Source organism: Gopherus flavomarginatus, chromosome 12 (assembly GCF_025201925.1).
Source record: "Gopherus flavomarginatus isolate rGopFla2 chromosome 12, rGopFla2.mat.asm, whole genome shotgun sequence".
In the NCBI taxonomy this organism is placed as follows: domain Eukaryota; kingdom Metazoa; phylum Chordata; order Testudines; family Testudinidae; genus Gopherus; species Gopherus flavomarginatus.
The window spans coordinates 23,467,338-23,539,225 of NC_066628.1; the positions used below are offsets into that span (position 1 = coordinate 23,467,338).

At 44.7% G+C, this 71,888-nt stretch overlaps 2 protein-coding genes across 2 annotated transcripts; both read right to left on the reverse strand.

Annotated features, from left to right (window-relative positions):
* Window positions 1–15,164: 15,164 nt before the first annotated feature.
* LOC127032484 (olfactory receptor 11A1-like) lies at window positions 15,165–16,133 on the reverse strand. Its single transcript, XM_050919801.1, has one exon. The coding sequence runs from the start codon at window positions 16,131–16,133 to the stop codon at window positions 15,165–15,167; it is 969 nt and encodes a 322-aa protein (XP_050775758.1).
* A 23,559-nt stretch (window positions 16,134–39,692) lies between these two features.
* Window positions 39,693–41,612, reverse strand: LOC127032165 (olfactory receptor 11A1-like). The gene is made up of 2 exons (XM_050919171.1): window positions 40,633–41,612; window positions 39,693–39,734 (listed from the first exon to the last, which is right to left on the reverse strand). Exons 1-2 carry the CDS (start codon window positions 41,602–41,604, stop codon window positions 39,693–39,695), a joined length of 1,014 nt encoding a protein of 337 aa, XP_050775128.1. The 5' UTR covers window positions 41,605–41,612.
* Between the last annotated feature and the right edge of the window lie 30,276 nt (window positions 41,613–71,888).

The following is a 71,888-nucleotide window of genomic DNA, read 5'->3' on the forward strand; positions in this document are numbered from 1 at the left end:
ATTTTTCCTAATGTCCAACCTAAACCACCTCTTGATGCAATTTAGCTCATAACTACTTGCCTTATCTCCCTCAGAGGTTAAAGAGAACTTTTTCTCCTTCCTCTTTGTAACAACCTTTTATGTACTTGCAACCGTTTCATGTCCCCTCTCAATCTTCTCTTCTCCAGACTAAACAAACCCATTTTTTTCAATCTTCCCTCATAGATCATGTTTTCTAGAAATGTAATTTTTGGTTGCTCTTCTCTGGACTTTCTCCAATTTGTCCCCATCTTTCCTGAAATGTGGCACCCAGAACTGACACAAATCTCCAGTTGAGGCCTAATCAGTGGGGAGTAGAGTAGAAGAATTACTTCTGTGTCTTGCTTACAACACTCCTGCTAAGACATCTCAGAATAATGTTTGCTTTTTTAGCAACAGTGTTACACTGTTGACTCATATCTAGCTTGTGATCCACTATGACCCCCAGATCCCTTTCCGCAGTTCCCTTCCTAGGCAATCATTTCCCATTTTGTATGTGTGCAACTGACTATTCCTTCCTAAGTGGAGTACTTTGCATTTGTCTTTATTGAATTTCATCCTATTTACTTCAGACCTTTCTCCATTTTTTCTGATCATTTTGAATTTTAATCCTATCCTCCAAAGCATTTGCAATCCCTCTCAGCTTCGTATGGTCTGAAAACATTATAAGTGTACTCTCTATGCATTAAATAAATCATCAATGAAGATATTGAACAGAACCTGACCGAGAACTGATCCCCCACTCTTATTATGCCCCTCCAGCATGACTGTGAACCTGATAACTACTCTCTGGGAATGGTTTTCCAACCAGTTATGCACCCACCTTATAGTAGCTCCATCTAGGTTGTATTTCCCTAGTTTGTTATGAGAAAGTCATGGGAGACAATATCAAAAGCCTTACTAAAATCAAGATATACCACATCAACCAGTTACACACTATCCACAAGGCTAGTTACCCTGTCAAAGAGAGCTATCAGGTTGGTTCATTAACTGCTTAAGTTGGGTGAATTATATAAGAAATTAATATACATATATATAATCTCTGATACAACAAATTTTCAGTGGTGCTTCCATTTGTGGATGCCGTATAAGACATCTGGTACTCAATGTGCAGTGGCACTAAGATCCCTCAGCTCCCACAGATTTCAATGGGAAAGCCAGGCTCAGTGTGTCACAACTTGGACACCCAGAACAGGAGGAATCTAAAGCAAGTGGCCCATTTTGAGAACACCAGCCTGGATCTCCTGTTCAGTAAATATGAGGAGAGGCTTGCTCTGTCTCATCGAGTGGACCAGACTTTATTTCCTGTTCCCCAGCTCAGGTTACAGAGGTTGATATATCTGACTCCGTTACCAGCCAGGCCACATTGGATGTGTCCTACAACATTCTGGAGCAAGCAGAAGTGAGTCTCCTAGCCCAGATCAGCAGACTTAGCTAACCCACCTCACTAGAATTCATAACCTGAGCTCCAGCCTCACCTGGTGTCATTTTCCTGTGAGAATTCCTTTGGGATCATAGTGATCGCTATGGGGCATTTAGTGATTTAATGAACTCAAGACAAAAATGATAAAAGACCCCAAGGCTGGTTTTAGGCCTATTCCACAAATTCCCCTGAATTGGGCCCCGCGCCTGAGAGGGCCCTGGACCAGTGAGAATCCCTTCCTGGCTAGAGGCGCCTTTTTAATTTTTACTCACGTGGCAGAGCTCTGGGTATTCGGTGGCACTTCAGTGGCGGGTTCTTCGCTCGCTCTGGGTCTTCAGCGGTGGGTCCTTCAGTGCTGCAGAGGACCTGGAGCGAGTGAAGGACCCGTGCCGAAGTGCTGCCGAAGACTCGGAGCACTGTCCAGTGAGTACAAGCCACACATGTTTTTTTTACGTGTTTTTTTTTTTAGTCATCCCTGCCAGGGGCCCATCAAAACTGTTTGAATTGGGCCCTGCACTTCCTAAAGCCGACCTTGGCTGCAGGGAATACATCTATGTGAGACAGATGCATGTTATCTATCATTCTCCATAGAGATAGAAAGAGAGTCATGTACCTTTATTTGCTATTTTTCTCACTGTCTCTGAAACTAGGGATAGTATTAAATGGAAAAAGTCAATGATGGTTATGAAGGCGATTAGAGAGATACAATGTCAGATAATAAACAGTCAGTAGGAAAGTTTTAGAGTTGACTTAAGTAGCTGAAAGCTGAAACTAAGAAATAAAAATGATGACACAAGATGACAAAGTGCCAGGTTTAATATTTAAAGCAAATTTTACTTAACATTTTCTACTGATGCCCAGGCAAATTTCATTCTATGCAGAGCCCTTCCCTTCTATGGTGACACAGAATACACGATGTCAGGTAACACACAGACTGAAACAATGTTAATGTCAGCATTTGCCTTTTGGCCTCGTTCCTGCAGCTGAAGCCAAGCAAACCTGTGGTCACGCTCCCCAGGCCAGAAGGCGGCAAGTCCCGCGGTCCTGCTCCCCCGGCGGGAGCCCCGCAACCATGCAACGTCACTCTGCCAGCCGGAGCCCCACAACCCCGCGGTCCCACTCCCCCAGCTGCAGCCCGACAAGCCCCGCGGCCCCGCTACCCCGGCCAGAGCACTGAAAACTCGCTACCCCAGCCAGAGCCTCACAACCCCACAGTCCCGCTCCCAGGCCGGAGCCCCGCAACCCTGCAGTCCTGCTCCCCCGTCGAGCGCTGCAAATCCCGTGGCCCCGCTACCGTGGATGGAGCCCCGCAACCCCGCAGCCCCTCTATCCCGCTCTTCCAGCTGGAGCCCCATGGCCCCGCTACCCCAGCCAGAGCCCCGCATCCCCGAAGCCCCGCTACCCTGGCCAGAGCTCCACAATCCCGCAGCCCTGCTCTCCTGGACAGAGCCCCGCAACCCTGTGGTCGGGCTACCCCGGCCAGAGTCCTGTATCCCCGCGGTCCTGCTACCCGGAGGGAGCCCCGCAACTCCGCCACCCCAGCCATAGCCGCTCATCCCCGCAGCCCACTCTCCTGGCCACAGCCCCGCAACCCGAGGTCCTGCTCACCCAGTTGGAGCCTCAAGCCCCTCCCTCCCCATCCGGAGATGGCAGCCCCCAGCCCCATTCCCCCGGCTGGAGCCCCGCAACCCCGCGGTCACACTCCCCCGGCCGAGGGCGGCAAGTCCCGCGGCCCCGCTCCCCTGGCTGTATCCCCCAACCCCATGGTCCCGCTTCCCTGGCCAGAGCCCCGCAACCCTGCATCCCTGCTTCTTTGGCCGGAGCCTCCGCAAATCTGTGGCATCAGTCCTGGCCGGAGAGTAGCAAATTCAGCTGCCCCGCAACCCCGAGGCCCACGCTCCCACTGCTGGAGTGGCAATCTGAAGTGCTGCGGGGAGCGTTCATGCCCCACAAATGAGACCCTGCACTGGCTAACGCCGGCCATGAAGACCTCAAACCACCTCATCACCTGTGGATGAACACTTTTCACAAAGCAATCACTGCATGTCTAACCTGTCAATCCTCACCCTCAAAGGAAACCTGCACAACACTTTCAAAGACAATCCTGGGAGCTTAAATTCATAACTTTGCTAGACACTAAAATTCATGGACTGGACAGAGGCCTGGTCTACATTACACGTTATACCAAAGTATAGCAGCTTTAAACAAATTTAAACGCTGCACCCGTCCACACAATGAAGCCCTTTATATCCGAATATAAAGGGCTCTTAAAATTAATTTCTGTACTCCTCCTCGATGAGCGGAGTAGCGCTGAAATCGGTATTGCCATGTCGGATTAGGGTTAGTGCGGCAGCAAATCAACGGTATTGGCCTCCAGGTGATATCCCACAGTGCACCATTGTGATCGCTCTGCAAAGCCATCTGAACTCGGATGCTCTGGCCAGGTAGACAAGAAAAGCCCGCGAACTTTTGAATTTAATTTCCTGTTTGCCCAGCGTGGAGCTCTGATCAGCATGGACTGTACGGGAGATACTGGATCTGATTGCTTTATGGGGAGACAAATCTGTTCTATCAGAGCTCCGTTCCAGAAGATGAAATGCCAAAGCATTTGAAAAAATCTCCAGAGAGAGGCCACAGCAGGGACTCAACACAGTGCTGCGTGACAAGCGTAATGGAAAGCGAAAGAATCAAATGGGCGCTCATGGAGGAGGAGGGGGGACAGAGGACTCCAGCTATCCCGCAGTCTCCGAAAAGCATTTGCATTCTTGGCTGAACTCCCAATGCCTGAAGGGTCAAAAACATTGTCTCGGGAGGTTCAGAGTATATCTCCTCCAATTTCCCCCCTCCCCCCATGAAAGAAAAGGGGAAAAAATCGTTTCTTGCCTTTTTTCAATGTCACGTATGTCTAACTGCATGCTGCTGGTAGACGTGGTCCTGCGGCGCTGAACAACAGCATCCCCTCTCCTTCCTTTCCTGATGGCAGACGGTGCAGAATGGTGGAAAAACCATCCTCATCATCCCGTGAGTGCTCCTGGCTGTCATAGTGAGGTCAGCCGGGGACGCCTAGGCAACAATGGGAATGACTCCTGGTCATTCCCGGTAGACGGTGCAAAAGGATTGAAAAACCATTCTCATCATAGCAACTGGGGACTGAGCTCCATCAGACCCCCTTTCATGTCTAATGAAGATTTTTGTACTGCCTGGACTATCATAGCAGCGGGAGGCTGCCTCCCCCTCATTATATCTCATTAAAAAGTCAGTGTTTCTTATTTCTGCATTCTTTATTACTTCATCATACAAATGGGGGGAACACTGCCATGGTAGCCCAGAAGGGTTGGGGAAGGAGGGAAGCAACGGGTGGAGGTTGTTGCAGGGGCACCCCCTAGAATGGCATCATCATTTCTGCGGATCTCTGGGGCTCTGACCCGGAGGCGGCTGTGCTCTCTAGTTCTCTAGTACACTTGCCCCATATTCTAGTAGGACTGACTCTATTTTTAAACAAAACATAAAGAAGGGAATGACCTGGGGAGTCATTCCCATTTTTGTCCATGCGCCCCCAGCCAACCTCAGTGAGGCCAGCCAGGAGCACCCATGACAGCAGCAGATGGTACAAAAGGACTGATAACGATCATCGTCAATTTCCAATTGCAAATGGTGCAAAATGACTGATAAACATCGTCGCCAATTTCCAAATGCAGATGGTGCTATAGCTGGTAACCATCTCTACTACCTGCAAAGGCAAATGAATGCTGTTGTGTAGCACTGCAGTACCATGTCTGTCAGCAGCATCTAGTACACATACGGTGACAGTGACAAAAGGCTAAATGGGCTTGCATGGTTGCCATGCTATGGCGTCTGCCAGCAATCCAGGGGAAAAGGGCGTGAAATGATTGTCTGCCGTTGCTTTCATGGAGGAAGGATTGAGTGACGACATTTACCCAGAATCATCCGCGACACTGTTTTTGCATTCGGATCTCAACCAGAATTCCAATGGGCAGGGGAGACTGCGGGAACTATGGGATAGCTACGAGATAGCTACGCACAGTGCAACACTCCGGAAATCGATGCTAGCCTCGGTACATGGACGCACACCGCCGAATTAATGTGCTTAGTGTGGCCACTTGCACTCAACTTTATACAATCTGTTTTACAAAACCGGTTTATGTAAAATCGGAATAATCCCGTAGTGTAGACATACCCTGAAACACTGGATTTTGGCTTATTACGACCAATATGTAACCCCCACTAATGCTTCCCCCCTGCAGCTGCTTTTTGCTACCCCCTCCTTCCTTTCATCCCTATGACTGGCAGGGTGTTAACAAGCCACTTCTCCTTGAATGGGCCCTTGAAATATGTTTTATCTACTTATGCTAAACAATCTGTTCCACCTTGGATTTATCTATGGCACTCTCTGGCTTTGTCTACATTAGCACTTTTGTCTGTAAAACTTTGGTTCATCGAGGTGTGAAAAAAAAATCCACACTTGACTGACAAAAGTTTTACTGACAAATGCGCCTGTGTGGACAGCGCTATGTCAGTGGAAGACGCTCTCCTGCCAACAAAGCTCCCAACACTTGTTAGAGTGGTTGTATTTTGCCAGCAGAGAAGCTCTCTCAGCAAAGAGCAGCTACATGGGAGAACTTATGGCAGTGCAGCCGTGTCACTGTTAGGTCTGTAGCGCAGACACAGCCTAAGTACATTTCCCAGACCTCAAGAAAAGCTCTGCGTAAGCTCAAAAGCTTGTCTCCCTCACCAACAGAAGTTGGTCCAATAAAAAATATGACTTCACCCACCTTGACTCTCTAATATCCTGGGACTGACGTAGCTACAAGAAAAACCCACCGCATCTATCTATCTATCTATCTATCTATCTATCTATCTATCTATCTATCTATCTATCTATCTATCGTTTTCACAGAGACCCATTAAAACTGTACTTAGCAGCCAAACTCCTGATTACATTTTTTCCAGACACAGAACTCTATGTTCAGGGGAGTTGGGTGTGTAACTCCCTTAGGTTCCATTGGAAATTCCAGCTATAAATTATATGCTTTGTATTATTCCTTAGTATAACAAAATGGTAAGAGGAGCGGAATAACACACCAACAGCTGACTCCCTCCTCCTTTGCGCCATGTGTAGTCATTTGTACCGATGCAATGTGAGTGCAAAATGACTCCATATCAGAATTACCCACTTGCACTGGCATGAGTGTTTCTGTACCCAGTCAACACTCACATTGCTCACATGGAAATGACAACACAAAAGGTACAAAGCAGTGGAGAAAAAGGACCAAGCTAAAGATATGCACTGGTTAAAAAGCAAGAATCTGTAGAAAACACATTGACTTTAAAAAAAATATTCTAATCTAATATAATCATGTGCTTTAAAATTTATGTAAAGCTGAGCGAATAGCGTGTTGAGCAACTCTGAAGAAGCCAAGCCTGGAGGAGTCTGAGTATTTAAGTTTTTTTATGCCTCCACTGATACAGGTTACCTGGTGCATTGAATTCTTGCAATGTAAGAGACTCATAGACGAGACAAAGACATTTTTTTCTCTCTTTGGGGTGGAGAATATACGGCTTCATAGTCAGGGTCAAAGTTTCCAGAGACAGCTGTTTTGAACAAGGGATGGTGGAAAATTTTCCATCAAAACTTTTTTCACTAGAAAATTGGGTTTCCAATTAAGCTAATGCTTCAATGGAAGTGTCTGCTTTGGAAGACAGGAATCTCCAAAACTTTTGAATATGGGACTTTAAATCACTGGTTTTGAACTTAATTACCCATGAGGAACCTCACTATTTCCCTCTATCTCTGAGGTACTTCTATGGCCTTCATAGGAGTAAGCACCTCACGCAATTTCTTTAGCCTCACAACTCCCCTGTGATGTAGGCAGTGCTGTGATCCCCATATTGCAACAGGGAGCAGGCGCACCCAGAGATAGGGGTCAGCTTTTTCAAAGGGATTTCAGAGCCTAAAGTTGCAGAGAGGCCCCTTGCAGGATTTTCAAAAGTGCTTGAACAGGGAGGGCAGAAATCCAAAGAGTCCAGATTCACAAAGGCACTTAGGTGTCTAACTATTGCTTTAGGCTCCTGAAGATCCCAGAGTCAGGCCCCATCTGGCATTCACGAAACTGCTGCTGAGTTGCCATCAAACCCTGTTGGTGACTAAACTCCCTGGGCTCCTACTTTGGCAGTAAAAGTTTCCAAGGTGCCTCCATTTCTGACTCTGGGCATATTGCTCTGGAGCAAAGCACCAGCCAGCCAGACACCTGAGCCCCAGAGCGATGCAAGCGTTGGGGGGATATAAGCCGATCCTTTCCCTCATTTGTCTGAGGGGCTCAATTTGGTAAATATGCTCAGATCTCACTTATTGGATTGGGCCCTTATAGGCGAGCTTATGCAAAGCAAGAATGGGCTGGAGTGTGGGGAAGAGGAGGACCTTCCCTCATAACTTTTAGCCCAGTGGTTAGACTATGTAGTTGAGGTGTGGGTAACCCTGGTTCAAGTCCCCCCTCTGCCTCATGGGGAGAAGAGATTTGAATAAAGATCTACCAACTCTCAGGTTTCATAGATTCCAAGGTCAGAAGGGACCATGGTGATCATCTAGTCTGACCTCCTGTAGAGAACTTCCTCCAAAATAATTCCTACAGCAGAACTGTATAAATCAAGATTGGATATTTTTTCTTAAATTGTCAGTGAGGGAGAATCCACATGACCTTGGTAAATTGTTCCTATGGGTAATCACCCTGGATGATACAAATTTACACCTTATTTCCAGTCTGAATTTGTCTAGCTTCAGCTTCTAGCCACTGGACCATGTTGTAGCTTACTCAGACAGATTGAAAAGCCCATTATTAAATATTGGTTCTTTATTTAGGTACTCAGACTGTAATGAAGTCACCGCTTTACCCTCCCTTTGTTATAATAAATTGATTGAGCTTCTTGAGCCTATCATTATAAGGCAAACAAACATTCTCAGATTGATACATTTTGGGGTGTTGGGTTTTTTTTTAACCAAATTGAAAACATTTCATTTTGGGTAGGTTAGACATTAAACTCTCACCCCTGAGTTGCTTCAGTGATTCATGGGAGTGGTAGTGTGGGTGCTTCATACTCCTATTTTCCTCTGAGCTGGACTCCCTGGCTGGATTACATCTCATCTGATACTGCAATGGAGGCATAAACAGGAGAATATTGACTAGGCACAGAGAGGTTATTTTACCTCTATATTTGGAACTGATGCGTCTGCTGCTGGAATCCTGTGTCCAGTTCTGGTGACCACAATTCATGAAGGATGTTGATAAATTGGAGAGGGTTCAGAGAAGAGACACAAGAATGACCAAGGATTAGAAAACCTGCCTTACAGTGATAGACTCAAAGAGCTCAATATATTTAGTTTAACAAAGAAGGTTAACGTGTGACTTGCTTACAGTCTATGAGTACCTACTCTGGGATCAAATATTTGGTAATGGGACTCTTCAATCTAGCAGAGAAAGGTATAACAGATCCAATTGGCTGAAAACTGAAAACTGAACAAATTCAGACTGGATATAGTCATACATTTTTTAACAGAGAGAGGTAATTAACCATTGGAACAAGTTATCAAGGGTCGTGGCGGATTCTCCATCATGGACATTTTTAAATCAAGATTGGTGTTTTCATTAAAAACAGGGCTGGCTCCAGGCCCCAGCACGCCAAGCGTATGCTTGGGGCGGCATGCCACGGGGGGCGCTCTGCTGGTTGCCAGGAGGGCGGCAGGTGGCTTTGGTGGACCTCCCGCAGGCATGCCTGTGGAGGGTCCGCTGGTCCCGACGGCTCCGGTGGACCTCCCGCAGGCATGCCTGCGGGAGGTCTACTGGAGCACGGACGGGCGAGGCTGGCAAAGCGCCCCCCGTGGCTTGCAGCTGTGCTTGGGGCAGTGAAATGGCTAGAGCCAGCCCAGATTAAAAAGATCTGCTCTAATTCAAATAGGAATTTTTTTGGAGAAGTTTTATGGCCTGTGTTATACCAGAGGTCAGACTAGATGATTACAGTGGTCCCTTCTGGCCTTGGAATCTATGACTTTTTGAATTGTTCAACCAGAAGGGAGTCCTCAGTGCATCATGGGAGATGTAGTTCAGCCCTTGAGCCTAGCACACAGAAGAGGACAAAAGCATGAGGCATCTGAACTACAACTGCCACAAAGTATCATGGCTGCTCAGCTGGATGCACATTGACATCCACCTGCCCTGAAATTGAATATTTTGACTGGATTTGACAAACTGATGTTTTCATTTCAAATCATCCTGATCCAGAACAAAATATTTCATTCCAATTTTCCATCAGGAAAAATACTGAAAAAGGTTGGCTGAAACTCCTGTGGAAAATTTTGATTCTGACAAAACTGCATTTTCTGTTAAAAAATGTTTTGATGGAAAATTCCCAAGCAGTTGTCTCTATTTGCTACTCTCCAGTCATATAGTACAAGATAGACTATATATGTTGTTAGCAGCTCAGCCACTTATCAGCTATCTTCACCCTTTCTAACATGTCTTTGATTGACTTCTCTTCCTGCCAGCTTTCTCTCCATTTCCAATTTAAATACTACCCCATAGAATTGTTTTTGTTGGTTTTTTTGTTCTTGTTTTTGTTTTTAAACTACTAACCTAGCAGTCTGATCCACCTCTGTTTATGGTAGAAGATTAGCTGGAACGGCCTGTGATCAGAGCTGTCGCATTAGAATAGGTGCAGCGGCACTTTAAGAGATCAAGGACACCTCTTTGCAGCACCCAGTCCTGTCCGTCATGTCAGTGAAAGTGCGCGGACCAGGCTCACACATGGGGGGCATAAACACCCCCAGAGGAGCAGGGTCCTCCAGATCCTGACTGGGGCTGGGCTGGGGCTGCTGCCACCATCTTCCCCCCTTTGTCTGAGGTGTGTCCCTCTCTGTCTCCTGGCCATTGCCCTGAGCAATGAAGCTGTGAATAAAAGGCATCTCTCCTTTCCCCCCACTACTATCCAGGCTAGACAGGAGCAGTGGAGGGCGGGGGGGCTGCTTCAAACAAGATAGTCCTGAACCACTTTCTCCACAGAGGGCTGGTCCCTTCCTCCCCATGCTGTGCTGCCGAGTGCAGCAGTCTGGGAGCTGACCTTGTTTGTGAAGACAGAGGCAAAACAAGCATTGAGTACTTCAGCTTTTTCCACATCCTCTGTCACTAGGTTGCCTCCCTCATTCAGTAAGGGGCCTACACTTTCCCTGACCTTCTTCTTGTTACTAACATACCTGAAGAAACCCTTCTTGTTACTCTTAACATCCCTTGCTAGCTGCAACTCCAAGTGTGATTTGGCCTTCCTGATTTCACTCCTGCATGCCTGAGCAATATTTTTATACTCCTCCCTGCTCATTTGTTCAATCTTCCACTTCTTGTAAGCTTCTTTTTTGTGTTTAAGATCAGCAAGGATTTCACTGTTAAGCCAATCTGGTCTTTCTTTTCTTTCTACACATCGGGATGGTTTGTTCCTGCAACCTCAAACAGGGCTGACAAGAGGGGGGAAGCTGGTACAAATTACCGGGGCCCAGGAGTCTGTAAGGGGCCCAGGGCCTGTCTTCGTTGGCCCTGTTTAGCTGGTCTGCCCTTGCTGGCGGGGGGGAGGCATGAAAAGAAATTTTCACCGGGGCCCTAACCCGCTCTTGGCGGTCCTGACCTCAAACCAAATCCTGAGTGACAGAAAAGTTTGGGACAGATCCGAGCCATAGTTTGAGCCCCAGCTGTGTGGAAAAAGAATCCTTATAAGAACTTGATTTTGCACATGTTATTGCTTGAGGTGGGGGCCTGTAGAAAGAAGAAGTGGGGTCGCTAAACACTGAGGATGGAGTGGAGGTTAAGGATAATCTAATCAGGGTCCAATATCTAAACAAATACTTTGCTTCAGTCTTTAATGAGGAGCTCAGTGATAATGGTAGGATGACAAATGGGAATGAGGATATGGAGGTAGATATTACCACATCCGAGGTAGAAGCTAAACTCGAACAGCTTAATGGGATGAAATTGGAGGGTCCAGATAATCTTCATGCAAGAATATTAAAGGAACTGGCACATGAAATTGCAAGCCCATTAGCAAGAATTTTTAATGAATCGATAAACTCAGGGGTTGTACCGTACGACTGGAGAATTGCTAACATAGTTCCTATTTTTAAGAAAGGAAAAAAAAGTGATCCAAGTAACTATAGGCCTGTTAGTTTGACATCTGTAGTATGTAAGGGTCTTGTAAAAAATTTTGAAGGAGAAAGTAGTTAAGGACATTGAGGTCAATGGTAATTGGGACAAAATACAACATGGTTTTACAAAAGGTAGATGGTGCCAAACCAACCTTATCTCCTCCTTTCAGAAGGTAACAGATTTTTTAGACAAAGGAAATGCAGTGGATCTAATTTACCTCGATTTTAGTAAGGCATTTGATATGGTTCCACATGGGGAATTATTAGTGAAAATGGAAAAGATGGGGATCAATATGAAAATTGAAAGGTGGATAAGGAACTGGTTAAAGAGGAGGCTACAACGGGTCATACTGAAGGGTGAACTGTCAGGCTGGAATGAAGTTACTAGTGGAGTTCCTCAAGGATTGGTTTTGGGACCAATCTTATTTAATCTTTTTATTACTGACCTTGGCACAAAAAGTGGGAATGTGCTAATAAAGTTTGCGGATGACACAAAGCTGGGAGGTATTGCTAACACAGAGAAGGAACAGGATAACCTTCAGGAAGATCTGGATGACCTTGTAAACTGGAGTAATAGTAATAGGATGAAATTTAATAGTGAAAAGTGCCAGGTCATGCATTTAGGGATTAAGAACAAGAATTTTGGTTATAAATTGGGGACACATCAGTTGGAAGTAACAGAGGAGGAGAAGGACCTTGGAGTATTGGTTGATCACTGGATGACTATGAGCCGCCAATGTGACATGGCCGTTAAAAAAGCTAATGCGGTTTTAGGATGCATCAGGTGAGGTATTTCCAGTCAAGAAAAGTAGGTGTTAGTACCATTATATGTGGCAGTGGTGAGACCTCATCTGGAATACTGCGTGCAGTTCTGGTCTCCCATGTTTAAGAAGGATGAATTCAAACTGGAACAGGTACAGAGAAGGGCTACTAGGATGATCCGAGGAATGGAAAACCTGTCTTATGAAAGGAGACTCAAAGAGCTTGGCTTGTTTACGCTAACCAAAAGAAGGCTGAGGGGAGATATGATTGCTCTTTATAAATATATCAGAGGGATAAATAGCAGAGAGGGAGAGGAATTATTTAAGCTTAGTACCAATGTGGACACAAGAACAAATGGATATAAATTGGACACTAGGAAGTTTAGACTTGAAATTAGATGAAAGTTTCTAACCTTTAGAAAAGTGAAGTTCTGGAACAGCCTTACAAGGAGAGTAGTGGGGGCAAAAGACATATCTAGCTTCAAGACTAAGCTTGATAAGATTATGGAGGGGATGGTATGATGGGATAGCCTAATTTTGGCAATTAATTGATCTTTGATTATTAGCAGGTAAATATGCCCAATGGCCTGTGATGGGATGTTAAATGGGATGGGATCTTAGTTACTACAGAGAATTCTTTCCTGGGTGCTGGCTGGTGAGTCTTACCCACATGCTCAGGGTTTAACTGATCCCCATATTTGAGGTCAGGAAGGAATTTTCCTCCAGGGCAGATTGGTAGAGGCCCCGGAGGTTTTTTTGCCTTCCTCTGCAGCATGGGGCATAGGTCACTTGCTGGAGGATTCTCTGCACCTTGAGGTCTTTATGCCACAATTTGAGGACTTCAATAACTCAGACATAGGTTGGGGGATTGTTACAGGAGTGGAAGGGTGAGATTCTGTGGCCAGTGTTGTGCAAGAGGTCAGACTAGATGATTATAATGGTCCCTTCTGACCTTAAGTCTATAAAAGTATCACTGGAACCTTTAGTTCAGATTTGGAACACTAGTGTTACCTAACTGCCCCACAAGGCAGGGAAAATTTGTAAGCACTTAGAATGATCCATCTTTAAAGAGAAAGTGAAGCTTAACCGTAACTATAGCTAGACTTGGCAAAATTCATTTAAAAAAAATATAATTTGATGGATAATATTGATGTTCAGTTTTAAGCACTATTTTGAATTTCTAATTTTCACAGTCATGCAAAATTATGGGAGGTCAGACAATTGTTTGACAGCAAACATTGAGATTTAAAACGTCAACGTTTTATAAACCATTAAAATGCAAACTGTCAACTCACATGTCAAAATATACAAAGTAAATATCCTTTTATCAAATTCCAATAAGTTTTCAAGCAGTATTTTTCTTACTTTGCCTGTCTGCACATTTCGATTATTATTGATGGAAATATTTTTCTTCAGTGTGTGTATGGGGAAAATCGACAATTTTACTGATAAAAATTGAATCCTCAGTACAGAAGAGCTGGCACACTGCATATTCTGCTGTCACAACAACAGTAACAGGGCATCAGTGAATTGAATGAATAGATAATCTGATGGAATTCTGGGGTCAGGGTCGGCTCCAGGCCCCAGCGCGCCAAGCACGTGCTTGGGGCGGCATCCCGTTGGGGACGCTCTGCCGGTTGCTGGGAGGGTGGCAGATGGCTCCAATGGACCTCCCACAGGCATGCCTGCAGAGGGTCTGCTGGTCCTGCGGCTCCGGTGGAGCATCCACAGGCAAGCCTGCGGGAGGTCCACCAGAGCCGCGGGACCACCGGACCCTCCGCAGGGACGCCTGCGGAAGGTCCACTGGAGCCGCAGGACCAATGGGCGGCAGAGCACCCCCTGTGGCGTGCTGCCGTGCTTGGGGTGCCGAAATGGCTAGAGCCGGCCCTGTCTGGGGTAATAAGATGTATCTGCCAGGTGCTGTTCCAGATCAGGCTGGGTTCACCCACAATCATGCTCATCTCGGGCTTGACATTACAGGACATTGAGTGCCCATAATTCCTACTGGCTTCACTGAGAGCTGTAGGGGCTCAGCATTTCACAGGAAATGCCCAGCACCCTGTAGGAGTGGACACCATGTGCTTTCTGTAATTGACAGATCAGACTTCAGATCGCTGGCATTTGGAAATCTGCAAAACAAGAGTAACCTGGGCAATAAGAGATCAAAGCAGCCATTCACACAGGGGTCTCAAGAAACTCCATTGTACAGATGAGGAAACTGAGGTCCAGAGAGGTGAAGTCAACTAGTAACAAAACAGGGAATAGAAGTCAGGTGTGACTGTGCCACTATCACAGTACTGACCTTTCTTCTTCACTGTCCCACTTCAGGGCTTTCATTCTTACAGAGTTATTGGGCCCAGAGACCTGATTCACATCTTACATTAATGTTGCACATTGAAGTATCTAGATGAAAAGTATGTGGTGCACTCCACAACAAAGGGGCCTGGTATAAAATATAACGTGTGCTCATGTAATTACAGACTGCATTGTAATGGAGACACACAAAGGATAGCATCTCTCTACCTTGGTGCCTCCTTGACAAGGTGTTTTAAAGTAACCCACAATAGCAGTGATAAATATTAGACTAATCAAACCACAAAAATCTGCATCCCTAAGCCAAAACAGCAGAAATATGAGTCCCAATATTGCGTGCAAGCTATAGCGGCTACTGAGCTCACCTAAAAAGCTAGCTGGCCAGTGAGAGAGGTGACTCAGACACATTATAGCAAACCAGCTCATTCCCGTTTCAAGGGCACTGAACAAACTATGGCAGGACGGTCTGAATCCTTTTGACAGCAGAGAGTTTAGTGACAACTTTTCCCAGGGCCTCTTTGACCTCTCTGTTCCTCAGGCTGTATATGAGGGGGTTGACCATGGGAGTCACGACTGTGTATAAGAGGGAGAACACTTTGTTCAGGTCTCTCAATGTATCAGTTTTTGGTAGCATGTAGACAATCATTATGGTCCCATAGAAAATTGACACCATGATGAGGTGAGAGGAGCAGGTGGAAAAAGCTTTTTGCCACCCGGTGGTGGAAGGCATTTGCAGGATGGTGATGATGATACAGACGTATGTTGCCAGCGTTAATAAAAATGGCAGGAGAATGCATATAGGAGCTAGCATGGTAGTGACAAGCTCAATCATACGTGTATCACTGCAGGAGAGTTTTATTACTGGGATGAAGTCACAGAAGAAATGGTCAATTTCATTGGGGCCGCAGAAAGTCAATTGTTGCATTAAAAATATTGTTATGTCAGCAGCCAAAGAACTACTTATCCAAGTGCCAACTGCTAGCTGGAGGCAGGACCTGCCATTCATAAGGACAGCATAGTGCAGTGGTTTGCATATCGCTAAATACCGATCATAGGACATCACTGCCAGGAGATAGCACTCTGCAACTGCCAGGAAAACAAAGAAATAATATTGTGTGAGACAGCCGCTAATGGAAATAGTTCTGTCCCCAGGCAGGAAACTGGCCATCATCCTGGGCAGGATGGTGGAGGTGTAGCAGGTCTCCAAGCAGGACAAGTTCCCCAGGAAGAAGTACATGGGAGTGTGAAGTTGCTGATCAGCCACAACTAGCACAATGATGAGGACGTTCCCAGCCACGGTCACAATGTAGATGATGAGAAACAGGAAGAAGAGAAGAATTTGTAGCTCTGGGAGATTCCCAAATCCTAGCAGGATGAATTCTGTGAGAACTGTTTGATTTCCCTGCTCTGGGTTTGCCATGAGGTGAAACTAGAGGAAGAAAACAAAATTTACAATAGACTCTGAAGATGATATATTTTAATCAAGTAGTAGTATCTATTTAGTTCCATAAATATTCCATAAGGTCCCTCATCCTGTAGGGTCAGTGAAGAACCAAGACTCTGGAGGCAAATTTCCTGCTTAGATCTTTGACATTCCATGATCACCCCTCCTTCTGTCAGTTAAAAGGCCAATATAGGCAGAAAAATCACACTGATGTCTAGTTTTATGCCAAAATTGGCAACGTCATTTTGTATCTTTGACAAGTGGTCACCATAGATCACCAGGGTGGACTGTGACTCTTTCATTGGAAACATGTTATTGGCTCAGCTAAAGGCTATCAGGCTCTAGTGGACTCATATTCTATGATTCTATGACTTAGCCACTAGAGGGGGACAATGATCAGCACTGTGTCAAAGCAAGTTATGTTAATCTCCCTGAGACAAGGTCCAGCACTTTCCTATTGTTTTTATTCTTTTTCCATTTTTTGACATTCATCTTAGACCTCTCCAGAGACACACACATCACTGAGCTGTTGCATCACAAACTTATGCTGAATTTACACTTCACTTTCCTTTTCCAGTATCACAAACACCTCGCTGTCTCAGTTTACTTTCCTTCAGAAACACTTGCAATTTGAATCTCATTTCATTTCTGTCTTCCATTGAATCATTCCTCTGCCCCGCTGTGAGTTTGCTTCTGCACCCTATTAATGTTGTCTCCCAATGTGATTAACTTCACTTTCTAGGTGAAGGTGAACAGGTGATTATTAACTAGCACAGGACCTACAACGCAATGTGCTGGCTCCCCTAAATGAATGGATCCCGCTCTCTGATTAATTTGTTTTATCAAACACCACAGCTCCCCCAACTCAAGGCATCGCTCTTTATTCTAGAATCCCTTTGGTTTTGGAAATTGAGTCACTTAGCAAGCCACATGATATTGCCACTAGCTAAGGCAATCAGATAATTTCAAACAGGATGCTAGTGACACGAAGTGTCCCATACCTCATAACACCCAAACGTATCACATCAGTGCAACCCCTTCAGCCACTGTTCAATTCTATCAATGATAACGGAACATGTGTGATAAGATTTATTTTTATAACTGCTCAATCCTCTGTGTTGTTCATTTTTCCCTTGCCTTCTAGACCAAGCAATTTTTCTCTTAATAGTCAAATAAAATGAGTATTATGAAAACAATGACCAACATACAGAATTAATGTAATTATTGTCACCATTTCAGGGTAACGGCACCTGTTTGCCCCCTCCATGATCCATTTTGGGTGTTCCAGTCAGGTCTCCTGTCTCCAGTCATCAGCTGTCTCTGGGCAGGGCCCCTTGTCCCAGGCAGGGGCAGGGGGTTTTAAGACTGCACAGCTCCCTGCCTTGCATTGGGAGATCACCAGCAAGCCCAGTGCCTAATGCCTAGTGCCTGTGCATTGCTTTCTGTCCAAGGGCTACAAACAGGCATTGCTGACAGTTATGATGGAAAACCTCCTTTCATTGCTGTAGTAAGTGTCTACACGACTGTGGCATAGCTGCAGCTGTGCCTCTGCGCTGCGTGTAATGTAGACATGCCACTAGTCTCTGGAAAAGCCAGCCTGAACCAGTACACACAGGGGTTGGGAACTTCTCCGGAGCCGCTTAATCTCAGTGACTCGCCTTCATCACTGCTCCCAGTTTTTGGTTCCTGAAGGATTCAGTTTCAATCACTAGATGTCGGTAAACGTTGCAATCAGCTGAGACACTGAAACCAACAGAAAAAAATGAGTCACCTTCGGCATTAGCACAGCCTTCCCCTGAGCCCGTGGGGCTGGGAGTCACTGGCCTCACAGCCAGGCAGGGAGCCCTCTGCACCCAGTTGTCATGGGAGTGAGCAGAGCTGCACAGGGCCACCTGCACTGCCGTGGGGCTGGTGACATCCATCCCTGAAGGTGCAAGGTGTGGAGCAGGCTGTGGTCCTGACAGGCCAGAGCTGAGATCCCCAGTCTGGGCTGTGAGGCGGAGGATGAGTTCCTGGCTGTGGGAGAAAGCACCCCACTGCTGGATGGCTTCTGCCCTTGGATGGAGCCATTCAACAGCAGGGTGGCCTCTCCCACTTCCCAGGGCTCATGGGTCTCCGCCTCCGCACTGCCCTGGCCACGGAACTCTGCTCCACTGGGCCAGAGGAGCTGCCTTCCCTGCCCCTTGCATCCTGGTGTCTTGGACCACTCGGTGGAGCAGGGAGCCACCAGTTTCTCCGCTGTCACTGCTGGGATACCCCCGCACACCTGCTGTCAGCACTGCCTTAACCCTGATCCCAACCCTGCCCCTCGCTGAATTTCCTGCAGCAGTAAAAATTAAAATAGTTAAAAATTGAAGAAAAAACATAAAAGTCAATGTTAGTAGTCCACATTGCAAAAAAATTGAATTCTGCCAAGCCTACTCATAAACCATATCTACACCCTCAGCGCTGAGCTCAGCAGCAAATATCAGCTCTGCTCTACCCAAATCTCACTAACCCTCTCCATGCCCCAGTGAGGTCTGTGCCAGAATGAAAAGTAAAATCTTGTGTGTAGCAGAGGGAAACTTTGAGTGGAGTGAAGGATGCTCCAGTGTTTCATGAGCTCGCTTTGGAGATGTGGTTCAATCCTCTCCTTTGTCACAAAAATCCTTGTGTGACTTTTAGGCCAGAATTCTAAAGGCCAGTAGATACCTAAAAATGCACACTGGGGCCTGAGTAGGTGCAGTACATAACACCCATAAATTATAAATTCCACTATGGGTGTCTGCTCTCTTTACCTCTCTTAATCTCTGCTTCTATAAATCTGTCCCTCTGGGTGTTAGGTCCCTATCTGTAAAGCAGGGGCAATAGCATTTCATGGGACAGTGGGAGGATAGATACATTCAGTTCAGTGAGGTGCCCAGATACCATGATGATGGGGGCCATACAAGGAGCTACAATAGCAGTGACCTGAGTGGTCTTTCCTTCTTCCAAATTCTGTTGGGTTGGGAGTTTAAGAGAGATCATTGCCAAATTCCTCTTAGGTTCTAATGGAATTAGTTACCTAGCAAACTTACATAGCTTCAAAAACCTTGAACTTCAAGAAGCAGGGAGGAAAAGATTGATTTACCTCTATTAGCAGCTGGAGTCTATCACCTCCTCACTCAGGATTTCAGACACTGTGAACCAGGTTATTCAGTCTATCTTCTCTCCCCACTGCATTCATGTACTTCCATGTTCTCAGTAAATAGAATGTCATAGCTGAGATGGGCTACCATGGCTCTGTTATATCTGGTACTGTGCCCTGTGCTTCATACCCTCTGCCAAATGGCGAACCTCTTTTCTGATTCATTATATATTCTTCTGTGGTAAGGTGAAGTCTCCAGAGACACATCTGCTGTGGGGAACGTAATAAGCAAGGGAAAGTTAGATTTAGGTTTATTTGCAGACAACGTCAGTAGAGTCAAACTTTTAATCTCAAAGCGGAAGTCCTGGAGAGGGAAGAAACTTCTAATCCTAAAATCAATCTCTCTCTTTAGTGGGTAAATGTTATGCTGATGGTCAAGAAATAACATCAATTCTAGAAATAAGGTTTACAGCTGAGATTTTCAAAGCTGCCTAAATGATTTAGACACTGAGTTACCATCCAGTTCCCCTAGGCAGCTTTGAAAAATCTCAGCATAGTTAGCTGATCTTGCACTTTCTCTAAACAAACCCCATGTTGCCCTCAATAGCAAAACACAGTAGTACCCAGACCCCATCCAATATCAGATAATTAGTTCAGGGAACATTTTTTTAAGTGTTTATATGATTTAGGAGCCTAAATCTCATTTTCAAAAGTGTTTTAGTAACTAACTTAACTTCCTTAGGCTTCTTGGAAAAGCCCAGACCATGGAAGCATGGAGGTCAGAGACCTACTTTTTTTCCCCAAACCCTGAAAAGTTTGAGTCATATGCATCTTCAGTGCCACAGCAGTTACACAAATTAGATAATCTCATACAAGAAATATAGATCTCTATTTGGTCTGTTGGAGTGTTTGATAACCAACAGAACAGTACTGACTGCATCCTGTAGAGGACCGTGTTATACATTCACACTAGCCAGTTCATAGTCCTCAATGGGTACAATGACAATCATAATTTCATTTCTGTGTATTACAATATATTCTACAACTTGAGTCTAAAAAGTTTTGCAGCATGAAGTTCGACATACTGTCACTTCTTGTCCTGGAGAGAATGCTTCTTGCAGCCTTTACGGAAGAGCACTAAAATTGCTCCCTGATCACTTAATAAGAGCTCTGTCTAATTTATCACTAGTATGAATAATTGTGTCCCCCAAGCTTTGTTCTTCATAATTCCCAGTGCTGAATATTTGTGGCTCACATAATTGCGTTTTTAAATAAGAGGTTTCTTCTTCTTTTTCTTTTTCTTTTTCTTTTTCTTTTTAAATTAATCTGACAAAAAATATAGCAGATATGGATGTAATCGTATTGCTTAACTCTTTGAAGGATATTGGCTGAATACAGGACTAGAATATATATTATAGAGAAAGACCTGAAGCTTCACAGAGCGTGGCTTACATTTTTAATTCAAGTTTTAATTCCAAGTTTATCAGTTCTTAATCACTTACAAATATTGTTTAACTAAAATCATGGTTTTAGTATTTAGTACTGTCCATTTGTCATTCCCCAGAATCAGCTGCCATCTAGAGATCATAAGAATAGACACACAAAACATTCGCCAGAAAATCTTGGCTGCCCCCTAGTGCCCATTTTACAGTATAGCTGCCTCATCCCTGCCCCTTGTGGCCATTATACAGTATGGAGCCTAAAACCCTTTTTCTTAAGTTACATAGGAGCCTATGTCTTACTGATAGTTTACAAGATTTGTTCCTAAGTGTATCAGTTCCTTCTGACTATGAGATTTAGGGGCTAGATCCACTAGAGCACTTAAGCACCTCAAGTAACAAATGCCAAAGTCCAGCATTACAATGGCACTGAGGACTTCCAAAGCCCTGCTCAGCTGCCACCTAACCTCCCCGTGAGCCTCCATGTCCAGCTTGCAAATCTCCTCCACATGTGAATTTCCACCATTAAGGTTCCCTGCCTGCCTAAGTCCATGGCAGTTAGTACATGCCCTGGCATCTCTGTCTAGGTGCAGAGGCTCCTCTCTCATATGCAAGTTTCAGAGGGATCCCCACCTTTTTCCATCTGTGGGCCTGATGCAATAGACATGCTTGAAGCACACTTAACCCTGTGCAACATGGCAAGCAGGGAATGGCAGCCTTCCTTTCAGCCTTGAGCTCCATGGCTAGGGCTCTCAGCCAGGGTGTGGGAGATGCAGGTTGAACTCTTCCTTCTGCAGAGAAGGGAGTAGAACCTGTGTTTCACACTTGGCAGGTGGATTCTCCAGCCACAGGGCTATGGGATGTTTGGATAATGGGAGCAGGGGATGCTCACAGTCTTGCCTGCTGAAGTCGTCCCACTGTGTATAAATAACTCCACATGCATTGAGCCAAAGGGAGAGGAGGAATGACTCTACAGCCCAGTGGTCAGACCCCTATTCAAATGCTGCTTCACGACAGGCATAAGGGAAAAAGAACCCTACTTTCCCACTTCCAAGGCGATTGCCTCTGCTGTGTGTATGTGTGTGGGGGGGTGTGTGTGTGACAGGTGAGAACCTCATACACACATGCTCTCCTCCCTCAGGCTGAGATTTAGGCACCTTGTTCCTTCATAGGAGCAGGGCTTAGGTCATGTCCTGCTCCTCAGCATTCCCTGTGGGCTCCCTGCTCAGCAAGCTGACTTTTGTGGATCCCTTTTTTAGGTCCAGATGCTCAAAGGGACTTTGCTCCTACCTGCCACTGAAATCAATGGGAGTTGGGAGCCCAGTTCTCCCCATGCAGCCTAAGCACCTAACTTGAGCTGTGGGATCACTGCGTGGCAAGGTGCCTAGAGGCTGGATATTGCCATGCTTAAGTCCCTTTGTGGATCAAGGGGCAGATTTTTAGAAGTGTTTAGTGTGACACTAGGACATCTTGATGACAACTGGCAGAGGATACAGTGATCCCAAGTGTTCACCAAACGGGGTCATGCACGGTCTCTAGTGTCGCACTTGTCATCAGAATCATTGAGAGATGTATGCACAGAAAATGTGAGAAATTATGTATATATGCTGGAAATTATGTTCTCTAGGCCTTGTAGTTTCACTCACAGGTAGCACACCTTGAGACAAACTTCTCCAAACATTAGGTGGGAGCCACTAATCACCCTGGTGCACCACTGTGCATTGTCTATGTATCTCAGGTATATCACTGGTTTCATGATGCATGTACCTGAGACACTTTGATACTTTCATCCTATGACCAGCCAATCTAAACTCTTCCATAGATTTTCATGACAACTTCAACCACCACCACCCATCCATGAAACTCTCTAGAATACTCTCACACCAGCATCATCTTCCTGGACAGCACAATCAGCATCAAAAATGGAACCCTACAGACAAGCATATAAAAGAAACCAGTGGATCACCACACCTACTGTCAGATCCAGCAACCATCCCAGACACAACAAAAAATCTGCTATCTACAGCCAGGCACTTAGATACCACAGAATATGCACCAAAGAGAAAGTCTGGAATATACACCTTAACATGCTTAAGAGTGTCTTCTCCAAACAAAGACATTCCAAAGAAGTAGATCACATCATGGAACAGGCCATCCAAATACCCTGAGAGAACTGCCTTTAATATGGGGAGGGGAGGAGGACCCCTCCTGCTGCATACCCTGTATGGGTTCCAGTGTGATGTGGTAGGTGACAACCAGGGGTTTCATTAAACAATTACAACCCATACTTAACTGGTACCCCATCCTATAAGAAATCATTCCTGAATCCCCGCTTCAGGACTTCAAACAACCCCCCCACAACCTCATCACAAGAAGCAAACACCCCACAGACCAGGACACACTAACTCAAAGCAACACCAGACCCTGCTAGAACAGATGCAACATCTGTAGTCATATCTCCACTTCCGTGATGAGAATACCCCACTGCCACCACACATCTCTCAAGATCTGTGGGTCCTACAAATGCCTATCACATGCGATGTACCTCATCCAGTGCACTAAATGCCCACCCCAAATAACTCTGTGGGTGAAACCAGACAGCCAGTCAATCACTACGTTCTTGAATGAACTCTCAGGACAAAAAAGTGATAAAACACCATATCCCCCATGGGTGAACTCTTTTCACAAAACAGTCATTCCATATCTGACCTATCAGGCCTTGTCCTCAAAAGCAACCTGCTTAAACCTCAAAAGACGAGTCTGGGGGGTTAAATTCATAACTTTACAAGACACTGAAAATCATGGACTGAACAGAGATGTTATATCCTTGGGGGCAGCCGGTTTAGGAAAAAATCACTTCAGGCCAGAGAGCAGACAGCTAACAGAGCTACCATTCATTTACAGACACGGAGCTGACCTAACCATCCAAAGCTGGCTGGGCTGTCCCCTAATAATCTAACTCAGTTGGCATAGGAACAAAAACCATGACAACCAAATACACAACATATTTCTCCCCCCCCAATAAGAACATCCCCTAACTAAAACACACACTAGACTAGAGAAGGAGAGTAGACTGCCTCCATTCCCGGCTAAACCCTGGGGATTATTTTGCCCAACCATGGGTTCGCCCTAGCTAAAGATCCAGCCGATGAGGAGGCCTTCTGTCTCCAGGTGGATTACGGTGAACTTGTGGTGTTGTTGCACCCAAAAGTACCATGGGCTCAGGGTCTGCAGCACGAATGGGTGAGGAGGTGGTATCAGCTCTTGCTGGGCAAAGGGGTATCTCAGCCGCCGGCAGTAATGGAGGCGAACAGTCAGGAACAGGTGATTCGTGATTCGGTGTCTCACCAGAAGAGGTGAAGTCAGACCACTCAACTGCAAATGTGTCCTGAGGACTGGCATGACCTGGCAACAGCTGATCTACATGTTGCTGCCAGGTAAGATTCTCTGCAGTCCAGACTGTGTAGGAAACAGGTCCTATTTGAGTGATGATCGTGGCAGGGACCCGTTTAGCTCCGGAAGTATAATTCTGAGCCAAAACTGGCTGTCCCGGGCTAAAGGTTCGTTCTGTTGCTCTGGGTGCCCATCTGATGACTTGATATTGCTGCTGACGTTGCATAATTTGTTGGGGTTCAGAAGGTTTCAGCAGATCAAAGCAAATGTGTAGCCGTCGTCCCATCATTAGAAAGGCCGGGCATGCCTTGGTTGTAGCATGAGGTGTGTTTCTGTAGGAAAGTAAGAAGGTATCCAGATGCTTTTGAATGGAGTGTTGTCCCCTTGCTGATTTCAAAGCGTGTTTCATTGTCTGCACAAATGTTTGTCTTCAGTTAATTCATTGGTGGATGGATGATATGGTGCTGACGTGATGTGGTGTATCCCATTTGCCTTCATAAAATTTTGAAACTCATGAGAGACGAACTGCGGTCTGTTTTCACTCATAAATTGTTCTGGCAGACCGAAACAACTAAAGAGCTCCCGTAGTTTTTGGATAGTACTCTCTGCAGTAGTGGACTGCATTATAGAGACTTCTGGCCATTTAGAACAGGCATCTACTGCCACCAAGAACATGCTTCCTTCAAGGGGGCCAGCAAAGTCAACGTGAATACATTGCCATGGGTTTTCAGGCCAGTCCCATGGGTGTAGGGGTGCCTACTGGGGTGCATTCCTCACACCCTGACATGACGTACAAGCTTTTGCCTTCTCTTCAATAGCACTGTCCAATCCAGGCCACCAAAAATAGCTTCGTGCAATTCATGCACACTATTCCACAGTGACCAGAATGTAGCTCTTCTTACATCTGTGATCTCAGTGGTGATGGAATAATGACACGTCTCCTCCACAACAAACACCCAGATTGGATCGATAACTCTGTCCTCCTAGACATGTAGATAACAAGGTAGGGTGAGACCAGAGAGGTTTGTCCAGATTTTCCGTGCATCACCAGGTCCATAACTTGGGACAATATTGGGTCAACGTGAGTTGCCTGCTTTATCTGAGTAGCAGTGATGGGTGTATTCTCTACCTGTTCAAAGTAGAAGATTTCCTTCTGGGCACTATCTTGATGTTTGACAGGCAAAGGCAACCTTGAAAGGCCATCTACATTGCCGTGCAGAATGGATTTCCGATATTTGATTTCATGTGTATGTGCTGAAAGTAACAATGCCCAACGTTGCATATGACTAGCAGCTAATGGGGGAATGCCTGTGTAGGGTCCAAAAATTGATGTCAGAAGTCGATGGTCTGTGAGAAGAGTAAACTTTCGCCCAAACAGGTACTGATGAAACTTCCGAATTCCAAAAACAATTCCTAATGCCTCACGTTCGATTTGGGCGTAGTTAGTTTCTGCTTTGCTTAGAGTGAGTGAAGCAAAAGCAATAGGTCTCTCTTCTCCCGAAGGCATAATGTGTGACACGACTGCTCCTACTCCATAAGGAGAGGCATCGCAGGCCAATTGTAGGGGTAAGGATGGATCAAAGTGCGTTAGAACTTCAGAATTTAGCAATGCATCCTTAGCTTTGTTAAATGCAACATCACAGGCTTCAGTCCACTTCCAGGCCTTGTTCTGCCCAAGGAGCTTGTGAAGTGGTTTTAGCACTGTGGCTAACTGTGAGATGAACTTTCCATAATAGTTCAGTAGTCCTAGAAATGAGTGCAGCTGGCTTACATTTCGAGGTGGGGGAGCCTCCACAATAGCCTTAACTTTTGCAGGGGCCTTAAGAAGACCCGTAGCATCAATAATGTGTCCCAAATATTCAACAGAGGGCTAGAAGAATTCACACTTATCCTTGCGAACTCGTAAGCCATACTTTTCCAGTCTTTGTAGGGTAGCCTCTAAATTCTTTAAGTGATCCTCTTCATTCCTTCCAGTGACCAGGATATCATCCAGATAGCACTGAACTCCTGACAAGCCACACAAGATCTGGTCCATAGCCCTCTGGAACAGGGCGGGAGCAGACGTTATTCCGAAGGGTAGGCGACAGCATCGATAAAGCCCCTTATGAGTCACAATAGTCAAGAGCTCTTGAGACTTTTCATCAACGTGCCTCTGTAAATATGCTTGACTCAGATCAATCTTACTGAACTTTTGTCCACTAGCCAGGCCTGCGAAAAAGTCATCGATGCGGGGAAGCGGATATTGCTCTGCACACAACACTGGATTGACAGTGACTTTAAAATCACCGCAAATCTGGAGAGAGCCATCTTTCTTCACTATTGGAACGATAGGAGTGGCCCATGGGCTATGGGTAACTGGTATTAGGACTCCATTGGTGACCAGGCACTCCAGGTCTGCTTCAACTTTTGGCCTGATGGCATATGACACAGTTCGGGCTTTCAGATATTTTGGTAGACTGTCAGGTTTAATGTTCAATGTCACAGTGATTCCCTTCATACTTCCCAGATCCTCTCCAAAACCAGCAGCATGTTTCCTTAGTATAGGGGTTAGACTGGTTTCTTCTTTAGTCATCTGGTGCACTTCTGCCCAGTTCAGCTGAATCTTCCCAAGCCAAGACCTACCCATTAAGGTTGGGTAATCACCTCTCACCACAAACAATGGCAATTTAGCAGCCTGTCCATTGAGCTCCACCTTAACATCAATAGTGACCAACATGGGCACAGCTTCTCCCGTATGCGTCTTCAGAAAAGTTTTTGTTGCCTTAAGCGGAAGATGCTGTAGCTTTTCCTTATACACAGTCTCAGAGACCAGCGAGATGGCTGCACCGGTGTCCAGTTCCATGCGTATAGGTTTGCCATCCAACAATGGGGTTACTCAGTATTTATGTGAGCCCACCGCCAAAGACAAAACATGCAGTGGCACTTCCTCTTGCGATGAGGTGTCACCTTGATCATCCTGGGTCTCCTGTAGGGTATGCAGGGTTCCTCTTTTTGTCGGCCAGACCACAGGCCTCTTTTTCTTTTGTTTACAGGCACACTCAATGTGTCCCTTTTTGCCACAGTGTCGACACACCAGGTCCTCACACCAGCATTCTGATGCCTGGTGACCCGGCTTACCACAATGGTAACATTCTTGAGTCTGCACAGTTTTGTGGGTAGGTTCTTGTGACACTTTTTGCACCCTAGGGGATGCACGGATGTATTGCACCTCCCTTGTAGCCAATTCCATGGAGACAGCAATATCAACAGCCTTCTGTAATGTAAGCTGAGCCTCTGTCAGTAGGCTCTTCCGTATAGCTTCACTGTAGAGGCCACACACTAACCTGTCATGCAGGGCACCAGTTAACATCTCCTTAAATTCACAGTGTTCTGCTAGCTTTTATAAAATTGCTACAAATTGTATAACTGTTTCATCTCCTTTTCGGTCTCTTTTGTGGAACCTGTATCTTTCAGCAATTACCAGTGGTTTTGGGGAAAATGGGACCCCAGGATTTCCACAATGTCACTGTAAGATTTAGTCTCAGGCTTAACAGGGTATAAGTAGTAAGCTGCGTAGCAGGGAGTAGGTTTTAGCCCCTACAACGCTTAAGAATATTGGCACCTTCTTCTCTTCTGTAATGTCATTTGCAATAACAAAAAGCTCCAAACGCTCAGTACACACAGGCCATTGCTCTATATTCTCATCAAAAGGTTCCAGTGGCCCAGTCAGAGTAGCCATGATTTTTAGTTTCACTTTCACAGTCAGTGCAAACAAGCGGTTTTTGTTTGTTTATTTGTTCTTTACCTTGACTTCTACTTCCTTCTGTTGCTGGGGCAGCACTGGAATCCCATCCTCCTCACCACTTGTTATATCCTTGGGGGCAGCCAGTTTAGGAAGAAATCACTTCAGGCTAGAGAGCAGACAAAGCTACCATTTATTTACAGACATTTTACATATTTACAGAGCTGACATAACCGGCCGAAGCTGGCTGGGCTATCCCCTAATAATCTAACTCAGTTGCCATAGGAACAAAAACCAAATACACAACAAGAGACATTGGATTTGTGGTCTATTACAACAATCTGTAACCCACTTAACTCCCTCTCCAACCTCAGCTTTTCTCCTCCCCCCTTTTATTACTTGGCCACTTCACCTTGCCTGACCCCTTGAAAGGTGTTCACTACTTATGGTGAACAATCTGTTCCACCTTGTATTTAGCTGTGACACTTTGGCTATGTGACACTGCAATTAAACCACCTGCAGCTGGCTTGTGTCAGCTGATTCTGCCTGTAAAATTGCAATATAGACATTTGGGCTCCGGTTGGAGCCTGAGCTCTAGGCGACTCTCCCCTCATGGGGTTTAATTGCAGTGTAGACATACCCTCTGAGCACATTTCCCAGACTGGAAGAAGAACTCTGGGTAAGCTTGAAAGCTTGTCTCTCTCACCAAGAGAAGTTATTAGTTAAAGATATCACCTCACCCACCTTGCTGCTCTATATCCTGGAACACACATGGCTACAACAAACACGGCCTATGTGAAAAAGTTTGGCATTTGAATGCTGTTTCCATTAATCATAAAGAACTTTGCATTTTTTCAAACTTTTGGTGATTGCACCCAGTGGTTTAAAAACAAACTAAATAGTGTAATTTCCCCCCCCCCCGCGAGCGCGCACACACACAAATTCCTTGTCCATTTGGCCACTCAGTGACTTTCTAAAAACTTTCTCAAAGTTTGAAAAATTGCAAAAGTGGCAAAGTAACAGACTTGTTCTTTTTCCTTCTCCCTCTCTAACTTCTTCAAAGTTGCCCAAAAGTTCAAAGTGGGAAAAGGAAAAAGGTCAAAAAGGAAATGTTAAAGAAAAATGAAACCCTTAGACATGATCGGTGGCACATTTTCAGAATCATGTGATTTTATATCCCTTCTAAATGAATGACTTCACTACTGTGGATATTAATGGAGATTTTATTGTTCCATTTTCAGAATGTCACTAAGCAGAGTGAATCAATATCCACTAGCAGAGAAATCCAGCAGTTAGTGATGATCACAACAAAAGAACTGATGCGTATGGTACATCACAAATGAAATCAAACAAATGTCTGCATAAAAAGGCTTCAGAGGTGAGGTTTTGGACTGGCAAAGCCACATTCATGGAGCATTGGGTTGTTCTGTGGAAGAGGCGAAACTTTTGAAGGGAATCCAGTCATCACACCTCCATTTGCCAGACTCTTCCTGGGGAGCTGGCATACCCATTACAAGCCACTAGGAATGGCTCCTTGGAGCAGATTCTGGGCAGCAAGGCGAAATCTGTTCTTAATCAGATGCATCAGGATCTATACACAAATTGAAGTCTTACTTAGCAGCACATTGCTGTCAGTTTTGCTCACTCACTTTCCATATCATTGATAGAGCTGGGCAAATCACGGGTCTTTCGGTTCACTGCCAATTTCAAAAAAGAATATATATCAATATTGCTTCTGGTCAAACCAAAAATGACACGGTGAATTGAAAAGTCAAAGAAAAAAATGTTGAGCTCAAAAAAGTCTAAACGTTCCGACATTACTGAAATGGAAAACTTTGACTGGAAACGTTTCCGTGATGTTGAAACAAGAGAAAACCCTTAATTTTGTCCCCAAGCTTTTTGTTTTGAGTTTCAGGCATTTTGACAAGAGCAAAGCAAAAGATTAAAAAAGCAGCTGGAGGAGAAGGCTGAAGTCACTCGCTTATAAGATTTAGTCCAGTGGCTAAGGCACTCAGTGGGGTTGAGGAGACCCAGTTTCCACTCCCACTGTGGCCACATGAGAAGACATATTAATAGGGATCTCTAAAGTTGCAGGCAAATGCCCTAGACACTGAGCCAAGGGGTGTTCTCAATCTCTCTTCTCGGAGCTGTTCCACTAAATAATTAAGTCATCATTGCAGCATGCACTTGTCTCTCCCACACCCTAGGTGACAGCCCTAGCCACTGGGCTACAGAGTCATTTTCACAGGCTGTTCCCAGCCCAAATGACCATCCATTGTCAGAGTCTTTCATAATGACAGTGAATAGTAATGTGGCCAGAAAAGGAGAGTAAAGGCTCACCTACACTACAACGTTAGACTCACCTAACTGTATTGCTCAGGGTTGTGAAAAATTTTCATGTCCTGTGTGATGTAGTTAATCCAGCCTAAACCTCGCCATAGATGCTGCTAGGCTGTCAGAAGGCTTCTGCAGTTGACTGAGCTATTACCTCTTGGAGAGGCAGATTTACTACAGTGACAGCACTTCCGCTGCTGTAGTAAGGGTCCACACGACAGTAGTGCAGCTACAGTGGGTCATTTCTAGTGTAGACGTAACCTTATGAGGATTCCACAGCCTGGTAGGTCAGCATCAACATAACCTTATGAGGATTCCACAGCCTGGTAGGTCACCACTGCCCCTGTTTGTGTTCTCAAGCCAGTTTCTGGGCTGGTAGCTGAAAGGTGATTGAGGCATTTGAATATAAATTCTCTTAAATGGATTGTTAAAGTTTAACAAATGCTGTATTCTCATTATAGTGTAGAGTTTGTTTTATCTCCCCCGATACAGACCATGGCAGACACAGAACATCAATCACAGAGTTCATCTTCCTGAGATTCAGAAATCTCTGTGAGGTGAAGATCCTTCTATTCCTGCTGTTTCTAGCAATCTGCATAGTGACTATGTCTGGGAACAACTTAATCATTGCACTAGTTGTGGCTGATCAGCACCTTCACACACCCCCATGTACTCCTTCCTGGGGAACTTGTCCTGCTTGGAGACCCGCTACATCTCCACCATCCTGCACATGATGCTGGCCAATTTCCTGGCTGAGGACAGAACCATTTCTATCAGAGACTGTATGACAATTTAATTTTGTTAGTTTCTGTGGGTTTACAGAATGTTCTCTTCACTGCAATGTCTTACGATCGGTATTTAGCAATAAGCAAACCACTGCATTATGCAGCCCCTATGAATGGCAGTTTATGCCTCCTGCTAACAGCTTAGTCTTGGATAAGTGGACTTCTGGCTAGTACCACGCCAATGTCCTTACCTGTGGGTTTTGCTCACCTGTCCCCGTCAAACCTAGTAAGGAGGGCTTTAAACTAGGTTCGACGGGGACAGGTGAGCAAAACCCACAGGTAAGTGGGGAACAAGACCTGGGAGATGGGTTGGAAACAGGAGGGAGCACGGGCTATAATGGCAGAGAGGAAGGAGGGGCAGGGCAAAGCTGGGAGGCAAGATCAAACCAGTATCTTAGATGCCTATATACAAATGCAAGAAATATGGATAATAAGCAGGAAGAACTGGAAGTGCTAAGAAATAAATACAAGTATGACATTGTTGGCATTACTGAAACTTGGTGGGATAATACACACGACTGGAATGTTGGTGTGGATGGGTATAGTTTGCTCAGGAAGGATAGACAGGGGAAAAAGGGAGGAGGTGTTGCCTTATATATTAAAAATGTACACCCTTGGACTGAGGTGGAGATGGACATAGGAGACGGAAGTGTTGAGAGTCTCTGGGTTAGGCTAAAAGGGGTAAAAAACACAGGTGATGTCGTGCTGGGAGTCTACTACAGGCCACCTAATCAGGTGGAAGTGGTGGATGAGGCTTTTTTTCAAACCACTAACAAAATCATCCAAAGCCCAAGATTTGGTGGTGATGGGGGACTTCAACTATCCAGATATATGTTGGGAAAATAACACCGCGGGGCACAGACTATCCAATAAGTTCCTGGACTGCATTGCAGACAACTTTTTATTTCAGAAAGTTGAAAAAGCTACTAGGGGGGAAGCTGTTCTAGACTTGATTTTAACAAATAGGGAGGAACTTGTTGAGAATTTGAAAGTAGAAGGAAGCTTGGGTGAAAGTGATCATGAAATCATAGAATTTGCAATTCTAAGGAAGGGTAGAAGGGAGTACAGCAGAATAGAGACAATGGATTTCAGGAAAGCGGATTTCGGTAAGCTTAGAGAGCTGATAGGTAAGGTCCCATGGGAATTAAGACTGAGGGGAAAAACAACTGAGGAGAGTTGGCAGTTTTTCAAAAGGACACTATTAAGGGCCCAAAAGCAAGTTATTCTGATGGTTAGGAAAGATAGAAAATGTGGCAAAAGACCACCTTGGCTTAACCACGAGATCTTGCGTATCCTGCAAAATAAAAAGGTGTCATATAAAAAATGGAAACTAGGTCAGATTACAAAGGATGAATATAGGCAAATAACACAGGAATGCAGAGGCAAGATTAGAAAGGCAAAGGCACAAAATGAACTCAAACTAGCTATGGGAATAAAGGGAAACAAGAAGACTTTTTATCAATACATTAGAAGCAAGAGGAAGACCAAGAACAGGGTAGGCCCACTGCTCAGTGAGGAGGGGGAAACAGTAACGGGAAACTTGGAAATGGCAGAGATGCTTAATGACTTCTTTGTTTCGGTCTTCACTGAGAAGTCTGAAGGAATGTCTAATATAGTGAATGCTTACGGGAAGAGGGTAGGTTTAGAAGATAAAATAAAAAAAGAGCAAGTAAAAAATCACTTAGAAAAGTTAGATGCCTGCAAGTCACCAGGGCCTGATGAAATGCATCCTAGAATACTCAAGGAGTTAATAGAAGAGGTATCTGAGCCTCTAGCTATTATCTTTGGGAAATCATGGGAGACGGGGGATATTCCAGAAGACTGGAAGGGGGCAAATATAGTGCCCATCTATAAAAAGGGAAATAAAAACAACCCAGGAAACTACAGACCAGTTAGTTTAACTTCTGTGCCAGGGAAGATAATGGAGCAGGTAATTAAAGAGATCATCTGCAAACACTTGGAAGGTGGTAAGTTGATAGGGAATAGTCAGCATGGATTTGTAAAGAACAAATCGTGTCAAACTAATCTGATAGCGTTCTTTGATAGGATAACGAGCCTTGTGGATAAGGGAGAAGCGGTGGATGTGATATACCTAGACTTTAGTAAGGCATTTGATACGGTCTTGCATGATATTCTTATAGATAAACTAGGAAAGTACAATTTAGATGGGGCTACTATAAGGTGGGTGCATAATTGGCTGGATAACCGTACTCAGAGAGTAGTTGTTAATGGCTCCCAATCCTGCTGGAAAGGTATAACAAGTGGGGTTCTGCAGGGGTCTGTTTTGGGACCGGTTCTGTTCAATATCTTCATCAACGATTTAGATGTTGGCATAGAAATTACGCTCATTAAGTTCGTGGACGATACCAAACTGGGAGGGATTGCAACTGCTTTGGAGGACAGGGTCATAATTCAAAATGATCTGGACAAATTGGAGAAATGGTCTGAGGTAAACAGGATGAAGTTCAATAAAGATAAATGCAAAGTGCTCCACTTAGGAAGGAACAATCAGTTTCACACATACAGAATAGGAAGAGACTGTCTAGGAAGGAGTATGGCAGAAAGAGATCTAGGGGTCATAGTAGACCACAAACTTAATATGAGTCAACAGTGTGATACTGTTGCAAAAAAAGCAAACGTGATTCTGGGATGCATTAACAGGTGTGTTGTAAACAAGACACGAGAAGTCATTCTTCCGCTTTACCCTGCGCTGGTCAGGCCTCAGCTGGAGTATTGTGTCCAGTTCTGGGCACCGCATTTCAAGAAAGATGTGGAGAAATTGGAGAGGGTCCAGAGAAGAGCAACAAGAATGATTAAAGGTCTTGAGAACATGACCTATGAAGGAAGGCTGAAGGAATTGGGTTTGTTTAGTTTGGAAAAGAGAAGACTGAGAGGGGACATGATAGCAGTTTTCAGGTATCTAAAAGGGTGTCATCAGGAGGAGGGAGAAAACTTGTTCACCTTAGCCTCCAATGATAGAACAAGAAGCAATGGGCTTAAACTGCAGCAAGGGAGATTTAGGTTGGACATTAGGAAAAAGTTCCTAACTGTCAGGGTTGTTAAACACTGGAATAGATTGCCTAGGGAAGTTGTGGAATCTCCATCTCTGGAGATATTTAAGAGTAGGTTAGATAAACGTCTTTTAGGGATGGTCTAGACAGTATTTGGTCCTGCCATGAGGGCAGGGGACTGGACTCGATGACCTCTCGAGGTCCCTTCCAGTCCTATGAGTCTATGAGTCTATATCACCATTATATTTTTGTGGCCCCGATAAAATCAACATTTCTTCTGTGAATGTACAAAAATAATAAATCTCTGCTGCAGTGACACCTACCATCTAGAGCTTGCAACCACCCTTCTAGCTGCTTTATTCACTCTGTCCCCATTTGCATTAACCCTGGCATCCTACATTTGTATCATTTTCAATATCCTAAGAATCACTTCCACTATCGGGTGGCAAAAGGCATTTTCTACCTGCTCCTCTTACCTCATCATGAGACCATAATCACTGTGTATCTGCTACCAAACCCCCTCACACTCAGGGACCTCAACAAAATGTTCTCTGTCTGCTACACAATTCTGACTCCTATGGCCAATCCCTTCATATACAACCCAAGAAACAAAGAGGCGAAGGAAGCCCTGAGAAAAATTGTAAATAAGTGTCTAGGTCAGTGGTTCTCAACCTTTTTGGGCTCATGACCCATTTGTAAATATTTATGGCCTGTTGTGACCCAGTAAACAGGCTGCGAGGGGTGGGGGGGCTGGGGTGTCTTTGGTCAGGTCCTGTCCCCTGAGAGGAGTTGGAGTGAGTACTGGGCAGGACCCACAGTGGTGGTTCCTGCTTCTCCTGTGCTGTGGGGCTTGCTGGGCTTGGCTCTCTGCTCCAGGCATTGCAACCTCCGGGGTTGTAGTGCTGCTCAGGTTTGGCCCCACCCCGCCGACTGGACCAAATGTGTGTGAGTGGAGGTGTGACCTGGCTCATGGGGTTGTGGTGCCACTCAGTCATATTTGGCCTACCCAGGCTTCTGTCATCGTGATGCCTGGGCCAAACCTGAGTGGCGCTTAGGGCCCTGAGCAGCTCAAAGGAGCCCCCTATTATTTTTTAATATGTGTTGTGTGTACAGGACCCCCCAAAATATTCCTGCTTAAGGCTCCTGCTTAAGGGAGGTGAGCCCAGCCAGCCCTTTGGACAGGAGTTGCCACACAACCCTTTGAAACATTCTGGCCACCCAATTTTGGGTCCCAACCCACAGGCTGGGAAACTTAGAGACTGATTTATTGTGTGTTAGATGGCATAACAGTGTAAGGGATGCATATGGGGAGTCTGTTGTGGAAAATAGATATAGAATGAGACATAAGAAGCCATCAGTGAGAGCTGGGAGGATTCTGTAGAGGGTAAAAAAGAGGAAAGGATGAACTATACCTCGGCTTGGTAAAATTACATTTTTACTGGTAAATGTTGATTAAACCAAACACAAACTGAGGAAAAAAAATTTCCATTGATGATGATTGAAATTTACAGATAGGCAAAGAACAAAAAATGCTGCTTGAGAACTTAGAGTTTGATTTAAGGGTAATTACTTGGTATATTTTCACATATGATGTTAATAATTTGTGTTTTAACAGTTTAAAGCTTTAACTTTTTGAATCTCAACAACTACTGTAATTAAATAAGTATTGACTGACCCACCTATGGTCTGCTCCCCCATAATTTTCTGCAACTGAAAATGTATTTTTAAGTATTTTTTATTTTTATGGATTAAATCAATATCATCCATTAAAACAAATAAAAACTGATTTCTGCCAAGCCTAGCAATAGGTGTCCTTTTCTCTTACATGACTCTCAGCTCTCACCTTGTCTCAGTAACGCAGAGATGCCTACTCCTTCACTACACTGCTTTGCCATCTAAGGTCCATTAGACTTTATAGCAGTGTAAATAGTATAAAAGGTGCAGTGTTGCTACCTAGTGACTGTTACACAATGCAGCCACTCAGAGAAGGGATGTCATTATTCAACATATCAACATTTTCATTTCTTTCCTAACACCATCAGCCTGTGCCATGCCATTGAGACCTGGGTCCTGAGCTATATAGCACCTGGGACAAGGAGCACCCAGCATCCTTATCTCTCTGAACATTCCTCCACCCCAGGGTCCTCATCTCTCATATGGATCGCAAGTTCACAATCCGAGAATTCCCACAAATATCCCACCGCACAGCCCGACACACAGCCTGTATCCAATGCAATCTACGAGAGTGGGGAGAAAATGTTCTATGCACTCCTTCTCGCACAGAGTCCAGGTGGACAATTATCCAGATAGAATCACTCATGGCCCAGGGGTAGAGCAAGGAGACATTTTTTCAGTTGTAAGCAAAGTCAGGATGAGCTCTACCCTGACATCTGGTGGTGAATTATGGTGAGTGTGGAAAAGAATTTCAGGGGCTGATCTTGTTTGCATAGGCACATCCACCCCACCTAGCATAGCCCACGGCAGCCTGAAATGGTCACTTTGACAGCTGTGGGATTCCCAATTTCTCTGTTATTGCGGCAGGAGGAATAAAGTGTTGTTATCCTGATTATGTGAATGAGGGACTATGAAACTGTTTTATGACAGAGGATGTCACCATCAACTAAGTAGTACTCGCTAGACAAGGGACATGGGTTTCAAAACCCAGTGAAATGAGAGAGGTTGTGGATAGGTGTGTGCATCTGATGGTATGGGTCTCCTTTTGAGAGCCTGGTACACCAATTGCCTTGCTTTGCTTCCTCTTCCTCTACTGTTAAATGGCAGAGCTAATTTTGATTTCAGTAAAAGTCTAGCTAGAGACTGCTGGGCTGAATTTACTTTGGGTTAATGATGCACCAGCACTGGAGTTTTCCTACTACAAGCTGAAATCACTAAGAGCTGAAACCACTGAAAGAGCTAAAATTACTGAGCTGAGATCACTGAGTGCTGTGTTAACTAGTGGAGGAGCCTGAAGATATATTGCTAAGTGGCTGGCAGAGCAGTTTGTAGGACAGTTGGAGCAATGAGCGCAGCAGAGTGGAGCTGAGCAGTTTGTGGGGACAGCTGGAGTGGTTTATGGGACGGCTGGTGGAGCAGAGCGGCTGGTGGAGCGGAGCAGCGTGTGGGACGGTTGGAGCGGCCCAAGGAACAGTAAGTGCAGCACAGAGGAGTAGTTTGCGGGGATGGCTGGAGGAGTGGAGCGGAGTGGAGCGGCTGGAGGAGCAGAACCATTCGTGGTGAAGGCTGCAGCAGACCTCCACAGAGACTCGAGGCAGTCAGCCTCGGACCACATAAGGTGCCCCTTAACACCCTGTGTGCACCCCCGCAATTCCACCCAGGCTGGGGGGGTAAAACTCTGCAGATGAACTTTTGAACTCTGGGGTGGCACTGACCAGGGACAGAGACTTTTGGGTTGTTGGACTTTGGGGTGATTTGGACTTAAGACCCTGAGGGGAAAAGGACATTGCCAAACTTACTTGGAGGTGGGTCTTTTGCTCATGGTTTGTATTATGAATCCTGTCTGTGGTGTTTCCCAAAGGTAATGCCACATTGTTTCCCTCCTTTATCAAAAGGATTTTGCTACACTCAGACTCTGTGCTTGGGAGAGAGGAAGTATTGCCTCCTAGAGGTGCCCAGGGGGGTGGTATGTAATTGTCCCAGGTCACTGGGTGGGGCCTCAAGCCGGTTTTGCATTGCGTTATTGAAACGGAACCCCTAGATACTGAACCCGGCCCTTGTTGCTGCCAACTCAGAGGGACAGAAGGGTTGCATAGTGAATGGTAAATTTTCCAACAAAAAAAAATGGTGCATTTTTTAGGGCAGTGAAACTATTTGGGAATTCAGGTTGAATTTGGTGAATGGTTTTAGGGAAAAAAATTGGCAATGGCTTGAAATGTTTTAAATTCACATTGAAAAAATTTCATTCAACTTGAATAAAAAAATTCAATCTTTCATTTCAGCTAGAAACTCATTTTGTTAGAAACAAAAAAACTTATTAATGTAATCAGTTTTGCTGTGACACTTCCTGTAATACCCAGTGCAGTGAAGCACCTTGCCACTGCCTGCCCTCACTGTGAGGAAGATTTGTTTGTACCTACCGGGGTCAGCTCCCCAACTCCACCAGCCACGGGCACCACAAGCGCTTCTCTCTAGGCCTATGCAGGCCTCGCTGTTACTTTACAGTTAGTGTTAGGCTCAAGGCCTCAGAGCATCCCCCCAGAGTGACCAGCCCCTGGTTCACTTCACATTTGCCATATTCACAGATCTGCTGCTCCCAAAGAACCAGTACACCTGAGCTTACCAGTTCCATCTCAGATCACCACTTTGCTTAACACACAGCACTTCCATATGTTTATAGTAAAAAAAGTAGAAATTTATTTAGCAAAGCTTAGAGATTCCAGTAGTAGCAAGTATTGGAAACAAATGGTTACCTATAATAAAATAAAATCATAACATGCATTCTAGAGTCCAAACTTAGTTAACAAGATACTTGTATCTTGTAGAGTATTGCTCCCCAAAATCCTTGCTGCACTTTATAGCCAGGCTAACAGTGACCCTGTTTGCAGAAGACAAACACACTGTTAGCTTGTCTCCTAGGTGAAGGTCCCTCAACACCCCCTGCTGTTTTGTTTCTCTCAGATTTTGCAATCTCTTAATTTGCACCAGGTTCATTCTGTAAATAGGTCTCCATTGTGAGATTCACAATACACAAATGGCTAGACAGGGAGAAAAGCATCCTGTTATCTCGGAGGTGTAAAACTGTAGGGTTAGAAGGGACCACAAGGGTCATCTAGTCTCACTCCTTAGCAAAATGCAGGATTTGTTTTGTCTAAACCATCCAAGACAGTTGGCTATTGGCCTTTTGAAAAACTCCAGTAAAGGAGCCTCCACAACCTTCCTAGGCACCTGTTACATTGTCTTAGTTTTCTTACAGTTAGGAAGTATTTCCAGAGGTATGTCACCTCCTGGTGACCTGGCTTAACCCCAAGATGGTATTTTCAGTATAGATACATAATCCTTGTGAAATGTGTGGCTGGATAATACTTGAGTTATGACAACTAGTGTGCGAGCAGCTCTCAGTACAGACCTCACTTGCACCCTCTGGTGAGCTCGTGTGCAGATACCCAGCCCAGGGGATCCCTGTGAAACTATTCCCACCCTGGGCTCTTAGCCAGTTGGCAGAGGTCCCGGTCTCGTATGGGCCACCAAGCTGAAAACCTAATGATTCCCTCAGCTCTCATCAGAGGAGGTTAAAGACCAGGAGTAAAATGTTCAGAAATGCCCAAAAGCCAGATTTTAAAATGCATTTAGACATCAATGGGACTTTCAGCACCATCTTGGGGTCTAAACCCATTTTTGGCATGTTCTACACCTGGATGTTTTTGAAAATCCCACCAGACACCTCCGTAACTTTAAACACATCTGGCCTCAAGCAAACTCAGTGACTCAGGAACATAAATCTCATTGAGAGGCCGTGGGCCTAAGAGCGTCCCTCACTTTGGAATTTGAGTTTTCAGAGCTAGTCCCATGAAGGGACTCAGGTGCGTAGAACCAGCATTTATGCACCACTGAGAGCCTCAAAGCCCCAGCTCAGCTGACACCTGATGTAGTAGGTGGCTAAATCTCTGCCACTAAAGGACTGTAGGAGCCAGTATCTGCCAGTGAACATATGCACAGCCACCTCAGTCAAGGCACTCATTTCACACCTCATCCTCACATGACCCCCAAGCTAGGCACAGCCCTGCCTGTCTCACCTGCAGGCCTTGATCCGGTAGGCATGCTCACAGCACACCTATCCCCAAACAGAGTGGCTGAGGGGCGTGAGGCTTCCATTATAACCCTGAGCCTAGTGGCTAGTGCATTCAGCCAGGACGTGGGGGAGACAGATCAAATTCCCTCTCCTCCACCCTCTGTGGAGCAGGCATTTAAACTTGGGTTTCCCTCTTCTTGGGTGAGTTCCCAAAGCCCTACCATGAAGGGCAATCAGGTGTGGGGCTCCCTCAAAGTCTCCTAAGGACATTTTTCCACTGTGTAAAACTAATTAAACATGTGTTGGGCCAGAGAGGACGACTCTGCAGTCCAGTGGCTAGGACACTCGCCTAACGGGGGGAACCCACAGTCAAAGCTCTGCTCCATATTAGGCAGTGGGGAGACAGAACTTGGGTCTCCAACAGTCTGGTGAGTTCCCCCACCCCCACTTGGGGTTCCCAGCTGAAAATCCAAAGCAGAGATAGTGTCTAACTCCATGGGAGAGATGGGGCTTAGGCAACACTCTTCTAACTGGCTTTTCCTCTTGGCTGGGTGAGGCAGTTCCTTGCTCCACTTGCTGACCTCTGGGGATCCCTTTCTTAGCTGCCTAATTCTCCCCATGCACCGTATAGGGAGCCTGGCTGCCAAACTCAGGACTGAGGTTCTCACAGGCTGGCATGGCACTAAAACTTTGTCTTTGCAATGCCGAAGTCCCTTTGTAGATCAAGCCCTCATTTATTTCAATGTATGAAACTCACCAAGATATCATCTACCCACATTCAGCAAGTAAAATACAGTTCAGTTTTATTCCAACAGTCCTGGTATTGATTCCTCTTACACTTACAAATCTTTGCACATCCTCAAAATGTTATAAGTGCATATCGCCAACAATGGAGCAAGAAATAAGGGCCACACAGAATCTGAGTAATACACCATTTTGCCTGAAGAGATTGAGGTTTCTGCATTCTCATAAAATCTAGACACTTTCTGACAATTTTCCTCAGGGCTTCCTTGACCTCTTGGTTTCTCAGACTGTATATGAAGGGATTGGCCATAGGAGTCACAATTGTGTAGCAGACAGAAAACACTTTGTTGAGGTCTCTTAGTGTGTTGGTTTTTGGTAGCAGATACACAATGATTAGGGTCCCATAGAAAATTGTCACCATAATGAGGTGGGAGGAGCAGGTGGAAAATGCCTTTTGCCTCCCAGTGGTGGAAGGGATTCTCAGGATGGAGGAGATGATATAAATATAGGATGCCAGGGTTAATGCAAATGGAGGCAGAGTGAATACAGCCGCCAGGATGGTAACAACAAGCTCCATCTGGTAGGTGGCATTGCAATAGAGATTTATTATTTGCAGAAATTCACAGAAAAAGTTATCAATTTCATTGGGACCACAGAAAGTAAATTGTAACACAAGAAATACTATTATGGGAATAGTCAAAAATCCACATATCCAAGAAGCATTTACTAGCTGGAGGCATAAGCTGCCATTCATAAGGGTTGCATAATGCAGTGGTTTACATATTGCTAAATACCGATCATAAGACATTGCAGCTAAGAGAAAACATTCTGTCGCTCCAAAGAAACCAAACAAATAATATTGTGTGAGGCAGCCATTAACAGAAATGGTTCTGTCCCCAGTCAGGAAACTGGCCAGCATCCTGGGCAGGATGGTGGAAGTGTAGCAAGTCTCCAAGCAGGACAAGTTAGCCAGAAAGAAGTACATGGGGGTGTGAAGTTGCTGATCAGCCACAACCAGCACAACGATGAGGATGTTCCCAGCCGCAGTCACAAAGTAGATTGCTAGAAACAGCAGGAAGAGAAAAACCCGCAGTTTAGGGATATTCCCAAATCCCAGGAGGATGAATTCTGTGATGGATGTTTGATTTCCCTGCTCCGTGTCTGCCATGGGATGCATCTGGGGGAAGCAATAAACTCTACAATACAATGAGAATGACATTTGTTAATCGTTAATCTATTGATTCATATACAGTAATATTCAAAAGCTCCCTCTCCTTGAGGTCATAGCCCAAATGCTGGGTTGAGAACTCAGGCTGGGGTGGTAGGATTCACAAAAGGGAGACTGATGATGAAGTAGGATGCCATAGAGTTATTCTCACCCAGTTTTCCTAGCCCGACGAGTATTCATTGTCATTATGAATGGCAATGGATAGTCATTGGGCTGGAGCTGGAGTGCGAAGGTGAATCTATAGCTTCCCAAGGATGTGAGAGATCCAAGTTGAAGTCAAGTATCAGAGGGGTAGCTGTGTTAGTCTGGATCTGTAAAAGCAGCAAAGAGTCTTGTGGCACCTTATAGACTAACAGACGTTTTGGAGCATGAGCTTTTGTGGGTGAATACTCACTTCATCAGATGCATGTTGAAGTCAGACTCTAGGCCAAAAAGAACAAACAGCTGAATATTGGTTTATTTTGGACTCATCCCCAGCAGAAACCAGCACTCCTTGAGGGTGATTTTTCCAGTCCAAAACTGGAATACCAAAGTCTTCAGGCAGGCATTTATTTGATTTCATTTGTGCTGTACCATGCAGATCAGTTTTTATGTGATCATCATGGTGACGCTTTGGGGATCACACAGACCAGTCAGGAATTCTGTCCCTGCCTGCCCTGCAACCGTGGGTGCTTTAATGCTTTGCAGCTCTGGCAGAGCCCTGACCCCAGTAGCCAGCCCACAAGAATAACACTCTCGCCCTGGCTACTATCAGCCTAGTTATTCCTTGCAAGGTGAGCCCCCTCAAATGACCCCCACAAAACCCATAGATTAAGGGACACCTTTCCCCCTTCTTGACATCTACTCTTTCCTCAGTTCACACAGAGACCTACCGGGAAAAGGACAAACATGAGGTTTATGTAATAGAAAAATTGTGGATTCATAGATGAAATCGCATAGGAAGCAAACCTATGCAAGCCATGCAGAAAACAAAACAGAAACAGAACATCAACCTTTAAGCTTTCAAATTAAATAAAAATCCCTTCTAATAAGAGACTTTCCCAGCATATTCTTTAACTGTAGGGGGATTCAGCACTTCGCAGACAGTGCTCACCAAGTAAATGTCTCTCGGTTACTGAAGAGATTTCACTTGAAACCCCTTCCCTAGGCCTAGGGTGGCAAATGTGCAGAGGTGGCAAATTTATAAAATTTATAATAGCACCATTTTTGTAATTGCGGCATCAATGGTGCTGACATTCCACCAATCGTAGCATGTATTGAAATCACCAATGATGGCAGGATGCCATTTAGTAAACATATTTGCAAGAATCCTAAACGTTAATAATATGACCGGAAGGAAGAAATTAAGCAATTCTCACTTTTGGATCCATGCACGGTCCCGTGCTATAAGTGAATGTGTGTCTGTATAGTGCAATTTCAAGCGAGGGTTTGCTGCATTTGTTATTTTATTTACAATAAAACTTGTAAACGTTCAATTATTTTAATGACATTTAGATTCATTTTCATTTAAACAAATTTGTGAAAAAACTAAAACAAGTTCATATGGGGCCGGGGGTAGCAATTATTTCAGGGCCTAGGGGCAGCAAAATCATTAATCTGCCACTGCCCCACCCCCCACCCCCGACTTAGGTGATTCATTGTTATTCAGAGCAGGGGAAACTCCCTCTACTTGATTGCCAGTATGTCTCATTGTTTTCCCCTTAACTGTAAGGGTCCATCATTCATCTTTTCCTGGGTTGTACAACACTAGGTGCTTTGAGCTAGTCTCATTAGGGGGAGGGGAACCCCTCTCTAACAGACAGGCCACTGCAAGGTGGATCCGAAATTGTAATAACCTGTGCTCATAACCTATATCCATACGTATAACCACAGTCTGTATACATATCTCAGTGATTATGTTTAGAGCATTAAAAGATTTCATCAACAACCTTACTCAACTATTTTTATATACAACTCCACAATCTGCAATCGCTTGGTTTAACTGCTTATTTTAAACTTGCTTTTCTCCCCTTGAGGTGTCTGGACCCTGATTGCCACAATTGGGGATTAACTTTTGAATTTCTCTGCCAATAGATATTGTTGACTGAAACTGCTCAGTGAATGTCTGAAACTGCATGATCAAAATATCTATTAAAATCTCCACTAGCATAGTTGTACCTTTACAATGGATTGAAGCTCACAGGAATCAGAAAACATGACAGATATCGTGTCTAAAGTTTGTTCATAATTCCTTATTCTTCCACCCCCAACGAACATCTATCATTTTTCCATTTATCTCTCTGTAGCTCTTTCAGAATTAAAGCTTGTTGGTAATTTTTCAAAGTTAGAGGAAGTTTTGGAAAGTTACCAAGTGCCAAAAAGAAAAAGGAATAAAAGAAGGGAAAAAGCAGGGGGAAGTGACACTATTTATTTTATTGCACACAGCAGTTTAAAAACAAAATCATCAAAAGTTTACAAAAATATTCAAACTGCTTCCTGATTAATGGAAGTAACTTTCAAATGTCAACATTTTGAATGAAACTGGTTTTCCATTTTCCAATCAAGTCTAGTGATCATTAAGCAGAGAGACAGAGAAAACGACTTGATTGCCTAGGTAGCTTCTTACCAGTCTGTTGCTGAAGCAAAAGGGACTCCTCTAACAGTCCTTCAGTCTCACCGTCAGCTAACATAACTGTCTGCTCTGCAGCCCTTTTATCTCTGCCACTGTTAGGAGGCCAGTGATCAGTTTCAGCTGAGCAGGCAGGCAGTATTCCTATTAATCCTTTAGTGGTATCCCCTGACAGATGGATCTCAGTGCATAGCAGCAGCAGCATGAGGGATAATGATCACATGAGACCACAGGGTATTCAGCCTCCAGTAGATTATCTTGGATCTCTCAGGGTTGGTGACCAGGAGTCAAGTTCTTCTCTCTCACTTCTCTCCAGGAATTGGGTTCTCTCGGTAAAGAGACCCATGTGTTCCTGAAGAGACAAGCAGGTGCTGAGATCTCCCCTGGAGAATGTTCTCCTCTCTCTATAAACAGAGCGCACTCACCTCCTCAGATTTGTATCCTCTTAGGGAGAAGGTTGTGTCTCCCCTGATGTTACTTCTGAGAGGCATTTCCCTCTACTGTGTCAGGGGAGCTGCAGCTGGGTTCGCAACATAGATGGCACAAACACAAGTCCTGGTAGAATCAGCCTGCTTGGCCCAAAGTTCTCTCCTCTCGAGGAGAGTCTTCTAGCCCAAATGATAATCACAGCCTAGGCCTCCCAGTGCATTCAAGCCCAATAAAGCCCAGTCATCCAGTCCAGTTATTGGTACCCACCAGCAATTTCCTGGGACAAAACCAGGTACATGGAGCAAGGATCTTCCATCATAAGCTAGCTTCAACTGGGGACACTACAGGCTTGTCTACACAGGGAATAACGCTAGTACAAATGCACCACTATAGCAATACTGGCAAAACTCCCCATGTGAGAACACTTATTCTGGACTCAGAGCACCAGTTTCTGCTTCAGTTTATATTGCTTTGAAAGTGATGCCAGCGACACTGGGAAAAAGCCAGCTTCACCCAGAATAAGAGTGTCCAGATGGGGCGTTACACTGGTGTAACTGTCGCTGTATAAGTATGCTGGTAACATTCCCCATGTAGACGAGCCCAACAGCATCAACTTGGGTCACAAAAGGGCTGTGTTTAGGTCAGGCTTAGCTAAATCTGATCACTTTCCCTACCTCCGCCATCACTGCTGAGTGTGACCTGAGCAGGCAGGGCCAGGATCTCCTTAGTCATTGTGAGACGGCCCCTCCCTGAGCCTCTTTTCATCTGCATCACTGCTGCATTCCCTCACTCTTATTTCTGCTTCACTTCCACAGAGTGGTCAGTTCAGTAATTGCCTATTACATGAGTCCAGTGTCGGACACCAGCTGTGTTGTGTGGGTAATCTCACTTCCTCTGGGTGTGTTCAGACACTTGTTCATGAGACAGTCCTGCCTCTCCAAAAGATACTTATCCGCCCCCCTTTGCTGTAGTGGCTGGGTGACCCACAGGCTATAATGTATTGATCCTCACAACACACCTGTGAGGTATGGAGTGCCTGTTTTCTCCATTGTACACCTGGAGAACAGAAGCACAGACATTTCTATGGTCAAACAGGGAATCTCCGGTGGAGCAGGTACTGGAACACAGGTATCCCAAGTAGAACTGAGCAAACAGCTGATTTTTTGTTTTGGTGTCAGTTTCAAAAAATCAGAAAAGACAATTGCTTCAGGTTGAACCAAATCTGGAATTTTCAACAAACTAAAATGCAACAGAAAATCCACTTTTTGTCAAAAATACCATGTTACTCAACTGGAAACATTTGGCTTCCAGGAATCTTTAAAAGGGTCAATTCACAAGGATCCTTAGGTGCCATTCATGAAATGGGCAGTGGAGAATGGGGCCGTTTGCCTCTATGACTTTTGCTCCAGTGGTTAGGGTACTAGCCTGTGATGTGGGAGACCCAGATACAAATCCCAGTCCTAGAACCTTGCTAGTGAGCGCCCTGACTGGAGCGACAGGCTGCTCAGAGAGGGGTGGGAGTCTCTCAGACTCTTCTGTTGAAACTGTCCCACTTTGTATCAATAACTACAGGTTCATTGCTGCAGGGACTTGAGTCAAGGTCTTCTATCTCCCAGCTGCATGCTCCAACCACTAGGCTGTAGAGTCATTCTCATGTTTGCTCCCTGAGCCAATGACTATTGAGGTATTTTATATAAGTGGAAAAGCTTCAACAGCAAGGCTGGAAGAGATCCACCATTGAACACTCTATGGCCTGGGGTTAGGGCACTCCCCTCAGAGACAGGAGGTTTGATTTAAATTTCTGCTTCAGCACAGGGACTTGAAGCTGGGTCTCCAACATTGCAGGTGGGCGTTGAACCCTTAGCTAAAACACAGACCTCTGCTGCTTTCTTCTCCTCCAGCCATTTTGTGAACAAGCCCAAAGTCTCTTTGTGAATCCAGCCCCCACGCCCCCAGTGTTTTGGGCCAAAAGTATTAGGCAAAATGACATCAAATAGTTTCAGTCAATGAAATAAATTGTTCAAATGAAAAATTTCATCCAGTTCCAATCCCAAATGCTAGAATGATGCCCTAACTACTGGAACATCCTTCATATATTCCTCCTTCACGGCTTCCACCTTTTTCCCTTCTCTGTGCTCCCCCATCCCCTCTCCTCAGCATATCTGCCCTCACTTCTTTTCATTTAGCCAAATCCTTCCTAACTAAACCCCACCCCAAACCAGTAATCAGAATAAAAACAGAACGGCCTGGCTCTTCCGTGACATTGCGAGGCTCTGACTCTCCTTCTTCTGTTTGTGCATTGTCTCTAGGCTTGGTGAAACTCAGGTTTTATTTTTTTATCATTTCAGCGGATAATATTGATGTTTATTTTTAAACATTTTTTATTATTCGTATTGATTTACATTTTCACAGTTGTGGGAAATTATGAAGGGGTCAGACAGTTATTTACTGATAGTAGCTGTTGAGATTCAAAATGTTAAAGCTTTGTAACCACTAAAACACAAAGTCAACATCACGACACAATGTACAGAGTAAATATCCCACAATCAAACTATAATTGGTTCTCAAACAGTATTTTCTTACTTCGCCTAACTGTAATTTTTTCACACCCCTGCCTGCCTGACAAATTTTACCTATAAAAGTGCCAGTGTAGCCAAAGCCTGAGACTCTCTTACTCTGTGGTTGTGCATTGCACAGCAAAATGGGGCCAGGGCCAGGTTTCTGAGTGGTCCTATTACAGCATGGCCATAATACAAAGGAATAATGAGAATATCACTTTGCCAATATTCATAAAAGCTGCATTCTAGAGGGCACTTTAGAGAATTACTGCTGCCCCGTAGTACAGTATAGCTGCCCCTTTCCCATCCCACACCCTCTACTAGGATAGCAGCTTGTCATCCAGTGGCACTTACAGTGAATAAATGCCTCTTTCTCAATCCCCACCTTCTTCTTGTGGAGTAAGTAGCTTATGGCCTGTAGAAACCACAGGAGGCTAACTAATGAGAACGGGGAGGCATTATCCTCTCGGGTGCCAAAGCATGGTGCAGCGATAGGATCCTGAAGCATGATGCGGGACGTCTGCATTCAATTCCCTGCTCAGCCACAGACTTTCTGTGTGGATTTGGGCATGTTCCGTAATCTGCCCTGTGCCTCTGTAATACGGGGATTGGAATTCACTACCTCCCGCCAGTGATTGTGAGGTGTCCCATTTTATTTTTGTGATTCATTTTTTATTAATTTTAATAAAGAAACAAACAAGAAAAATTGTTACAGCTTGTACATGTCACCCAGCACTGCACATTTTACAGGCTAGCTAAAAAATATAGGCAATTATGCAACTTGTCTATGCAATACAAAATCAGACAAACCTTGCATGTGAGGGAAGGGATAACAACAATTTGAAAAAAGACACAAATTGGCAAAAAAAGGAAGTTGGGGAATGGGGGCAGGAAGCGGGAAGGAGAAAGCAGAGAGGTCCAGAGGAATGAAGTCAGGCATTATTTCAGCATTCTTTATCCAAAAGTATCTGGAAATAGGGTCCATATTTCTTCAAATTCATATAATTTCTGCCCATATCGACAAGCTCTTCTTTCTTGAGGTGTCCCATTGTTAATGTTGGTGACAGCCATGTCATATACCTAGATAAGATGAGGTGAACTGATCATTTCCCACCATTGAACACACAACAGATTATGATAATTCTATGTGCTCTGAAAAATTTTGGTGTCTCAAGTGGGGATCCCCAATGGCTGAGGCACTCAAAATCAATGTATACTTTCAAATATCATGTCATTCAGCCAGGATCGTCAAGGGACCTAAGGGAGTTAGGTAACACAAGCCCATTGAAATTCAGACCCGTAAACCCCTTAGGATCCTTTGATAATCCCAGTGTAAATTGTTCTTGTATCCTATATTCTTACTTGGGCTTAGTTTATGGAATTTCTAAGTGTAATACAGTTCAATTTTATTCTGAATATAAAAATCCTGGTATTGACTGAGCTCACATTTCGGATATTTGCACATCCTCAAATATTATAGCAGCACATTCCCAAACACCTAGTCAGAACTAGGGACCACCCAGAATCTGTTTCTATAAAACAATAAACCAGCTCTGCATCTCACCATTTCCCCTCAATATAGTAAGAAACAAAAACTTTGTGATTTCTAATTTCTTGTAAAATTTACACATTTACTGGCAATTTTTCTCAGGGCCTCTTTCACTTCTTTGTTTCTCATGCTGCATATGTAGGGATTGGCCATAGGTGTCAGAATTGTGTTGCAGACAGAGAACACTTTTGTTTAGGTCTCTTAGTGTGTTGGTTTTTGGTAGCAGATATACAATGATCAGGGTCCCATAGAAAATGATCACCACAATGAGGTGAGCGGAGCACGTGGAAAAGGCCTTTTGCATCCCAGTGGTGGAAGGGATTCTCGTGATGGTGATGATGATACACATATAGGACATCATGGTTAATACGAATGGAGGCAGAGTGAATATAGCAGCCAGGATGGTAATGACAAGCTCTATCTGGTTGGTGCCATTGCAGTATAGATTTAACATTTCTGTGGCTTCACAGTAGAAATGATCAATTTCATTGGGGCCACAGAAAGTTAATTGTAACATAAGAAATAATACTATGATAACAGCCAGAGATCCATTTATCCAAGACCTAGCTGCTAACTGCAGGCAGAACCTGGCATTCATGAGGGCTGCATAATGCAGTGGTTTGCATATTGCCAAATACCGATCATATAACATCACTGCTAGCAGATAGCATTCTGCATCAGCAAAGAAACTAACAAAATAAAATTGTGTCATACAACCAATAACAGAAATGCTCTTGTCCCCTGTCAGGAAACTGACCAGAACCCTGGGCAGGAGGGTGGAAGTGTAGCAGGTCTCCAAGGAGGACAAGTTCCCCAGGAAGAAGTACATGGGAGTGTGAAGGTACCGATCAGCCACAACTAGAGCAACAATGAGGATGTTCCCGGACAAGGTCAGAATGTAGATCACTAGAAACAGCAGGAAGAATAGGATCAGCAGTTCAGGAAGGTCCCCGAATCCCAGGAGGATGAAGTCTATGATGGATGTTTGATTCCCCCATTCTGTGTTTGCCATGGGGTGTATCTAGGAAGGGTAAAAACTGAAGAAGAGAAAAATACCTCGTGCAGATGATTGGCAAAAACATACTTCAGCTTTAATCCAGCCACAGTTTGATTCACATCGTCTCATATCTCTTCTCATGACAAGGTTTGTCCAAATGTGGGATACCATCACTGAGAAAGTCTTCATATTTTTGTATAAGCCAAATCAATCAATCACTCAATCAATAAATCTAGTGTTGGAGGTCAGACTAGATGATCTAATGGTCGTTTGTGGCTTTCCAATCTATAAATCTATGAATGTACCTCTGTGATTCTTTCACACTGTTACATGGTTTCAGAATATAAAAAATTCCCAACAGGTAGAGCCAGTTTTACCATCTTTAGCAAATATTAATAAGTGTTGAAAACCGTTTCCATTATATAAGTTGTAGAACCTGAAAATATTGTTAAATTGTGCTGGGAATTCTCTCCCTGTAACATGAATTCTTGAACCATTAAGGCTGAGACTTCAATAGCGCTCTAAAGGAGTTAGGCACACACTTCTCTTGACGAGTCAGGCACCTAAATCCATTAAGGCACTTAGAAAATTCCAACCAATATTGGTAGGAAAGTTAAAACTTTTATTTCACTGATTTGTCTATTCTTTTTGGATCTCTCTCTCTCTCTCTCTCTCTCTTCTGAAGTAATCAGCTGTCTATCCAGCTCTCTATCTCCCATATATATAGAATGGGTGCTCTGTGTCTGCAGGCTACAACATCCCTGTTTCACCAGCCGTATTTATCTCCAGCAACTACAACTGGCTTTGTCCCTTCCTATGGAATCCTCTCTGGGACACTGTGACCAATGTGAACCTCTAGTGGCTCAGGATGGACTCTTCAAAAACAGGTGTGATCGATTGGTTCACAGAAACATAACTAGCAGAGGGAAACAGGGTTAAAACAATAAAATCCTATACACATGTTTTCTATCTATACGCAGACTTTCCTTGACAGTATAAGCAGGTTCCACTTAACCCAGGTAACCCCCAAGAAAAATGAGGCAGGTTGCCCCCCGCAGTCCTGGCCTCTCAGCTGGGCCGGCTCTAGCAATTTCGTCGCCCCAAGCATGGCAGCACACCTCGAGGGGGCACTCTGCCGCTCGCCGGTCCCGCGGCTCCAGTGGACCTCCCGCAGGCATTTCTGCGGACGGTCAGCTGGTCCCGCGGCTCCGGTGGAGCTGCCGCAGGTGTGTCTGCGGGAGGTCCACCGGAGCCGCAGGACCAGCGGACCGTCCGCAGCCATGCCTGCGGCAGGTCCACCAGAGCCATCTGCTGCCCTTCCAGCAACCGGCAGAGCGCCCCCTGCGGCGTGCCGCCCCAAGCACGCGCTTGGTGCGCTGTGGCCTGGAGCCGGCCCTGCCTCTCGGACAGTCTGACACCCCAATCAGAATCTCTCCCTACTTATTCATAGATGCCAAGGCCAGAAGGGTCCCTGGGATCATCTAGTCTGAACTGCTGTGAAACACAGACCGTAAGACTTCTCTGAATTAATTCCTGTTTGAACTAGGGCAGATCCTTTAGAAAAAAGTATCCAATCCTGATTTAAAAATTTCCACTGATGGGAAATCCACCACGACTCTTTGGTAAATTGTTCCAATGGTTAATTACCCTCACTGAAAAAAAACAACCTGTGCCTTATTTCCAGTAAGAATTTGTCTAGCTTCAACATCTAGTTGTTAACCCTTGTTATACCTTTCTCTGCTAGATTGATGAGCCCCCCATTATCACATTTCTGTTCCCCACATGTTTACTTACAGACTGTGATCAGTTCACCCCTTAACCTGCTCCTTGTTAAACTGAACTGATTGAACTCATTGAGTCTTTCGAATCCTTTAATTGTCCTCATGGCTATTCACTGAACCCTTCGTGAATTGTGAATTGTAGGTACCACAACTGGATGCAGGATTCCAGCAGTGGTCTCACCGGTGCCAAATACAGAGGTAACATAGCCTCTCTGCTCCAGATTACCCTGTTTATATATCCAAGCATCACATTAACACTTTGAGCCACAGGCTGTCTTTTTATCCACTCCAAAGTCCCTTAGTTCCGGGTTCCTACCGAAATGTCGCCTGTGGGTTTGAGAAGGGCATCTGAAGCTCGGGTGACCAGATAGCAAGTGTGAAAAATCGGGATGGGGTGGGGGGTAATAGGAGCCTATACAAGAAAAAGACCCCAAAATCAGGACTGTCCCTGTAAAATCAGGACATCTAATCACCCTACCTGAACCTGACTACACTGGTTCATGCAGTGTAGTAGCTGAAAGCTTGTCTCTCTCACCAGTGAAGTTGGTCCAGTAAGAGATATTACCTTACCCACCCTGTATCTCTAATACACTGCTTCATGCAGTTCTCTCAAGGGGCTTTTTCTTTTGAGCATCAGAGCATTAAGGAATGTCTACAGCTACCATGAGGGGACCCTTGCAGAACTTAACCCTTAGCTACCCATACCACAGCAATCCAAAGCAACTGTAAGTATCAGTGGGACTTGGATCTGGGCCTGTAAGGTTAACAGGTAAGTAATATCCCTATACTGCCACCTGACCATACAGTGCCTGTAGCTGACTCATTCCCTATGGCCCATAATCTACAATGGTTGTATGCCACGGTAAGTTCCACTCCGCAAGATCAGACTGACAGTGGTCTTGGCTAGTTGACCCTATATTCACCAATGGGGCACACCAAGAAGTGTCGAGGCAACAATGCGGATCCCAGTCAGCTGCCTTGACCACTTCACTTCTCCGTGTCTGAAGTCCTGGTATGACCTTGGCTCTGACTTGGATTCTGACTCCTGATCGACCCCTGGAACCCAACTGGATGCCGAAACCTGGTTTACTCCTTCATCCCAATTCCTGATTTCTGTTTCTGGGTCTGACCCTCAGCTTGACTCTTGACCCTGATACTAACTCTGACCCCTGGCTTCAGTTCTGGGTTCTCAAGTTCCTACCATTTGTCCTACCTACTTTTGCCCAGCATCCTGACACAGATTATGTTTCGTAAAAATGAATACAGATACTTCCCACATTCGTCACAGAAAGCGAATCTTACATTGCTAATGCTTAATTACTCAAGTACTTTAATACCCTTGTTTGGAAGGTGATGTATAAATGCAAAGCAGCAACAGTTTGGAATTGGGGGCTTACCTCTAGTCATAGGACAGCTCACATTTGAGTTGATGAGCTCATTTCTCAGAGTTTGAGACAAGGGGAGTGAGGCAATACCTTTTATTGGACCAACTTCTGTTGGTGAAAGACAAGCTTTTGACTACACAGAGCTCTTCAGGATTTGGCAGACAGGACTCTGGTTCCACTGAGGTTCTTGACTTGCATCATTCTGCAGAAACAGGACTTTCTCAGTAAAGATACCTGCAGTTACCTGAAGGGATGATCTGGTGCATGTGATCTACCTTTGGAAAATGGGATTCTCCTTCAATTTAATAAATGTAAACGCTCTTTCATATTTGTATTCTTTCTTCATGATTTTCAATACAGTCTCACTTCAACTTTTCTCCCATTTTGGGTCTCCAAAGCTTTGTAGCTAACAATGCCCAGTGTGACTTACAATTATACAAGTCGCATTGTACATCATTTTTCGGTCTAATGATCCTTTGAGGAAAATATTTTAGATCATGGACAAACACCTGCTTCCATTCTTGGGAGATGCCTGTCCAAGGTAATGGCCGCTTATAATGTACTTGCACCGCCCCTTAATTAGTATTCAAGAGATGCAGCCCCCTAATGGCCATTTTTCAGTATAACTTCTCCATTATTATATTACCTACTGAACTAAATTGGTCACTAGTCAGTATTTCTGATGCCTCCACCCACCTCATTTCGTCTACTTCGCTGCCATCTAGTGTCAATTTCCCAGCATGACAGCCTGTTGTTCTCTCCTCTCCTCTAGTGGATTCTTCTCATTATAGCTGCCTCATTCCCGTTCTTGAAACTGTCACCTGGCAGCCGTTATTTAGCATAACAGCCCATAACTCACTCCATAACATCTGCTACTATCCACCTTTCATTACGCAGTACAGAGGTCGTCTTCTCTTCAGTGCTCTCTGCTCAACACTTATACACCATTATACAGCTTCACCTCCCTTCCCACTTGCCTCTGTTGGTCATTTGGCAAGATAATGTCTCCTTTCTTGCCCTTCCACTTTGGCTGGTGTCCATTGGGCAGCATGGCTGCACTTGTCCCATTCCTCTGCCCTCTAGTGGCCCTAGACAGCATAATCACATCTCTCCTCATTTCTTACCTACTGTTCGGTGTACGCTGTTCCAAACTACAGCCACTGGGAACAAAACAGTAAATATATATAAATAAATAAATAAATAAATAAATAAAAATTACAACATTAGTGGCTACAAGAGCACATACAACAGCAGCAGCTCTCAAAGGTTCAGCAAGGGTTTCTCATCCATCCGGTGCCTTTCTGTTGATGCGGGGTCTCTTTCCAATGGAAATGCATAGATTGAAGCTACCATGACAGAATCCCAGTGGCTCTCCAGGCTGAAATTCTTAAAGGTGTCTAAGGGAGATAAGTGTCCATTTCCCATTTCAAAGATTTGGGTGACTAACTCCATTAGGTCCCTTGGGAAATAACTTCCGCAGAGTTGGAGACATACAATTCTCACTGGTGCCCAGCTCCCCTGCCTCTGGCCAAGCCCTGACGTGCTCACAGTGACTGAGCCAGCACTCAGGGGTTCTTCCCTTTGGTAGGTGTTAGCTGCTTCCTCTCACCATAAGCTGCCTCACCCCCTGAGGAGAGGGCCCTGCGTGGAGCAGAGCTGTCTGCGTTATCTGGGGCTGACTACATACTGTGCCTTCAGAACTAGCCCTCTCGGACTCTGCACTTGCTGCAGTCAGTTTTGGGGATGCTCATTGTAACAGGGCACCTCCCTTTGAACTGCTCCGTGCAGCTGGTGGAAGCAGAGCAGCCAGTGTCCTGTAGGGCTACATGCAGAGTCACTCATCAGTGACCGTTTGACAGATCCCACCGCAGAGATGGCCTCAGTTCTACATGTGCCCTGGCAAATCCCCAGCGGGGGCTGGGCAATCCCAGGGGACCTGGTGTGTGTGTCTACCTCTTTGTTTGCCCAACTTCCCCACCTCCAAGAGGCCAGTAAGCCTGTAGCTTTTGCTTTGCTGGAGCTGGTCACAGCCTGGTGTAGTCCATATAAGAACTATAAAGCTGTTCCTGGTGAAGTGTCCAGAGGTCCCTGAAGGGACCTGGTTATTTGCATCTGGCTTGTGTGAGTGCAGTGAAGATGGCTGGTTTGCAGAGGGCTATGCTGTCAATAAGCACAATTTCAGGGGTGGCAGATTTCCCAGGCTTATGTCCCCACAATCGCTGCACAAGGAGTTACTATTTTTATTGTCCAAACATTTATTTGAATAAAGATTATTTTTACAGATCTAAAAAATTGGCTCAAATTTTGTCTCCATTCTGCCTAGTGCCCAGTTAATAACTGCATGATGAGAACATGGTTATGGCCACCTCCCTCCCTGGTCCTTCCACTGAGATGGACAAGACTGAGTGCTGAGATGTTCACTGGGATTTTTCACCTTAATTTTAATAGGGGCTGATTGCTTAAATCACCCAGACACCTGTGAAACCCTCAGGCTAAGTCATTATCTCAGAGTCTTTGCACATTTTTCTGAAAGCTACATTTACTGACTGCTTTGCACAAGGCTTCCTTGACCTCTCTGTTTCTCAAGCAGTAGATGAGGGGGTTTACCAGGGGAGTCAGGACTGTGTAGCAAATGGAGACCACTTTGTTCAGGTCTCTCAGTGTTTCATGTTTCGGTAGGATGTAGACAACCATTAAGGTTCCATAGAAAATTGTCACCACAATGAGGTGAGAGGAGCAGGTGGAAAAGGCCTTTTTTCTCTCAATAGTGGAAGGGATTCTCCCAATAGTGGTGATGATGCACATATAGGATGTCAGGGTTAGTAGGAAGGGAGGCAGGATGAATACACAGGCTGGTATGAAGTCAACCAACATAATAAGGCGAGTCACTGCAGGAGAGTTCCATCAGTGGGATGAGATCACAGTAGAAATGGTTGATTTCATTTGGGCCACAGAATAATAAGTGTGATAGGAATGAGATTAAGATAATTACAGCCAAACAACCATTTAACCATGATGCAGCAGCCAGTTGGACGCAAATCCTGATATTCATAAGAGTTGAATAGTGCAGGGGTTTACATATCGCTAAATATCGATCATAAGACATTGCTGCTAGGAGACAGCATTCTGTCGCTGCCAGAGAACCAAAGAAATACAGCTGTGTGATGCAGCCACTGACTGAGATGGTTTTGTCCCCAGTCAGGAGACTGGCCAGCAACCTGGGCAGGATGGTTGAGGTGTAGCAGATCTCCAGGCAGGACAGATTCCCCAGGAAGAAGTACATGGGGGTGTGAAAGTGCTGATTAGTCACAATGAGCACCACGATGAGGGTGTTCTCGGCCACGGTTGCCATGTAGATCACTAGGAACATCAGGAAGAGAAGCTTTTGCAGGTTAGGGAGATCCCCCAATCTCAGGAGGATGAATTCCATGATGACTGTTTGGTTTCTACCATCTGCCATGGGCTGAGTTTAGGAACAATAAATCTGTGTGACTGAATTGGAAGAATATAGAGTTAAAGCTTAATCAAATCTCCTGAATTAATTCCATAAATATTCAGAAACTCCTTCCCTCTCCTGGTTACAGGCTGAAATTTGAAGTCTAAATGTAGATTTCAGAGCAAAGTGTCAGAAAACTGAGTCCAAGGACAGAACACTGCTCTGATGGGGAAGAGGGTGTTCTATGTGGATATCAATCACTACTATACCAGCCTGGGTCCCTGGTAGCCAAATACTGATAAGACAGAACAGATCATTTCTCTGTCTATCATATCCCATCTGGTGAGATACCAGAGCATAACAATGATGCTTAAATGCTGTATTTTACTTCTGGCAATGTCCCAAATCATGCCATGTCTTATGAGTCAAAACCAATAAATACATCAACTGAAATCTTGGACTGAGATGTTCAAAGCAGTCTAGTGTCCTTAGACACCGATCTTCTGTTAGCTTTATTTCCATTAAATCGAACAATATATTCTGGTATATTCAGCATCTCAGTGCCCTGTAGGAGAAGGAATAATTTTCATCCCCTTACAAGAAATCATTTCATGCCATGAATTATGAAGCGGAGTAAATTCTTCCTTAGTTTCTATGGTGGTGATGGTGATGTGGTGAGGGACTAGCAATGCCTTTTCTGATTCCCAACATTAACTATGTAACAGTAATAAAATACAGGGTGGATCTTAGGAAGGGGTAAAACCAGGCTGATGTGCAACCCTAACTGGGGAATGACCCTCCCCACTCCTGATTTCACTCCTGCATGCCTGAGCAATATTTTTATAATCCTCCCTGGTCATTTGTTCAATCTTCCACTTCTTTTAGGCTTCTTTTTTGTGTTTAAGATCAGCAAGGATTTCACTGTTACGTTAAAATGGTCGCCTGCCATATTTACTATTCTTTCTACTCATTGGAATTGTTTGTTCCTGAAACATCAATAAGGATTATTTAAAATACAGCCAGCTCTCCTGTGCTCCTTTCCTCTCATATTATTCTCCCAGGGGATCCTGCCCATCAGTTCCCTGACGGAGTCAAAGCCTGCTTTTCTGAAGTCCAGGGTCCGTATTCTGCTGCTCTCCTTTCTTCTTTGTGTCCGGATTCTGAACTCGACCATCTCATGGTCACTCCCTCCCAGGTTCCCATCCACTTTTGCTTTCCCTACTAGTTCTTCCCTGTTTGTGAGCAGCAGATCAAGAAGAGCTCTGCCCCTAGTCAGTTCCTCCAGCACTTGCACCAGGAAATTGCCCCTTACACTTTCCAAAAACTTCCTGGATTATCTGTGTACTCCTGTATTGCTCTCCCAGCAGATATCAGGGTGATTGTAGTTCTCCATGAGAACTAGGGCCTGTGATATAGTAACTTCTGTTAGTTGCCTAAAAAAAACCTCATCCACCTCATCCCTCTGGTCTGGTGGTCTATAGCAGACTCCCACCACGACAACATCCTTGTTGTTCACACTTCTATACTTAATCCAGAGACTCTCAGGTTTTTCTGCAGTTTCATACCGGAGCTCTGAGCAGTCATACTGATGTCTTAGGGTATGTCTACACTACGGGATTATTCTGATTTTACATAAACCGGTTTTGTAAAACAGATTGTATAAAGTAGAGTGCATGCGGCCTCACTAAGCACATTAATTCGGTGGTGTGCGTCCATGGTCTAAGGCTAGCATCGATTTCTGGAGCATTGCACTGTGGGTAGGTCTTCCGTAGCTATCCCATAATTCCCCCAGTCTCCCCCGCCCGTTGGAATTCTGGGTTGAGATCCAATGCATGATGGTGCAAAAACAGTGTCACGGGTGATTCTGTGTAAATGTTGTCACTCATTCCTTCCTCCGTGAAAGCAATGGTAGACAATCATTTCACTCCCATTTTCCCTGGATTGCCCTGGCAGACGCCATAGCATGGCAACAATGAAGCCTGTTTTGCCTTTTCTCACTGTCACCGTATGTGTACTAGATGCCGCTAACAGAGGCGGTACTGCAGTGCTACACAGCAGCATTCATTTGTCTTTGCAAAATAGCAGAGATGGTTACCAGTTGTTCTGTACCGTCTGCTGTGCAGTTGTAAATTGGCGATGAGATGACGGTTGTCAGTCTGCTGTTGTCATAGGTGCCCCTGGCTCAGGTCGGCCGGGGGCACAAAGACAGAAATGGGAATGACTCCCTGGGTCATTCGCTCCTTTATGTTGTATCTAAAAGTTGAGTCAGTCCTGCCTAGAATATGGGGCAAGTGTGCTAGAGAACCAGTGTACCAGAGAGCACAGCTGCTCCATGTCAGATCCCACAGAAATGATGAGCTATATGCCATTCAAAGGAGTGTCCCTGCAACAACCCCACCTGTTGCTTCCTTGCTCCCCCAACCCTCCTGGGTTACCGTTGCAATGTCCCCCCAATTTGTGTGATGAAGTAATAAAGAATGCAGGAATAAGAAACACTGACTTTTTAGAGAGATAAAATGAGGGGGAGGCAGCCTCCCGCTGCTATGATAGTCCAGGTAGGACATTTAACCATGCGGGGGAGAGGAGCCCAGCATTCCGCTGTTATGACAGTCCAGACACTACAGAATCTTTTCTTTAGACATGAAAAGAGGGGGCTGATGGAGCTCAGCTTCCAGTTGCTATGATGAAGACAGTTACCAGCCGTTCTGTACCATCTACCAGGAATGACCGAGAGTCATTCCTATTTTTACCCAGGTGCCCCCGGCCAACCTCACCTGAGGCCAGCCAGGAGCACTTACGGGATGATGACAAGGACGGCTATCAGTCCTTTTGTACAGTACCATCTACCACCGGGGAGGGGAGGGGAGAGGATGCTGCTGTTCACTGCCGCTGCATCGTGTCTACCAGCAGCATGCAGTAGACATAGGGTGACATATAAAAAAGTCAAGAAATGTTTTTTTTCCCTTATCTTTCACGGGGGAGGAGGGGGGTAAATTGACGAGAGATACCCTGAACCACCCTGGACAATGTGTTTGACCCTACAGGCATTGGGAGCTCAGCCAAGAATACAAATGATTTTCGGAGACTGCGGGGACTGTGGAATAGCTGGAGTCCTCGGTATCCCCTCCCTCCCTCCTTGAGCAGTCCATTTGATTCTTTGGCTTTTCGTTACATTTGTCACACAGCACTGTGCTGTGAACTCTGTATCATAGCCTGGAGATTTTTTTTCAAATGCTTTGGCATTTTGTCTTCTGTAATGGAGCTCTGATAGAACAGATTTGTCTCCCCATACAGCGATTAGATCCATTATCTCCTGTACGGTCCATGCTAGGGCTCTTTTTGGATTTGGGACTGCATCGCCACCCGTGCTGAACAGAGCTCCACGCTGGGCAAACAGGAAATGAAATTCAAAAGTTCACGAGGCTTTTCCTGTCTACCTGGCCAGTGCATCCTAGTTCAGATTGCTGTCCAGAGCGGTCACAATGGTGCACTGTGGGATACCGCCCGGAGGCCAATACCGTCGATTTGCGGCCACACTAACCCTAATCTGATATGGTAATACTGATTTCAGCGCTACTCCTCTCGTCGGGGAGGAGTACAGAAACCGATTTAAAGAGACCTTTATATCGATATAAACGGCCTCATTGTGCGGATGGGTGCAGCATTAAATAGGTTTAACGCTGCTAAAATCGGTTTAAATGCGTTGTGTAGACCAGGCCTTACATACAATTCAACTCCCTTACCTTTTCTGCCCTGCCTGTCCTTCCTGAACAGTTTATATCCATCCATGACAGTACTCCAGTCACGTGAGTTATCTCATCAAGTCTCTTAGCAAGAGCTAAGATGCTATGTGCTGGAGACTCATTAGTGGAATGTAAAAACAAAGACCTAGCAGGGACACTCCTTAAGACAAAGGTGCTGGATAAAATAAAAATGAGCTGTCAGCTACCCAGATTCCTCACAGAAACAAGAAGGGTAGTATTTGGGGTGCTCAATGAAATGTCAGGAAAGAAAGCAAGGAATAGGTGGTGATAAGTGCTAAGCGGCTAATTAGCAGAAGAGGAAGTGATAGCAAGTGCTTGACAGCTGTGCTGGACACATTTTAAGGGAGGGATGTGACCAGATAGAGTAACTTTAGGGTATCAGATATTCTGGACTATGTCCTATATTCCTCCTTCTGTGAGATTCTACAGCTGCCAGAGATTTAGTCATGTAGCAAATAATTCCAATGGAAAGTACAGTGCAGTAAATGTGGAAGTGACCATTCCTATGGTGATTGTAAGGAAGGGACAGAACAAAAATGTTGTAACTGTGGAGGAAAACACAGCTCAGAATATGCAAGCTGTCTGGAGGAAAGCAAGCAAGAGAAATGCAAAAATCTCACGTTACTAATAATCTCTCCTATGCAGAAGCTCTTAGGACATACGTAAAAAAGAACCTGATGTGAGGAATGGCAATTAATGGGAGGTAATGTGTAACACTGGGGTGAAAAGAGACTCATTGCATTAAAGGTTGATGTAATAAACTGTAGTTCTCAAACAGGAAAAAAACAGAAAATAAGAATTTGAATTAAAGCTGCAGGCTAGCCACCTGTCAGTGGAACAACTTCATACTTTCCTAAGTGAAACAACTATTGAGGGTAAGAAACAGGGGTGACTATTTTCAGCTGGAATGCCCACAGCTTAATAGCACTTGGGCAGGAATTAAAGACCAATATATTTGATATGAAAACAAAGCCTGATAGAATATGCATCCAAGACTTGGTGAATAGAAAAATTAGACAAAATCCCAGGATATGGTCTATATAGACATGACAGAGAAATGGAAAAGGTGGGGGTTCATACCCCTTCACTAAGGAGAGCCTGAACTACCTTCAAGTAGAGATTAGAAAGCTGAATTTTGAGCATAATGCTATTGAGATACCATCTCTAAGACTTTATAATGTTTATAACGTATGAAGGATAACTAGAGGCTATGGACCTGAAAGAATTAATTGCAAGTGTCACATGCCCATCCATTATCTGTGGTCATCTCAATAGTCACAACAGATTGTGGGGAAGTAAGAAAAAATGTTTAGAGCAAATCTTTGAGGAAAATAAATGATGAAGCACCTACCAGATTCAATTCTGCTGATGGAAGCTTCTCCTGTCTGGATCTGGGACAATAGGGAGTGAATGCAGCTGTGAAATACACAGAGGGGAGGGAATAGCTAGTGTCCACTTCCTGACATTAATTACATCTCAAGGAAAAGGAAATATGGAAAATGAGGATAATATCCCCACTTGGAATCTTAAAGAAAAAAGGAAAAATCTTTGGAAAGAGAGGTGAGGAATATGTGCATGAGTAATATATCCGTGAAGATATTGAGGAATTCTGCAGTAATATTTATAAGGGAATCATAAAGACAGCTAGCCTAGCTATTCTTAGGATACCAACACTGCCTAAAGATAGGAAATGTGTACCATAATGGAACAAGGAATATGAGATGGTAATTAGGGAAAGGAATAAGGCATATAAGACAGCAAAAATATCCTTATATAATGAACATAAGGAAATATAAAAAGTAAGGTAGTTTCACAAAGGGCTATAAAAAGGGCAGAAAGAGAGAGGTGGACACCATAACATGGGAAAGTAAATAAAAATACCAATACAGCAAAGTATATATAAACAAACTAGGGAAATGAATGAAATAAAGAATAAGAGTCACGTAACACCAAGCCTTCCAGTTGCAGGGCACGGAGTAATAAGCTCTGACAAAGAAAAGTAGAAATTCTGGCCACCATGTTTCAAAAAGTCAGTAGTGATGAATATCAGAGGATACAAATAAGGGAGGAGAAAAAAACATGAAGGCTAATTATGAGATGAAGAGGTGGGATGGGAGGAGGATGTGGATATTTTAAATGTAAACTTTAGTGTGGCTTAGGTAAAACAATGGAAAGAATAGTGAGAGAGAGATCAGTAGCACACATACAATGAATTAGGTTCACAGATGAAACACAAAGTGGGCTTCAGTAAAGTAGGAATGTGATTGACCACAGTGTCAGGATAGAGACAAAAGCACAAAAAAGTATGAGAATCATAGAATTAATGACATTAATCTTCCGGGGAGTAGAAAATGTTTACGATGTGTTATGGAGAGAGAAACTACTTCATAAAGTGGCCTAAATGGGTAATAGAGGAAGAATGTACAGATGGATGAGGAACTTCTTAGGCAAAGGAACTGTACAAGTCCAGTTAGGGAAAGCTTTTTCCAACATACAGTCAATTGCAAGTGAAATTCCAAAGGGCAGTGTAGTTAAGCCAAACCTCTTTAACATCATGATAAAGGATTGCCTTGAGGAGATGAGTATAGGAATAAGGATCACGTTGTTTGCTGATTGTGCCATTTGAATCAAAAGCAGAAACCTTGAAAGGGCCACCAAAAGAATGATGATGCACTGAGAAGCCCAGAATGGAGAAACAGGTGGGGCTTCAAATTCTGATACACAAAACTAAGGAAATGATCCTCCTAACAAGGAAAAGCCAAAAAGATGTGAAGTTATAGCTATAAGACCAACAGATAAATGTACTGAAATTACAAATTCTTAGGTGTGACATTTGATAACAAGCTCACTTGGAGGGACCATACTGAAAATATTAAATAAGTGCAAAAGTCGCATCCCTCTAGAACATCCTGGGAAGTGGATATGAAAATGGTGGTAATGCTATACAGAGCGCTCATCAGACCAGTTATTGAGCATGGATGCCAGACCTTTTGGTCAGCAACGAATACAAATCTGACTATATTATATACAGACACCCGCATTGCATATCAGGTGGTGACTTCAGTACTGTATATCTGTACTACAGATATCGGCATTTCCATCAGCTGCTGCTAACTCTTAGTTCGAAGCTTCTAGACTAGGTAATAGTGAAGACAGCACCAAGCTAACCAGCAAAAAAAAAAAAAAAAAAAAAAAACAAACCTCAAAATTCGCCGTGTAAGTAGAGTATAAAAGTGAATAACCGATCTTAATGAAAAGAAGGGATTGAAAGAGATCAAAATATACAGCTATGGGAAAATCACCCCCCATTGAGAGAGACACAGAATTATATAATGAAATAAAGAATGATAGACAAGATGTCACAATTATATTGATATGCTGTAGTTAGGGACACATTTGACAAATACATACAGAGGGTTCCAAAGAGGAAAGAACAGAGTGGGAACAACTTCCTGCGTGCCCTCACTCGGACTCAAGAACGCTGCATGGCTCACTAAATTTCTTAGACACTCAGTGGCCTTAAAGTAACAATTTCCATTGCGTTATATATCAAGAGTACAAGGGCAATGGGGACCAATAAAATCATCTTTTCTGCAATTCTTTAAGAATACTGGGAAAGGAAAGTCATGAACAAGATAGGAAGCACAGGGCATGCTTTAGACTCAGAAAGTGAGTCTGCTACATCACAAGACAGAAGAAGTGTCCAGGCAAAAACGCAGATCCCTAGCTATCTGCCATGCCTACTGTTTTCTTCCTGAACTCCAGGTAATTCCCTTGGCTCCAACTAGGATTCTGACTCCCGATTGACCCTTGCAAGCAGGACACCAACCATGACACCTCAGCCCAATTCCTGATTCTGTCTCCATCTCTGAACCTTGGCTTGACTCTTGACCCTGATACTGACTCTGAGCCCTGGCTTCAGTTCTGGGATCTCCAGCTTCTACCATTTGTCCTACCTACCTTTGCCCAGCATCCTGACACAGATTATGTATCATAAAAATGAATACAGACACTTCCCACATTTGTCACAGAAAGTGAATCTTATATTGCTAATGCTTAATTAATCAAGCACTTTAATACCCTAGTTTGGAAGGTGATATATAAATGCAAAGCAGTAGTAGTTTGGAATTGGGTGTTACCTCTAGTCATAGGACAGCTCATACCTGAGTTGATGAATTCATTTCGCAGGATTTGAGACAAGGTGGGCAGTTAATACCTTTTATTGGACCAATTTCTGTTGGTGAGAGACAAGTTTTGTACTACACAGAGCTCTTCAGGGTTTGGTAGACAGGATTCTGGTTCACTGAGGTTCTTGTCTTCCATCATTCTGCAGAAACGGGACTTTCTCAGCAAAGAGACCTGCAGTTACTTGAAGGGATGAGCTGGTGCATGTGATCTACCTTTGGAAAAAAGGATTCCTCTTTGATTTAATAAGTGAAAATGCTCTCTCATATTTGTATTCTTTCTTCATGCTTTTCCATATGGTCCCACTTCACCTTTCTCCCACTTAGTTCATTTTGCGTCTCCAAAGCTTTGTAGCTAACAATGCCCAGTGTGACTTGCAATTGTACAACTCCCATCACACATCATTTTTTAGTGTAATGATTGTTTGTGGAAAATATTTTAGATCATGGACAAACACCAGCCTACATTTTTGGGAGATGCCTGTCCAAGGGGATGGCCAGTTATAGTGTACTTGCACTACCCCTTAGTATTCAAGAGATGCTGCCATCTAATGGGCATTTTTGAAACTAGCTGCCCATATCTCACGCTTACAGCATGCTGCCGCCTAGTGGCCATTTTACAGTATAACTTTCCCATTATTGTATTGCCTACTGAAGTGTTGGTCACTGGTCAGTATTTCTGACACCCTCCCCTCTCATTTCCTCTACTCTGCTGCCATCTAGTGTAGATTTCCCAGAATGAAAGCCTGTTGCTCTCTTTTCCTCTATGGAGTCTTCTTGCTATCGCTGACTCTTACCCGTTCTTGACTCTCATGTCACCTGGTAGCCATTATTTAGTATAACTAACAGCCCATAACTCACTCCATGGCATCTGCTACTAGCCACAGTTCATTACGCAGCACAAAGATCCTCTTCTCTTCAGTGCTCTCTGCTCAACACTTATACACCATTATACAGCTTCACCTCCCTTCCCTCCACCTCCTCTGTTGGTCATTTGGCAACATAATGTCTCCTTTCTTGCCCTTTCACAGCAGACATCTGTTCAGGTTGTCCACAATCAGTAGTATCATCGGCAATTAATGAGACCATTTTTCCATCTTGTGAAGTCAAAATCTTTTGTTGCACAACGTTGTGCAATGTCACAATTAAATCATTTTGAATGTGATTACTCAGATAGGTAGCGTTTCGAGGAGATTGCTGCACATGCTTTGCCATTACAGGATCTTATTTTTGGAGCATTGATATGATTTAGAAATAAACCTCTCTCAAAATTGTCAGCTTTTTCATTGTGACGCCTGAATGGTCTCCCACCTTTCGCCAAGCACAGAACAATGTCAATCAGTCACTCCATTACACAAAATGCTGAGTCCTTTGAGAGGCTATAGTCCAACTACCTATACTTTTCATATCATACTAATGATGTTTAACAATATAAAAAAACTGGTTAAAATTTTGTCTGCACTCCGCCTGATACCCAGGTAAAAACTTCATGATGTGACCATGATTATAGACACTTCCATCCCTGGTCCTTCCACTTAAACAGACAACACTGACCCAATGGACACCAGCCAAAATGGAAGGGCAAGAAAGGAGACATTATGTTGTCAAATGACCAACAGAGGAGGTGGAGGGAAGAGAGGTGAAGCTGTATAATGGTGTATAAGTGTTGAGTAGAGAGCACTGAAGAGAAGAGGACCTTTGTGCTGTGTAATGAACTGTGGCTAGTAGCAGATGTCATGGAGTGAGTTATGGGCTGTTAGTTATACTAAATAATGGCTACCAGGTGACATGAGAGTCAAATACTGGTAAGAGTCAGCTATAGCAAGAATCCATAGAGGAAAGGAGAGCAACTGGCTGTCATTCTCAGAAATCTACACTAGATGGCAGCAGAGTAGAGGAAATGAGAGGGGGGATGTCAGAAATACTGACAGGTGACCAAGATTTCAGTAGCTATGCATCCAAAGAAGTGAGCTGTAGCCCACAAAAGCTTATGCTGAAATAATTTGTTAGTCTCTAAGGTGCCACAAGTACTCCTGTTCTTTTTAATAATGGGAAAGTTACACTGTAAAATGGCCACTAGGTGGCAGCATGGAAAGCCCCAGGCTGCGGGCTAGCACAAGGCCAACAGGTACTGGGTGTTGCAGGGGACAGCCCGGGGCAGGCAAAGGCAGCAGGTCCAAACCCAACCTTGCCAGTGATGAGTAGGCTGATACTGCAGTCTTCCCCAGGGTGTGGGCGCTAGACGATGACTGGCAGCAGCCTGATACTTAGGCGAAGTGGGGATAGTGGGTTGGGGGTTCCCTGGGAGGGGGAGACCCAGAACTGTGGGGGTACTGCCAGGGGGCAGCACCTGAGTTAAAGGTACACCGGGATCTGAGGAGGGACACGGGGGCCAGAGAACAGGTGAATCACAAGCCTGCAGAGGGCGCTCCTGGCTAGTAAAAGAGCTAATTCCCTGAGAGACCATTAGGAGGTGCTGCAGTGGCGAGTCACCATGCCTACAACATGATCTAAAAATCCTCAGGCCTCAAAGGCCACTCCTGGACTAGTAAAAGAGATACGCAATTCCCTGATCGTAGACGAATTATAGGATCTGCAGGCACGAGTGGCCCTGTCGATTACTCCTCATATCGAAAAAGTATTTCCTCCAAAGATGCATATATTACAATATAAAAAGATATGTATCAATGGGAGTTGTATAATTGCAAGTCACGCTGGGCATGTTAGCCACAAAGCTTCGGAGGCACAAAATGAACAAGTGGAGAAAGGTTGAAGTGGGACCATACTGAAAAGCTTGAAGAAAGAGTACAAATATGAGAGAGCATTTACACTTATTAAATCGAAGGAGAGGCCCATTTTCCAAAGGTAGATCACATGCACCAGCTCATCAATGTTGTAAGACAGATCGCAGCAGCTGCTCGTCCATTCAGGTAAATGCAGGTGTATTTGCTGAGCAGGTCCAGTTTCTACTGAATGATGAGACCCAATTACCTTAGTGGAAGAAATCGAGTCCTGGCCACGAAACCCTGAGAAATAAGAGGTCATCACTCAAAACTTGAGCTGCCCTGTGGTTACAGGTGAGCACCCTCTTCCTGACTGCGTTTCTACACCACCTTCCTAACAGGGGCATGAATGTGCTTTGTGAATATTGTTAGCAGTGTTGTTGTAACTGTGTTGATCCCAGGATATTAGAGAGACAAGGTGGGTGAGGTGATATCTTTTATTGGACCAATTTCGGTTGGAGAGAAAGACAAGTTCTCTAGCTCTCAAAAGCTTGTCCCTCTCACCAGCAGAAGTTGATCCAATAAAAGATATTACCTCACTTACCTTGTCTCTGTGAATATTAGCAGTTTTAGCCTCACCTTCCCAAACCAGTGCCAGTCGGTGTTAATAGCATCATTTAACAATGGGGAAATTGAGATATGCCTTGTGAAAGGTCCTCAGCTAAGGGATCTGGCTCAGGATAACTAGGTTGAAGCCTGGAATAGAATAATGAAAATCAAAACTAAGTGAAGCTGATTTAAAGGAACATTAAATTGAGTTGTTAAATGGGTAAAGTGTAAGAACGAAATTAGGAGGATGAGAGGGAATTTGAAAAATAAATGGTTTTAGTTAAAAGTAAATAACAAACTGTTTCACTGTATCTGGGTCAGGCAGGTTGCAAGAGAATCCATGAGTCAGCTGAATCCAGGGAATAAACAAGATATAGACATCGCTGAGGTGCTGTGGTTGAGATTTTGAAGCCACCTAGGAATTGGTTGTCCTAAGATCCTGTTAGAATTAATGTTGCAATCCTATAGACAGTTTGACATCCTTCTCTCAAATGATTTTTGTATCGATCTTCACCAAAAAGCGTTATGAAGTAATCTGCTCCAGGTCAACTTTTTTTCAGGGAACAGCCTGTCAGAGGCTGAAATATCAAAAGAGCAGATTATGGAACTAACTGGAATTTGGGGTTTCTCTGTATCACTTTAGGAGAATGTAGTAATATAGGAATTGCCAGATTAGATCAGACTCAAGGGCCATCCTGGCCAGTATCGCTCTCTGAGAGCAGGCAGTACTAGATGTTTCAGAGGCAAATGTAAGAACACTGCAATAGCAGTTCTGGGATAATCTCCCCTCACATGTGTCGTGTTGTTCTATAATAGTTTTGGAATGGTTATTAAACCTCATGGTTTGGGGCTTAAGCCAATCTCTATTGTTGCCATTATTATGATAACTCTGGATATTTATATGGCTATCAGGAACAACCAATGTCTTCTGGAATCTAGTTAAGTCTTTCATATCAGTGACTTCCTGTGGCAGTGAGTGCGGGATGCAAGAGAGTGAGTGCCAAACTCAGGACAGACAGTTACAAACCAGGGCACAAACCCCTCATTGTCTGTCAGATCTAAACTTAAATTTCACCAAACAACTGCACTGAGTGCAAACTCCTCAGGCACTTTAACAGCCTTGACAGAGTCCCCCAAGAAAGTCTCCTTGGCTGCACCGCTCTGTCCTGCCACCCAGGTGAGCGTATCTGTGTTACACGGCCCCTTACACCAAGGATCACAGCAATATTCAGGTTACTCCTGACTTCCCCCAGGTCAATTGCACTTTAGGTCTCACACCAAAGATGACGCTTGGAGCCAATCCTATAGTGAACTACTGTATAGGAAGATTTATTAAATAGGAAAAGGAAATGAGAGTTATCTACAAGGTTAAAGCAAGCAAACAGACCCAGAAATGAGTCACAGTCTCAGGTTTCAAAAGGTAATACAGGCTTCTCTCAGCAGCAAGCTGTATTTGACCTTTAGGACTAACTCAGGCTAAGCAGCTGGAGATCTCTTGCTAATGTCTAGAAACACCCTGCCCCAAGTGTCCAATCAGCATAGAGATCCCTAGTTCCTTTCGTTTGGGGTTTTTATCCCCCTCCTGCCATCTGCTCTGAGCTGCAAACTCAGTCCACTTCCATGACTCATCTTCATAGGGAGGAGAGCAGAACAATAAGTCTCTAGTCCTTTTGTTGATTGTTTCTCAATCCAGTTGCAATATCCACCCATTGCCCAACCGGTATTAGGGTGACCAAATGTCCTGATTTTATACGGACAGTCCCAATATTTGGAGCTTTGTGTTATACAGGTGTCTATTCCCCCCTCGCAACCCCATCTCCTGTCCTGATTTTTCACACTTGCTATCTGGTCACCCTATCTGGTACTGATGGGTTTCCTTTTTCAGGAGAGGCTTCATGTCTGTGGAAGAGCAACTCTTCGTACTCATTAACGTGCCTCTCTTGTGTGGCGATTCATACTCACAGAAGCTCACTACAACTGCTCAAATATTAAATTGCAATATGGAACAGACATTACAGGGGAGACTAATGCAGGCAGCAACTGACAAGCATTCAAGAGAGTCCAAACATTAAACCCTTTTTTATAATTCTAGTACCCATTTTATTAATATTAACCCACAAGTGAGCCAGAATGATTCCACCTTTGTATCTGTTAGTGTCCTGCTGAAACAGGAGGGACCTTGGCATGAGCTAGAACAAGTATTTCACTTTATAGATTTTAAGTTGCCCACTTGGCTGGGGGGGCGATGACCCACTGGCACAGCGTCTCCTGCTGGTTGTCTTGGGAATTAGCTCTTCCAGCCCAGAGCGCCCTCTGTAGGCTGGTGTCTCACCTGCCACCAGACCTCTGTGTCCTTCTCGGACCCCGGTGCCCCTTTATCTTCGGGTGATGCCCCCTGGTAGTGCCCCCACACTCTGGGTTTCCCCTCCCAAGGGAACCCCCACCCTCTAGCCCCACCTTGCCTCAGTGGCTGCTGCCAGTTATCATCTAGCCCCCACTCCCTGGGGCAGACTGCAGTCTGTAAACCACTCATCATCAGCAATGGGGTTAGGACCTGCTGCCTTTGCCTATCTCTGGGCTGCCCCTGTGCAGCCCGAGTACCTATTTGGCCCTTTTAGCAAGGCCTGCAGCCTGGGTTTTACCTGGCTAGAGCTTCCCAGCTCCCTCTGCCCTTCTCCAGCACTGCTCCACCACAGGTGCCCTTCTCAGCTCCCAAGCAGCCAGGTCCTTCTCTCTTAAGAAGCTAGAGAGAGTGGGTGTTGTGCTTCTGGCCCACAGCCCTCTTATAAGGATCAGTTGGGCCCTGAATGAGCTGGCCACAGCTGTGGTCAGCGACTCACTCAGCTTCCCCAGCTGTTCTAAATCCCTTTTACTCAGGCGCAGCCCTCTCCAGGACTGCTTTTATCTCCTTCAGGGCAGGAATGGGGCAGCCACCCCACTACACCCACCTTGTAATTCTGTTGTAAGTTCCCCTTGTTGTTGGAGTAACGGGCAGGGAAATCAGAAGTTCCCCATTCTACCTTCTCCCAGTTTCTGCAGAAAGAGGAGCATCAAGAATCTGAGCTGAGAATCCTGAGTCCTGGCTGCTGAACCCTGAGAAACAAGAGCTCATCACTTCAAGTTTGGGTTGTCTTGTAGTTACAGGTGAGCACTGTCTTCCTGACTGCATTTCTATACCACCTTCTAAACAGGGGCATGACTTTGATTTGTGAATATTAGAGGGACAAGGTGAACCAACTTTTGGTGGTGAATGAGAGATGCTTTTGAGCTACACAGAGCTCTTCTTCAGGTGAATATGAACAGTTTTAGCCTCTCCTTCCCAGTGCCAGTTAGCATTCATAGCAGGGGCGGCTCCAGGCCCCAGCATGCCAAGCACGTGCTTGGGGCGGCATGCCACGGGAGGCACTCTGCCGGTCGCCAGGAGGGTGGCAGGTGGCTCAGGTGGACCTCCAGCAGGCATGCCTGCAGAGGGTCTGCTGGTCCTGCGGTTTCGGTGGAGCATCCGCAGGCAAGCCTGAGAGAGGTCCACCAGAGCCGCGGGACCGGCTACCAGCAGAGCACCCACAGCGACATGCCGTCGTGCTTGTGGCCGTGAAATGGCTAGAGCCGCCCCTGGTTCATAGCACAATTTCACAGAGATGGAGTGTGAGATCCATGTCTTGCGACAGGTCCTCAGTTGAGGATCTGCTCCACTGACACAAATGAAGCTACCTTGATTTACACCGGCTGAGAATCTGGCTTAGTGTGAGCCCCAATCATAGAATCAGAGAACTGGAAGGGACCTCAAGAGGTCATCTAGTCCAGTCCCCTGCACTCAGGGCAGGACGAAGTATTTTCTAGACCAGTGGTTTGTTAACTGGGGTGCACGCACCCCTGGGGGTGTGAGATGCCCCTTTCTGGGGATGCCAGATTTTTGTAGAACATAAATCATCGAAAACACAAATTAAGCACAGGCAATAAGTAGAACTACTTTGTTTCATCAACCTATGTATTTATTAACATTACATTTATTAACAATTACTGTAATATACAAAAAAACATTTATTTTCAAGTTTTTAAGCTAATTGTAGTAAAATTATTGAGACAATGAAGCTTGAGAATTTCTTGTGTGCTCAACTAACACTGTTTCCACAAGTTTCGAAGACAGCACTGGAGATCCTTGTGGTCATTTGCCAACCTTCATCACTCTTACACATCAAAA

What these genes read in the sequence shown, in the direction of transcription:
- LOC127032484 (XM_050919801.1), bottom strand. Translation starts at nt 16,133, where the DNA reads ATGGCAAACCCAGAGCAGGGAAATCAAACAGTTCTCACAGAATTCATC.
- LOC127032165 (XM_050919171.1), bottom strand. Translation starts at nt 41,604, where the DNA reads ATGGCAGACACGGAGCAGGGAAATCAAACATCCATCACAGAATTCATC. An exon ending in AGAAACCTCAATCTCTTCAG is followed by an intron (nt 39,735 to 40,632) that starts GCAAAATGGTGT and finishes GTTTGGGGATAG; the next exon opens with GTGTGCTGTGAGCATGCCTA.